At 34.2% G+C, this 54,262-nt stretch overlaps 3 protein-coding genes and 3 pseudogenes across 6 annotated transcripts; 5 read left to right on the forward strand and 1 right to left on the reverse strand.

Moving 5' to 3' along the window:
* Positions 1 to 8,356: 8,356 nt before the first annotated feature.
* LOC120155178 (protein ABIL3-like) lies at positions 8,357 to 10,722 on the forward strand. 4 transcript variants are annotated; one of them, XM_039166760.1, is made up of 10 exons: positions 8,357 to 8,386; positions 8,631 to 8,778; positions 8,862 to 8,944; positions 9,030 to 9,180; positions 9,272 to 9,371; positions 9,476 to 9,571; positions 9,656 to 9,698; positions 9,781 to 9,869; positions 9,964 to 10,061; positions 10,165 to 10,427. In XM_039166760.1, the coding sequence occupies exons 2-10, from the start codon at positions 8,689 to 8,691 to the stop codon at positions 10,336 to 10,338; spliced, it is 924 nt and encodes a 307-aa protein (XP_039022691.1). In that variant the 5' UTR covers positions 8,357 to 8,386; positions 8,631 to 8,688; the 3' UTR covers positions 10,339 to 10,427. The 4 variants fall into 4 exon arrangements, with proteins under 4 accessions (XP_039022691.1, XP_039022693.1, XP_039022694.1 ...); XM_039166762.1 differs by lacking the exon at positions 8,357 to 8,386 and adding an exon at positions 10,491 to 10,722 and having other exon boundaries at positions 8,587 to 8,778; positions 10,165 to 10,348; XM_039166763.1 differs by lacking the exon at positions 8,357 to 8,386 and having other exon boundaries at positions 8,587 to 8,778; positions 9,476 to 9,519; positions 9,553 to 9,571.
* A 1,293-nt stretch (positions 10,723 to 12,015) lies between these two features.
* LOC120155177 (luminal-binding protein-like) lies at positions 12,016 to 15,322 on the forward strand. Its single transcript, XM_039166758.1, has 8 exons — positions 12,016 to 12,073; positions 12,784 to 13,051; positions 13,144 to 13,358; positions 13,457 to 13,699; positions 13,780 to 14,259; positions 14,377 to 14,531; positions 14,653 to 14,735; positions 14,824 to 15,322. Exons 1-8 carry the CDS (start codon positions 12,016 to 12,018, stop codon positions 15,320 to 15,322), a joined length of 2,001 nt encoding a protein of 666 aa, XP_039022689.1.
* Positions 15,323 to 16,834: 1,512 nt separating this feature from the next.
* On the forward strand, positions 16,835 to 21,165 carry LOC120155309 (annotated as a pseudogene).
* An 8,566-nt stretch (positions 21,166 to 29,731) lies between these two features.
* Positions 29,732 to 31,530, forward strand: LOC120155228 (dof zinc finger protein DOF4.6-like). The gene is given in 3 exon segments (XM_039166803.1): positions 29,732 to 29,866; positions 30,317 to 30,949; positions 30,951 to 31,530. Coding segments are annotated over 3 exon segments (837 nt in total). The 5' UTR covers positions 29,732 to 29,842; the 3' UTR covers positions 31,131 to 31,530.
* A 15,110-nt stretch (positions 31,531 to 46,640) lies between these two features.
* Positions 46,641 to 48,850, reverse strand: LOC120155363 (annotated as a pseudogene).
* Positions 48,851 to 50,533: 1,683 nt separating this feature from the next.
* Positions 50,534 to 52,064, forward strand: LOC120155310 (annotated as a pseudogene).
* Positions 52,065 to 54,262: the final 2,198 nt, after the last annotated feature.

Below are 54,262 nucleotides of genomic sequence, written 5' to 3' on the forward strand. Positions count from 1 at the left end.
ACGAGTCTCAAGATTAAGAACCTTGTGCTCTACCTACTGAGTTGGATGGTCATTTCGATTATAAAAATAATTAAATGTTCATAATTAAAGTTGGGAATAAATAAAACAGATAATTTTTTGAATTTACCTTTTGAGTCGTCTCTTTCTACCAGTTGTGCTCTCAAGATAGACCTCTAGAAAGCTCTTTATGCTTTGGAGGCGCAGGGGTTGCCTAGTAGATTCGTGGGTTGGATTAGGGCTTGTTTCACGGCTGCGAAATACACTGTTTCGTTTAATGGAAGCTTGGTGGGTTTCTTTAAGGGTGGCAGGGGTATTAGACAGAGGATCCTCTTTCCCCCTTCCTTTTCGTCTTATCTATGAATGTTCGTTCATGTATGTTGAATGTGGCTGCTGCAGGGAAGGTTTTTTCTTATCACCCGAGATGTAAGAAAGTTGGTCTTACCCACCTATCTTTTGCTTATGATTAGTTTTTTTTCTGTCGTGATACTGTTGATTCTATTGTCGGTGTTAAGTGTGTTTTGGATGGATTTTATACTATGTCTGGTCTTAAGCTCAATGCAGCGAAATGTGAGCTTTTTACCTCGGGTGTTTCAAATTATCAAAGGGAGTCCATGAAGAGCATAACTGGATTTAATTATCAAAGAGAGGCCATGAAGAGCATAACTGGATTTAAACTTAGTTGTTTACTTGTGCGCTACTTGGGTGTTCATTGGTCACAAGGAAGCTTAGTGAGAATGATTGTGTGGGGTTAATTGAAAAAATTAAGGCTAAATTGGTTCAATGGTCCAATAGGCACCTTAGCTATGTTGGTCGGTTACAGCTTATTAAAGTTGTTTTATTTAGCATGACTAACTATTGGTGCAGGCAGCTCATTCTTCCCCAGATTAGATGGGTGGAGCAGTTGTTTTCTTGTTTCTTCTGGAAGTGATCCGACTCTGTGTCTACTGGTGCTCAAGTTAATTGGGATTATATCTATTTTTTGAAGTCTGGAGGAGGTCTTGGGTTCCGTGACATTAAAACTTCGAACAAGGCGTCTAGTTTTCAACTGATAAAGTCCATTCTTGCTGGGGAGGGATCCCTATGGGTGGCATGGATCCATGCTTATGTCCTTAAAGGGGTAAACTTCTTGCAGGCTGGAGTGAGAATGAATGCTAGTTGGAGTCTTTGAAGGCTGATGAAAATGAGGCGTGAAGCTTATCCTATCCTTGCAAATGTGGCTGACAGTGCTACTTTGAAGGCTGCCTGGTTTTGGGAGCAGATTAGGATCGAAGGTGTCAAGGTTGTTTAGGCAGAAATTGGTATGGTTTCTCTTGGACATTCCTAAGCATAGTATAATATTTTGGATGACCTTGTTAGGGAGGCTTCCCACTTGTGATAGATTATTGCGTTGGGGAATGCAGGTTGATGACAGATGTTGTATTTGTAATAATGCTATGGAGTCCATTGATCATTTGTGCTTTGAGTGTCCTTTTGCTGAGGGTTATCTTGAGGTTGAATGACTTGACTAGGCAGGTTAGATGTTGGAGGGAAAAGGTGGAGTGGGTTTTTGCCAACCTCAAGGGTAAATCATTGCTCACCATCATCCTCAAGCTTGCTTGAAATGCCCACATCTATCTCATATGGGAGGTAAGAAACTGCAGGTTGTTTCGTGAGAAGGTTCGAGGAGTTGTTGCCATTCTTTCATCTGTCAAAGAGGTAGTTGGGATTAAATTACAGGGTAGGAACATAGCCATGGTAGATAATATTAATTGCAGCCTTTGTAGTAATTGGGGTATCCCTTGTTGAGGTCTTTAGTATTGTTTGCTGGTTGTATCTTGTAGTAGGTTTTTCTGTGGTTTTTTGCGTGTATCTATAGCAGTTTTGCTGCTTCTTTGGGCATAAAGCACTTATCCAAAAATAAAGGTAGGATAGTTTTTCTTTAAAATGTGTCAATTTAAAAATAAGTATATGTTTCTTAGTCTGTATCTTGGTTTTTATTATGCTTTTGTGTTTATTAGATTAAGGGTAAAGTATATAAATGGTCCCTCAACTACAAGGTATTATTTATTGAGTCCATAAAATATTAAAAGTTATAAAATAATTTTTCGACTATAAAGTGTTACGTTGTTGAGTCATTCGACTAGTAAAAGTTACAAAATAGTTATTCAACTATTCATAGGTTTCAAATTCATCATTTTTCGTTAAAGTTCGAACATCGTCTGAGCTAGACGTTAACCTAGTCATTGGAATATGATAAAACTGATTCCAAAACTATTTAAGTTGTATTTTGTGGACCGAGTCTATGTTTACATTATGTTATCAAGTCAATTCTTGAAACATTATATTGACGAGTAAGTATTTGAAAGCAACGGCGGCTCAAATAAACATTAATTACCACATTTTATATATTTTGTATATGACATAAATAATTTTTTTATTAATTTAAGGTAAGTACAATGTAATATCTGTTTAAAAATAATTTTAAACCATTTGACATTGAACACTCACACCTAGGGGTGCACAAAAAATCCGAATATCCGATTTTGCGAAAAAAATATCCGAAATCGGATTTGAGAAAAACCGGTTTTTTTTTAACCGGATCGGATTTTTTTAAACCGGTTATTTTAACCGGTTTGGAGAAAAAAACCTAGACCGGTTTTTATCCGGAAAAAAACCCGGTCTGGGTTTAAAAAACTAGCCGTTAATATAGCCGTTGGGGGGGATTTTGTGACCGTTTTTGACCGTTTTTTTCTTTGAAAAATTATCATTTTATCACCCTAAACATGTATAAATAGGTTGGGGATGTATTTGGTTGATTACAAATTTCTCAAATCTTATTACACAACACTTAAACATCTCTCAAATCTTATTTTTGTAATTTTTTGTTCATCATGAGTAACACGGCTGAATCTTCCGTCAGGGGAAACCTTGAAGTCGTGAGAGTGATCGAACACACTCGAAACAAAGACATTTGGGATCACTACGATTTATGTGAGATGTCAAATGGCTCGAGGAGGGCGCGTTGTAAACTTTGTCTAAAGTTTCTTGCATCGGAAGGAAACACAACGTTGAAGAACCATTTGACAAAATCATGCAAGGCACTTCGCTCAAGATCGGATCCTAGTCAATCGAATCTTACACCGCAAGGTGGTGTTTTTGTTTACGACAACGAAAAATTACGAGAAGCGTTTACAAAGTTCGTGATTACAAAAGCATTGCCGTTCGACCACTTTGATGATGAAGATTTCACGACAACAATTCAACAACTAATGCAACCACGTTATACTCAAGTAAGTCGTACTACCCTTAGAAGAGATGCTATAAAAATGTGGCGTACGGCGAGGGAAAAAATGATTTTAGGATTCCAAGAACACCGTTATGGTGTGTCGCTTACATGTGACGTTTGGAGTTCCCCTCATAATACCGGAAATTCTTTTTAGCCGTTACGTCACATTGGTTAGATCAAGATAATTGGCAAATGATGAAAAGAACAATCGCGTTTGAATTATTCGGTGAGCCGCATACCGGTGCTAATTTATTTACACTTTTAAAAAGGGTAATTTGTCTTTATAAATTAGAAAATAAAGTTTTTTCTATATCCTTTGATAATGCATCGAATAATACAAACGCGATTCCAAGATTGAAAATATTACTTTCACCGATTTTAGACGGTGCGTTTTTTCATACCCGTTGCGTTGCACACATAATTAATTTATCCGTGCAAGCCGGTTTGGAGGTTATTGAGCCGATTAGAATAGAATTTAAAACAATGATAAAATCGGTTCTTTGTAACAACAACAAAAGACTAAATGATTATAAACGATTTTGTAAGTCCGTTAATAAAAAAGCTTTGGGTCCTAATTTGGATTGTCCAACTCGTTGGAACTCAACTTGGATGATGATGCATACTGCCTTAAGGCAAAGAGAAACATTGCAAACATTTCACGATCGGCTTTTCGAGAGGGGTCATGTCTCAAACATTTATCCGGATTCGAGTTGGGAAACTATAGCCAAAATAACCGATTTGCTTGAGGTTTTTAAAAATGCAACAACTTTTTTATCCGGTGTTTATTACCCTACTAGCCCGTTGGTTTTTAATCAAATATTTTTGTTGGCTACCCGACTAAATGACTTTGAATTTGAAACCGAAGTTTTTCAAAAAATTGGCTTTGCAATGAAGGAAAAACTTTTAAAATATTTTAAGGATATTCCCCACATTTTTACTTGTGCCGCCGCTTTAAACCCAACGTTAAATGTTGGTGGGGTTGAAACACTAATTGAACAAATTGCATTTGCTTTTAATCTAACCGATGATGAACCCAACTTTGTCCAAAACCAAATAAATTATTTTAACAAATGTTTTCGAGACATGTTTGCAATTTATTTAACTAAATACGGATCAAGTAGTGTAATACACGATCAAATGAGAATGAATGCGGAATCATCTAGTAGACGTCCAAGTAACATAAATTTGAATCTTTTTAACACTCTTGTAAATTCCCAATCCAAACGATCACGTACTACCACCCCAAGTAGCGAGTTGGGAAATTACATGTCATGCGAATTTCTATCAAAAATGACATTTGAAGAGTTTGAAAGTTTGGATATTTTGGCTTGGTGGAAAGAAAAGGAAGCACAATTTCCGATTCTAGCCGCCATGGCCCGTGATTTACTAACCGTCCAAGCTTCTACGGTAGCTTCGGAATCCGCTTTTTCTGTTAGTGGCAGGGTTATATCGCAACGGAGATCAAGACTAAGTCCCGAGTCGGTGAAAGTATGCATTTGTTTAAAGGATTATTTGGATGGAGCGGCTCGTAAGCAACATATCACCACCCTAGAAGATGCAATTGATGCCGATTTGGAAGCAAACTTACACATTGAAGAAGTCGAACTTGGAATATCCCCTCCAAACGAAGAAGGCGAAGATGATGAAGAAGAGATGGCAATGTAGTTTATTTTATAACTTTATTTCAATTATCGTAAACTTTGTTTCAATTATCGAACTTGAAGTTTTTAAGCATTTGAATTTATCGAACTTGGAAGTTTTTTAAGTATTTGAATTTATCAAACTTGGAAGTATTTAAGTATTTCAATTATGTTGAGTTAATTAAGTATTTCACTTAAGTATTTGAATTTATCGAACTTGAGGTTTGATGCTTTCTCTTTGATTCTCTCTTGATTCTAGTTGCTTGATGTTTCTTGTCTTTGATCAATGGCTTCTAAGCTTGCTTAAATACACCTTGAATCACTTCTGAACGTTAGTGATAATTAATGAAGATAATATAGTCGTTTAAGTGTGAAAACATTTAATAAAAATGCTTGGAGTGTGGGGGAATCGGTACCCTCTCATAGGGAATCGGTTTCCTCTCATAGGGAATCGGTTCCCTAAGTGTAAAATTCAAATATTTCGACCGTTGAATAGGGGGAATCGGTACCCCCTATGGGGGAATCGGTTCCCTCCGAGCATTCTGGAAATCTCGGAGCCAAACCATTCAGTGAGGAATCGGTACCCCCTTGGGGGGGAATCGGTTCCCTATGAGCAATCTGGAATATTAAAATCGGTTTTTTTATAACCGATTTTTTAAAAAAACCGGTTTTTTTAAAACCGAAACCGGTTACACCGGTTAGGATATCCGGCCCTCCAAACCGGTTAGAAACCGAACCGGTTATTTTATAAACCGGTTTTTTTTCTATGGGAAAAAACCGGATCGGATAAAAACCGATCCGGATCGGATTGAAATCCGGCAAATCTACTCACACCACTGACATTCATGGTGTTAAAAAATGAGACCTCAAGAAACAACATCAATTCTTTTATCATTAAATTCACTTGGTTCGTTATCGTTATCATAATTTACTTTATTTTTTATTATTATAAGCCACGCTTCCAAGGTTGTGGTAATTTCTGGGAAAACAAGTTTATAAACTTTATGAATAACTAATACAAATTCCAACAGTCCGATAAACGAACTTCCAACCACCATGGATGGCCTGGCAAGCCAATTTCCTTTACGCCCTTTAATTTTATGTTCCTTGTTCCCACTACTTTCCGGCTTTTCCCCAACCACGATTATGAGACGGTTGCGCCCCAATCACTACTTAAATGCCATGCTCAAATGTACTCCCTTCATGTTATTTAAATAAATATCGAATACGGATATATATATTAAATATATATATCATACAATAATTCAAAATAAATATTTGAAAAGTTTTGAAAATAACTTTTTATTTTCACGAGAGGTTCAATAGAAATCATGGGTATTGTTGGTGTTTAACATCAAAAAACAATGATTAGAGCGATTCTTGACAGTTTATTATTTTAAATTTAGATAAAATGTTATCGTTAATGTGAATAAAAAAACTGTTATAGAGCTTAAGTCAGATGATTAGATGTTAATAGAAGAAAAGAAAGATATAGAGCTTGAATATGGGTTTGAGAGATAATTTTTTTTATATGTTCTTCATGTCACATGATCACTTTAATAGAAAGATTGAAAGAGATAACGTTTATAATTATTTATTATATATTAAACTTTTTTGAATAATTTTTATATAGGAGAGGGAAAAGGAATTTTATTCCGGATATTAAACTCACAATCATAGAAGAAATGTGAAGTGTTAATTAAGAATTTTAACTCTTTATCTATAAGTTGTTGACAATTAAATTATATTTATAGAATCGTAATTACAACGATAAAAATATATTAAAAAAATTAGTTTATGACTAAAATAATATATGTATAACAAGAATAACATAATTATTTTTAACATGTTTTCTGGAATAATTTTAGCATAAAGAAATACACTTGAAGATGTTAAAAAGGCCTAAATTATGAACTAATAATGAAGATATAAATGTCTGTTCTGGCGGATGGGGGGATGATGATTATTGACGGCCCAATGAAGTCCAAAAAAACTCCAATTTAATGCACAACTAAAAATATCGAAAAAATTACAGAAAGCAACAACCAAATTAAATAAATAAATATCTAATGAAATATGAAACTAAATCACTGCTTAACACTGGAAATATTTTTTTAATTAATTTGGAGCAACAAGATAATATTTATTCGAAGATAACTTTTAACCTTTTGATATTATAACAATAATTCATTTATCATTGATATCATTGAGGTTCATTATTTTTTTCAGAATGGTTAATGGTGTTGATCACTTTTTTGAACTTTGAAATTAGAATTATGAATTTTAATATATATTATAACTTTATTTAAATTAGCTTAATCATAAATATTTTTTTTTATTAATTTAAAAAAGTATAAGGTAATATCTGTTCAAAAATAATTCTCAATCATTTGATATTAAGATTTGAGATTTGAGCTCAAAAAACAAAGGGTTACTTCAGAAATAAGGCAACTCACATTGCATCTACTTCAAAGCCTCTGCATCCACCAAACTCCAACCTATCCAATTAAAATATTAAATTCATCCGGAAAATTTAATAATATATGTGAATATTTTATTGAGTCGAATGAAAAAAACTAAGTTAATTGAGTTTATGAACATTATTTTATCGTTCAATTTTTTTGGGAAAAATATTTAAGTTAAGTTGAGTTTATTTTAGTCAAAATAAATATATATATTTTTATTAAAAAGTAAATATATTTATTTAAATTCCTACTTAAATATAAATATAATTATTTAATATGTTATGATATGAATTGATTTTAATTTAAATGACTTTCTTAAACCATGTATAATAAACATATATTTTTCATATTTTCACATGTATAAGATTTATAATGTTATTTAATAAATTAAATATATTTTAAATTATATAATATATTTACAATATTTTTTAGAGAATAAATTTTGAGGACATAACATTAATAGGAGTATAAAGAGTCAAGAAATTGATGAGAATGCGCTATAGTCAGTGGACCAAATTATACAAGTATGCTATAGTAGTTGAGGAGTATGTTGTTTTACTTAATGAAGAAAAAACTGAAAAAACAAAGATATTAAGGACCAAATTATATAGCTAAAGACCAAAATAAAATCATTTTAGATTTTAAATTGTTAGAACTTTTTAAAATTAAATTTCATTTGAACTCGAAATCTAAACTAAAAATTTAAATAAAATTAGATAATTTAAAATTTTTAAAATTATTTATTTCTATCGAGTCTGTAGTAGACTAATTACCCTCGTTTTTCTTCTTCTGAATTTCAGCCCCCATTACAGGGAAGTAATTAGGACGTGCTTTCCAAACCTTTTTTCCAGTTAAATTAGTGGGGTACCATATTGGAAAAATAATCAAAACCACCACATGGCCGACATCTTGGCCATTTCGAAACCAATAATATTAATAAATCAGACCCATGTCCACAGCTATAAGGATGTCATGTCTTCTTTGCCAACTGCTGAAAAAAAGGTTGCAGATTGTTGGTATGTTGCTTTCAGAGTAGCCTTAGCTTATATATATGAAAATTATTTGATTAATGCTATGTATTCGATTAAAAATTTTAGGTTAGGAATTTTTAATTTTTAAATTCAATTAAATAGGATTGAATAAATTTATTTATCCAAACTGTGTATTAATTAATAACCTATATATATATATATATATAATACTTGCAAAGTGCAAACCTCAACGTTTGATCTTTCGCCGCTTTATTGTTCATCTTTGCAGCGCCATATCCAGAGCGAAAAAAAACCAGGTGAATCTTCTTTGTTTCGTACCCTAAATTATGACTTCAGCCGCTGCTGTTCCTCAAGAATCCTCCCACCGTGATGAATTGTTAATGCAGCAGAGCTTGCTTTTTTCCGAGACTCTCAAGGTGAATTACTCTGACCTTTTCGTTGCCGTTAGTTGATTTTGATATCCATAAATTTGAGTTCAACGCATGAATGTTTTGTTTAGGATTTGAAGAGTCTGAGAAAACAGTTGTATTCCGCAGCGGAATATTTTGAAATTACCTATAACAAGGAAGCCCAGAAACAAATGTAAGTCATAAAATTAGTTTCGATGATGTTAAACAAAGGGATTGAAATCTTTAAACCTCTCTTGTTTCGGTTTGGCGATGGACAGAGTGGAGGATACTTTGAAAGATTATGCCATTAAAGCTTTGGTCAATACGGTGGACCACTTGGGTTCCGTAGCATACAAGGTTAACGACTTTTTGGATGATAAGATGGGCGAAATTTTCGGCACGGACCTTCGTTTGTCTTGCCTGGAACAGGTACATAAACCTGACAATCTCGTGTTATTATTTCAAAATAAAGTCTACTTCGATGATCTGACGTTGTTGTTTCCGGTGGATGGGATATTAGCGATTGCAAACATACCGAGAGTTTGTCAACTTAGGTGGTCTCTCTCAGCAGTCATTAGTGTTAGAGGCGGTCAAGCACAATAAGCGGTACATCTTTCCAGGCAAGTTGATTCTTCTGGATTTGCTTGCAAGAAGAGTAGATGTGGAGAGCAGTTGAGAAAGTTCGTGTTCGAAGTCCTCTCATCGATCGTATTTTGTCTTACAGTTGAACAGACACCGAATGATGTTGCTGAAACGAGACTCAAATCCAACCCTACTAGAATATGTGCTGGACTGGACTCGCAACAGTTCAAGAATATTGGTAAGTTCATCTTCATGTTCATAGTCAATCTTGCTTAGGAAACAAGTAATTGATGATGTTTCGGTTCCATACTTTCGACCCCAGGTATTCAAGCAATAGCAACAGAGACTGGTTCCGAATCGATCAGGTAATCCTTAATTCCGATCGCTTTGAGTTCATTTGCAATGATAAATTTGTATACTGTTATGATTTTTCAAATTCTGGTGCAGGGATGGATTCTATGAGTTACGCTCTCCACAACATTTACCAAGAAAAAGCCCCAAGTTGTTTACTAGCATTTCAATGAACCAAAGACAAGGTAGATCTTTTTTTTAACATTGGATTCAGCATTGTCTTACATTGTTGCTGTTGGAAGCAATCTAGTGATTCCGATTTTGTTGATTTGAAACCAGAGAATCGATCAACCTCTCCTCGCCGCTTTCCGCTCCCACGTTCCGGTTCTCTTATGCAGAGATCGTCCTCCCCAAGCCATTCCAATTCTAGAAAACGGGTACGATTCAAAAAACTTATCTTGCTGGCTCTTCTTGTGCTTTTCATAATGTTTGGTGCAATTGGGTTTTAATGTTAGGATGAACCTTGTTTGATTTGGACAGTGGCCATCGGAGCCTCGGAGAACTGTTTCCTTGTCCACCAGCGTAGCTGAAAGAGAGAAGGTTAAAGACATGGAACAATATTCTAGCAAAAGCAAACGCCTGTTCAAGGCTATGCTCAGCTTGCGCAAGTCTAAAAAGGATGTCACGGTGTACAAATACTCGGATGAGAACTGAGAGGAAAAAGGTTAAATTTCATTCAAGACACTAATTCTATGTCGTACATTGCGCAGTGAAAAAATAAATATTGTGAATTCGAAATTTAATTTAATTGATTTGTATAATTTATTCGGTTTGATTAATTGGTTTGATTTAACATGTAAATTAAGTTTACACGGGAGAGAAGAAGAGGTGGAGTGAGATAAACTTTCCTGTGAAGAAGTAGAGGAAAACTTCACACCGGTTTACTTCTCAGGCAGGTTTTAAGGAAACAACGTCGCATGATAAACCAACGTACCTGTGATCCCAATTACATTTCGTATAGTGTTGAGTGGGTGAGAGACCACGGGTGTGAGCTGTGAAAATATTTATTTAATATAGAAATAAAAATTTATTTGAATTCGATTTTCTATTCAATTAGTTTGATTTTAATTTATTTCGGAGATTCATTTTACACATATAAAATCGCATTGGTTTTAATTTTAGATTTCAAAACCGTTTTAAACAACAAAATTAACTTTAAAATGCTTATATATTTTAACATGTTTAAACTCAAACCCAATAATATTGACCCATGCCCAATGTGAACCCAATTTATTACTCAAATTCGGACTACATAAATAGCACACCCAATTAATATTTCAGAAATCGCACGAATCAAATTATCTCAGTAGTTAAATAAATTATTATTGTTCTTAATGGTCACGGGTTCAAGCACTAGCAACTGCAATGGTGATTGAATGTTCATTGTCAAATGATTAAGAATACTTAGAACATATACTACTTTGTAAATAAAATAATTAAACTTCATTAATGAAAAAATATATTATTAATCACTAATTTTTTTTTTAGTAGACTAAGGGAATTAAAAATTAGATCAGTGACTATATAGTGTCCTTTCCATTTGTACTCTTTATATTTTAAAGTGAACGATGTATGTGGTCGAAGCTATCATCGCTTCATCAATCGGAGAAAGTAATAGGAGCAATGAAGGTGAACTAACATGAGTTAAAAAAGAGATAGAGAGAGTTTGCGAGTTAAATTAATATTTTATTTAAAATTTAAGTTTAATTAAAAAAATCATTTTCAACATGACACGTCATTAAACTAGCGGTAATTAACAGTTCAGTGATCAAAATGTAATAAACTAATAATGTAAGTAACTAAAATCAAATTATTTTTGAATCAGTGACCGAAATTGAACGAATAAAAAAATAAGGAACCACCTTTATATTTATCCATTATTATTTTAACTAAACGATATTAAAATTATAAATACAAACTAGTCATAAAAAATACTTAATTAAAAATGTTACATATCTAATTACAAAATAGTTAGATATCTTGAATTGGATATTATATTACATATATATTACCCCCAAAATCGAGCGAGCAGGAAGCGAACACGCAAATATACCGGAAACAATAAACGGACAGGATCTCCCCAACACAAGATTGATTTTGATTGGCTAAGAAAATCGGTCTTTGAAATCTTAGTGGTCCACGTCATCAGAGATGACATGTTTCCCTCATTTTACTCCCATTTGAAAAAAACTACTTCAGATGCAGATTGCGGACACTTCAAATATAAAACGCCGGAACCACAACTAACCTCTCAACTCAAATAAAGACTTTCGAGAAGAAAAAAATCTCGTTTTATTTTAAACGGTACAGAGATCAGAAGAACAAATCACGATGGTTGGCTCGTGGAGAGCAGGCGGCTCTTTGGTGGTTCTAGCGATTGTCTTATCTGGTAAGTGCTCCAGTTGCTGTATTTTTTCTAGATCTCCTCTTTGTTTCATGTGATTTCATAATCTTTTATTCTTTATCTGTTTGAGAACAAACGTTGTAGATCTAGTTTTGTTTTCCGATAAATTGGTGCGTGTTGGATCTGATTTCAGTTCTATGATTGTATTGATGTATTTGATTGTAAAATGGGGTTCCAGCAACCTCATATCGTGTGGAATTATCTCCACTGGTTTTATAACTAGAAGTTTCTGGATTTTAGGATGAATTACTCGCTAATAATTTTGTTTAGGATTATGATCTTTAATAGAGTTTGAACCAATGTTACCTAAATCACTAACTCCCTGGCGATTTTTTAAATGGTATGCACTTCGGTAACACTAGTAATCTAATTCAGTAAAACTAGCGGTCCGATCAGCGTTGTAGGTAACATGGGTTTAAAATATTGAAGGTAAATCTTGTGTTTCAGCTTATTTATATGTCTAGTAAGGCGTTTATTTTATTTGTAAGTATTTTTTATGCGTGAGAAGACTCTAGAAAATTCGTTAAAGTGTTATTAATTATTTTGTTTTACGGTACACGTGGCAGTTTTAAATCTGATATTGATTTCTTGTTAAATAGATAACGTACTGATGATAATTGGATTTAAAAAATAATCTCTAATTCTAAAATTGCCTCTACTATAAGTTATTAACATTGTCTAAACTTTGCAAACAGGATGTCTCTTTGCAATCTCTATTGCAAAGGAGGAAGCCACAAAATTGGGGACTGTCATTGGAATTGATCTTGGTACGACTTATTCTTGTGTCGGTGTATATAAGAACGGTCATGTTGAAATCATAGCCAATGACCAAGGAAACCGTATTACACCATCGTGGGTGGCTTTCACTGATAGTGAGAGGCTGATCGGTGAGGCTGCTAAGAATCAAGCAGCTGTAAACCCTGAGAGGACCATCTTTGATGTCAAGAGACTTATTGGAAGAAAGTAATTCACTTTCCTTTTATGTTTCTCTTTTTAGGTTTTAGGGTCTGATTGGGAAATGATACTTACTGGGTATGCTTTTGTCCTTTTTGTAGGTTTGAGGATAAGGAGGTCCAACGGGACCTGAAACTTGTTCCATATAAGATTGTGAACAAGGATGGTAAACCGTATATTCAAGTAAAGATTAAGGATGGAGAGACCAAGGTCTTCAGTCCCGAGGAGATCAGTGCCATGGTTCTGACTAAAATGAAGGAAACAGCTGAAGCTTTCCTTGGGAAGAAAATCAAGGATGCAGTGGTCACTGTTCCTGGTGAGCAGCACATTACAATAAACTTTGTTCTTTCGTGGAAAAAGAGTCTGTTATCTGTTCTAGATTATGCTCAAATTATCTTTCTGTTTGATTTGCAGCTTACTTCAATGATGCCCAGAGGCAGGCCACCAAGGATGCTGGCGTTATAGCTGGGCTCAATGTGGCTAGAATTATTAACGAACCAACTGCAGCTGCCATTGCCTATGGCTTGGACAAGAAGGGTGGTGAGAAAAACATTCTTGTCTTTGATCTTGGTGGTGGAACATTTGATGTCAGTATCTTGACAATTGATAATGGTGTATTTGAGGTGCTTTCAACAAATGGAGACACTCATTTGGGAGGTTAGCATCTTCCAAGTTTACTTCTGCGCTTTTATAAATTGTTTTTGTTTTTTTCTTCCTTATCGTCATTTTTCTTGCAGGTGAGGATTTTGACCAGAGGATTATGGAGTACTTTATTAAATTGATCAAGAAAAAGCACGGAAAGGATATCAGCAAGGATAACAGGGCCCTTGGGAAGCTGAGGAGGGAAGCTGAGCGTGCCAAGAGAGCTCTCAGCAGCCAGCACCAGGTCCGTGTGGAGATTGAATCACTTTTCGATGGTACTGATTTCTCAGAGCCACTGACCAGAGCTCGCTTTGAGGAGTTGAACAATGACCTGTTCAGAAAGACGATGGGACCTGTGAAGAAGGCAATGGAAGATGCCGGTTTGGAGAAGAACCAAATTGATGAGATTGTTCTTGTCGGTGGAAGCACAAGAATTCCAAAGGTTCAACAGCTCCTTAAGGACTACTTTGATGGAAAAGAGCCCAACAAGGGTGTTAACCCAGATGAAGCAGTTGCTTATGGTGCTGCAGTACAAGGTGGCATCTTGAGTGGAGAGGGTGGTGATGAAACCAAAGGTACATTTTCATCTCATGTAACATTGTCCATTATAATTGTACGTGCCAATAGCCTGATCAAACTGCACTAATTGAATCAAGTAAGGTTGATAATTGTCTTCAATGCTTTATGTACAGATATTCTTCTGCTTGATGTGGCTCCACTTACCCTTGGTATTGAAACTGTTGGCGGGGTAATGACCAAGTTGATTCCCAGGAACACTGTTATCCCAACCAAGAAGTCACAAGTTTTTACCACTTATCAGGACCAGCAGACCACCGTCTCCATCCAGGTACACTTTACAGTCTTATCATGGGAGCTTGGAAAACGCTTGCTTGAAAATTGGATTTTCTTTTCCTTGTTAAGAACTATAATACTTTGTACCTTATTTTAATTACCGTGTTCGATGTCAGGTCTTTGAAGGTGAAAGGAGTCTCACAAAGGATTGTAGGCTGCTTGGGAAATTTGAGCTCACTGGAATTCCTCCAGCTCCAAGGTATGCTCTCTCATCCATCAATTCTCCTTTGTTTTCTGTCTCTTACCTCAATTAACTGACTTTACTTTCTGATTCCTCACTTGCTCAGGGGAACCCCTCAAATTGAAGTTACATTTGAAGTTGATGCAAATGGTATCTTAAACGTTAAGGCAGAAGATAAGGGCACTGGAAAATCGGAGAAGATCACTATCACGAATGACAAAGGTCGTCTGAGCCAGGAGGAGATTGACAGAATGGTTCGAGAAGCAGAAGAATTTGCCGAGGAGGACAAAAAGGTGAAGGAAAGGATTGATGCTCGTAACAGTCTTGAGACATATGTGTACAACATGAAAAACCAGATTAATGACAAGGATAAGCTTGCTGACAAGCTTGAAGCCGATGAGAAAGAGAAAGTTGAAACTGCCGTAAAGGAGGCCCTCGAATGGCTTGACGACAACCAGAGTGCCGAGAAAGAAGACTACGAAGAAAAGCTCAAGGAGGTTGAAGCTGTATGCAACCCTATCATCACAGCCGTATACCAAAGATCTGGTGGAGCCCCAGGGGGTGGGGCGACTGAAGACGAGGATGATTCACACGATGAGCTCTAAAACAATCTCTAATTATATTGACTTCCGCACCTGCTGAACAAGTAGGAAGGGGTAAGATGAGAGCGGTAGGGTAGGTGAGACGAGGTTACTATAATTTTTCTCATTGTAGAATCGCCCCCTTTCTTCCCTTGTTTTTTTGTGTAAAACTATAAAACGGTTGATTTTCAAGGGATATTTCGTTTTGGCTACTTGGTATATTGCTATGCTATGTTAAACAAAACTTTTGTATCGTACCCATTCTATCCAAGTTAAAAAGGTTTGGTGAAGAGCTGATTGGTGATTAGTGATTACAATAATATTTATGATCTCAAAATTAATATTCTTTCTACGTAGTTGAGTTGAAAATACCTGTTGAGGAGACGTGTTTTTTTTTGTTGAATGGTAGAGAAAATAATCTAATCTATCCTAATGTATCAACATAGCTAAGTAAGCTCTCTTCTTGAACCAAGTTCACAGTACATTCGGCTGGACGTGAAACATCTGGGCTCTGGCAGCCCACCGAGAGATTCCAGGTTATTTTTGCTAATTCGTCAGCTGTTTTGTTCCCCTCTCGAACTGTGTTGAAATTATAATCTCCATTCTCGTTTGGGCAGGTCTACTATGTGTTAGACGAGGGGGGAGATCACCTCCATAGCCGTACCTTGCTCGAGTAGTTTCCAAACAACCTTGTTGTCCACTTGGACTACTACATTCTTTAGGTTCATATTTCAGGTTAGATTCAGCCATTCGAAAATACCCCAAACCTCTGCTTCAAAGACCAAACAGTTCTCTATTGTTTTCGAGAAAACTCCAATCTATATAATATTAGTATCCCGTATGACTCCACCATAAGAAGACTAATGCTCGACTAGTTTCCACGCTCCATCTATATCTAATTTATACCATCCCGATGGTGGACGTCTCCACCTAATTGAAGCTTGAGTATTTCTCTGTCCAATGGCTGCTATGTTATGTGCTTCTCTCGCATGTGTTGCTTCCATTCTCAATCTATTACCACTCTGGATCACGCTCTCCACTTCAATGAATCCAGGTTCAAAAATTGCTCGATTTCGTCTTGTCAAATGCACCATATAATTGACCCAAAAAAGATTAAATTAATTTGATAAGAAGTAGGAGTGTTATATTTATCCATGTATTATTATTATATTTAATTTTATATTTATTAACACTAAATTAATTAATAAAAATTTTTACATAATTTTTTTCTTAAATCCAAATCAACGTCATTTTTCATTTCTTCTTGTTTCTTTATACTTACAGTCTTCTATCTATCAGTTTGATCATTAGGAAAAAAATTCAAAATTCTAAAAAGACAAATAATTAAATGTAAAATTAAAAAAAATAGGTGTTAAATTTTGATTGATTTATTATTTAATAATAGTATTGATTTCATATAAGATAATAATATACATTTATATTAAATATTTTAAAAATAAGAAAAAATATTATACATTTTTATTAAAGATTCGTTTCAAGAAAAAAATGCAACCGCTACTATTTCTACTTCTTGAGCCCAAACTTGCTTATGAAATATCCATCTTCAAAACCCAAATAACCCTAAAACCCTGGATGTGGGAAAAGATGAAAACCCTTATTTAACTCGTTGAAGCTTGTCGAAGCAACGCACCCCTTTGCAAAATATGGCGTCCTTAATATCAGAAACGAGCCAAAAAGTTCACCCCCGAGACCCTCCTTGCTGCAGCCAAACAGTCTGAACGTTGCATCGTCGTTCCCGTTCGACTTCTCCGAGCCATAAAGAGGTACCTCCGAGGTAATCCAGCTATCCATCCCTGTAAATTTACTAACCACTTCAGTATCTTTACGCTCAAAATTTCGACGGGTGTTGGATTGTAGAGCAAGAAGACCCTTTTATGCGAAGAAAAGTGTTGCGGTTGTCGGAGTCTTTTAGCAATATTAAAGATGTGAATCTGCAACTTGTGGCTAATACTTCAAAGGAGCTAATTGACGATCCTTTTAAGTCAATGGAGAAATCACAAAGATGGAAAGTCAAGAGTGCTTACGGCGATATCGGTCTCCCTTATAGAGATGATGAGACCGTTGCCTATGTTGCTTCCAGGATGCCCGCTGTTTACTCTGCTTGTTATAGGGTCCTCAGTGAGGTACTAAAATTTCATTCATCTAAATTGCTGCTTTAATTTTAAGAATTTTGTCCCACGATTACCAAATGTTTTGTTAATTCTGGGCATTTCCGACGGTGAATATTCAAAATTGGTATGTTATAACTCATTGTGGGGATCCTTTCTTCTTGTTTTTTCGCCGCTTATTCTAGGTGAGGAGAAGATTACCAGGTTTCTCTCCGTCAAAAGTTTTGGATTTTGGTGCTGGCACTGGTTCAGCTTTCTGGTGTGAGTTTATTTGCTTTTCTCTGCAAGAAGCTATTTGCTAATTGATTGGCTTGAAGTCATATAAAATTTGTTACAGTTGTGTGAACTTTGTTGTGTTCTAGGGCTATGAGAGTAGATAGAAGTGTGGCCAAAATCTGTGGAAAAATTGAACATAGTGGAACCATCTCAATCTATGAATTGTGCTGGTCGGAGTCTTATTCAAGGTAGCAATTATTTTTCTCCACATTTTCATTGAAATTGAATCTAATTGTTTCTGGGGAATGCATTTTTTAGGGAGCTAGCAAATTAACTCTAGCTTCATCATGATTATGCAAACGATAAAATTTGAGCATTGCCCATTATTGCATTTACATAAGTGCATTACATCATAGCGACTTATAGCATATTAGCATGTGATGATTGGGTAGAAAAGAGTCGAACTCAAGATTACCAATTGTCTTCGGTGATGATTGGGTTTCCAAAAATATGATACAAAAGAGTTGAGATTACTACATGTATGTGATGATGATTTCTTTCTGTTGATATAATATACGGAACCAGTACAAGTGAGTATAGAGAGCTTTCAGTGTGGTGATTTATATTAGGCATGATTGGGCAATTTCTGATATTTTTATGTCATTTGCTTGGTTTTAAAAAGCATAAAGCGCCCTAAAGCGCCTAGGGTCCTAGACGCCGAAGCGCTAAGCGAAAGTGCTCGCTTTATGCGCACGAAGCGCCAGAAAGGCCGAAATTCACAAAAAAATACAAAATATTTATAAATTATCTTATAAATACTTAAATATCAAAGTGTCAATGCATATATTCAAAACTTATAAGTACTTAAACACCAAAATATAATTCTCAATTTACTTATAAGTTATAAACACTTAAATATTTATATACCATTAACCATACGACTATACGATCATATTAATCTCAAAAGATGGTCTACACCAAAAGTAGTCTAAAGTGAGATGAACAAAAGTATTTTTCTAAACCCTCATTTCCTTATAACTAAAAATCCTCTAAATCGTCATCGTCATCAACTCGGACAACACCATCTCCTTCATCACTAGACACTCCAATATCTTCTTCCATCTCATCTTCATCAAATTGAGATGATCAAAACTTGAGTCGTGAGTCAGGAGTCGTGAGCGTGAGGCCAAAGGCCAGAGGCGACAGGCGTGGAAGATGATCGCTGTCTATGAATTTTTTACCGCTCAACCTCAATCGTTCTCTGTAAATTCTTCGATTACCGCCTATTTCAATCGCATTTTTTACCCTAGACCGCCTAAACTAAAAGCCGATCTAAGCCTGATAATCTAATAGCCCGCTAAACCCTAAACAAGCCCAAAAATCGTATCTGCTAAAGCCCAAAATTGTATCTTCTAAACTCGCGATTAAGCGCCGATTAGCGCTTTGCTAAAAGCGCTACAAAAGCGCCGATTACTACCGCTTAATGAATTCGTAGTGCTTTTGCTATGCTGAAGCGCCAGGGGCCTCGCTCGAGTCGCTTAGCGCTTTAATCGCGCTTAAGCAGCGCTTTTTTAAACACAGGTCATTTGTTTATGTGAACAAGGAAGATTCTAAGGACCTTATTGATCTTAGAAGTGTTGCATTCATTGTTGCTCCTGTAAGTGTGATGTTTTCCCTCTAGTTTCCCTTCTTTTTTTAGTTTTTTTTTCAGACTAAAATACGATGCATACCTATTTATATTTCTGTTCTTAAGAAGACAATTTCAACTAAGCAACTTTCATGACACAGTGCCCTCATGATGGTCGTTGTCCATTGGAGAAATCTGGAAAATACTGTCATTTTGTTCATCGTTTGCAGAGGACAACTTCACAACGTGCATACAAGGTTGTCCTTTAGTCACTTACAAATAATGTCAACTTATTTAGTATTCCATGCAATATGTCAAATTAAATCTCAAGTTGAGGAGCCAAAGAGTTCATCTTGAAGGAATCAGAATAAGTAAATTTGTATAGATCTCAATGCTCTCTCATTCATCTACTTTGCAGCGTTCCAAGGGCGATCCTTTGCGTGGCTTTGAAGACAAAAAAATTTCTTTTGTTGCTTTCAAAAGAGGACAACGACCTCGGTTAGTATTCTCAACTGCTTCTTGGATTGGAAAGTTTCATAAATGTTTTTCTTTTCTGTGATTTGAACACCCGGGAAGATGTATATTTTCTGGTTTGAGTAACATTGTTTGGTTTTTACCTAAAAATCTGTGTTTAAGCATTACCACAAAACATACACCCACCACACTTTTTACCATCACCCCCTTTTCCTCTATTATTCATGCATTAATTGTCAATCGCCATTATTAAATTTCAAAAGGGAACCTTGGCCTCTTGATGGTATGCAATTTGAGACTTTGAAAGAGCAGCGTGCTAAGAGAAATCCTGAAGATTTTGAAATAGACTATGGTATTGTCTCTATCACCCTTATTATTATTATTTGCTCGTCTTTAGTCTACTTCTGTTTCAAAAATCTAATGCAAGCTTGGACAGAGGATCTAGACTATGTAGAAGAAATTGCTGATATGATTCCATAAGAAGTGGATGCAAGTGCATATGACTGATGTTATGGAAACTGATAACATTGGTGATAGTGATGAAGATCAAGAAGATGAAAGTGTTAATGCTAATCTTGGGGGTGGTTGGGGAAGGATCTTCTTCCCTACTGTTTGAAGAGGCAGGCAGGTTCACATGAATATTTGCCGATCAACCAATCCAGATGCCTCAGAAGGTTCATTTGATCGTGAGGTTGTTACACAAACTAAGAATCCAACTTTGCATCATCTAGCTCGAAAGTCTTTCTGGGGTGACTTGTGACCCTCTAGAGGGAATGTAACAACTACTGATTCATGATCACCAACCGTTAAACACAAATGATTTATTAATATAAAAACATTTTATATGAGCTGAATTCATCTTTGGTGTGAGCCACTTCTTCCAGCGACAACTTATTGGAATGACTGTCTTATCACAAATTTCAAGCTTGGTTCATGCACCTAACTCATTCCTTTCAAGGTTATGCAGCTAGAGGTAAGTGAACAACATCATTTGTCTTAGTGTAATAAAGATCGACTCATCTTAATTTGGCTATTTCAGCTACAACCTTTACTGGTTCAAATTGGATATTTCAGGATAAATCTGGTCGAAGTGTTTGGGAGACAATAACTCATCAGTGATACCTTTTGTCTCCCACTAGCAAAAGAGGGAAAAAAGAGAAGCAGAATCTTCCCCAACTCTCAAGTATTCTATCGTGCTTGGTCATTAGGGACAATAGATGTGGAGGCTGTCTGGTCATTCTTGAGACTAAGGTGGAGTGATCATCATCTTGATTACACCTCTATTTATTTGGGTCGGATCATCACCTCTTTAAGTCGTTGTAGTTAGATTAAGATTGGCAACCGAACACCTTTACTTACGGTAAATTGCAGGGCTATGAAACTTATAAACATTAGAATCTACTAATTCTTAGGACATATTTGATCAAACTTTAATTTTTGACCTGAACAAATATCTTGATATATAGAAAAGTTTTATGTAGAGCAGGCCAATCGAAGCCAAAAGAAAGTTCTGATGGGGTTTGTTTTTAGGGGGTTGGCGAAAGCTTAGCTTTGGATATTGAATTCTTGATTCTTGAGCATCATTCTAAGGTAGTGTACTAGAAACTAGAATTTTATGTTTGCATGTAGTGTGTGATGCAGACCACAATGTCTTTACAGTGAAGCTAAAGGGAGTTGAGGGAAATTGACATGATAGGGACCCCAAATTAATTGGTGGCCCATATGGGTTCCCAAGTTGAAATCATTAGCTTTTAGCTATGGTAGCTCCGCCTCTCTAGACCTTAAAAAGAATTCAGTATCAAAATTCAATCTAAATCTTCCCTTCGAAAGGAAGAAATTAAATTGAAACTAAGCTTTATATGTAAGAAGCATTTTGAAAATGAGAACTCGAGGAAAGGGAAAAGGCTTGGTGGTCCAAATAGGATCATACCTTATTTGGGACAACTGTGGGCTTGTCACAGGCTACAATGCTATAGTGGAAACCACCCCCCCCCACCCCCACCCCCATCTCTCTTGAGCCAACCAAACCAACCATGTGGCCTTCACTTTTTGACCCTCTGCATAAATGATTCCCCCCCTTCAGTTGCTCTGTCTGTATCAATATCACTCCCCTCACCCTTGTTTTGCATTTTTTTTCAAAATTAGGGTATGGTGCAGCAAGGTAACTGAGGTTTTAAAATTTATAAAATGATCATTAAATTTATTGAACTGTTACAAAATAGTTCTAATTACTTGTAAAAAATTGAAATTTTTGATAAAATTAATGATCATTTTTGTATTTTTTTTTTGAGTTTAATAACCAAAACAATTATTTTAGCATAGTTCAGTGATCTATGTATTTTACTCTTGAAGTTAAGACCTTGTTTGTTCTTAGCGTTAGGCTGGCCCTCAAAAGCCCACGATTATTGCAGTTCTTAGCACAAGTTTTAATTTAATAAAGTGCAAGCCGAAAGCAACCCCAAACATATGCTTATCCTATGTTGAAGTCCCGTATGATCATACGGGATCAACGGTTAGCATCTCTCCATGGCCCACGAAGTATGTATTTCTCTATTTTCCATCCCATTAACACGCAACTGAGAATAGATTGGGGGTGAAGAATGGAGATCAAATTCATCACATATTTTAGTGGGTCCTTAGAAGATTTTCTAGCTAAGCTAAACCACTTTTTTGATGTCTCGATTCTGATATAAAAATCAAGAATTCATCTAGTCCCGATTCAGTTTCATGTTTAATGATATTACATCTGTTTATTTTTCTTCTTGAATTTTAATAATTCAAATGTTTTTTTTCATTTTTATTTGATGATATAAAAATAGTTGATATATATATATATATATATAAAAGAATATTATAATAATTACTACTAAATATAAAGAGAAAACGTTACGATAATTATTTCAAATTTGAATTTTTTTATCTTGGATTTGGTTTTATCTTATTTCGATTGTTTTATCTCTTTCATAACATTCATCTAATCTCTTTTGAATTTAATTAGTCAAAATAGTATTTTAAACTATACACGGTTCAACTGTGTATATTTTGGGACAGAAAAAACAATAGTGAAGGCGTTGTATTTGTATGACAAACAAAGAGTCGTCAAGTTGAATATGTAGTATTAGCAGTCGTCTTATTATTATTATTATTATTATTATTATTATTATTATTATTATTATTATTATTATTATTTCATCGATGACATGGAATGCACTTGGTGAGGTTACATGCGTTCCTCGTCTAAAGATGGGAGCAGTCACGTGACATGATGAGACTGGAGCTCATCGGTTGTTGTATGGGTTTTGAAATCGAACGGCAATGATTTGACTCCTTGCGTCTCTTGATCTGATTCTGTTCGGTAAGGAATTAGATAGAGACGAACAGTGATGGGAGCATGCGTGTGGGAGTGGGGTCCTTCCACCACCACCACCACAAACGCCTACTTGTTTATCGCTTTCAAACGCAGCCGTCCGCTGATTCCCTTTTCGAAATCAAATCAAATGGGTGGGATTGGTGTTATAGGGGTATAAACGAGCCGAGTCGAGTTTGAGTATTGTTAAGCTTGACTAGATTCGAAAACTCTAAAATGGAGCTCAATTCGACTCGAAAACTCACGAGCTTAAAATTTTCAAGCTCGACTCCAACTCGAAATCCTGAACTGAAGCTCGTTAGCAGCTCGAAAAGATTCGAAATAAAAAAATTTATTAAACTTAACTTGATTAAAGCCTCAAACTCGAATATAAACTTTAAATACATGAAAATCTTACTGTATTTTTTTTAAAAAAAAATCAATACATAAATATTAATATTATTAATAATTTGTTTTTAAAAAATAAAAATCTTAATATATTATATTTTCGAGATGCTCACGAGCTTTTCAAGTTGAATATCGAGTAGTTCGTTTATGCTCGTTAAGAAATTGAGTCGAGATCGAGCTCGACTCGAGTCCATTCGATTCAAGTATTTATCGAGCCTTAACCGAGTCGATCTCGAATAACTCGCGATCTGTCTCGTCTCATTTACCGTCCTATGTGTTACATTGCGCGGCGTCGCGTTGGGTGAAGTCACATCCATGTTGTGGTTTGCGTTGAGTCGGCTGAGCCGTTACGTTTGGGACATGATTCCTCCACATCTGACGGCTTCAATTCGCCGCCATTCACTGCTACCATTACTCCATAATTCCAGTGTATTGTAGTGTACAGTACATACAGTACCAAAAATTCATAAACAATGAATTATTAAAATATTAATTTAGAACATCATAATGTAAACATATTTAACTTCAATTTAAAAAATAAAATTAATAATATAAACATTTTAATTTTTATACAAAACCTAATAAAACATTACACTTCTTTTCTCCACTTCTTCACTTGTAAAGAACGTCAAGATAAATGTATTGAAACCATTGGACGCGAACCACGTGTGCATGCAAGAATCATAGCCCCAAGTGAAGTATAACTCTTTAGATTGGCTCCCACTAAGGGTTGGGATTATAATTAGGTACGGTAATCATATAATATCACTCACATATACAGTCCAAAAAGAAGAAAACCACGTGGCCCAACAACCGTCGATGGATGGAGGTTCCATTTGGTAATCAATCAAAGAGCACCATCTCCAAAAGGAATCAAGCCAATCACACTCACCACCGCTCAATCATGTCCCTTTAGTCTTAAATCACAAGTGAAATCATATAGGGTAAAGTACACAGTCATTCGATTATAGTATGTTGTTTTATTAAGTCATTTGACTATTAAAAGTTATAAAATGATCCTCTAATTATGTGATGTTTTGTTGAGTCTTTCGACTTTTAAAAGTAACAAAATAGTCATTCGACTATTCGTATGTTCCAAAATCATTCTTTTTGTTAAAAATTGAAATTTTTCTGAACTGGACGTTAACCTACTAACTGAAATATAATAAAAGTATATTTTAATGATGTCTATTGTGGTACTGACATCGTTGTTGCTTTCAAACACTAGCTCACCCGCATAATGTTTCAAGTGTACTAGTTCAATGACATAATGTAAGTGGAGACTCGATTCCCAAAATACAACTAAAAGAAATTTGGGATCACATTTTATTATATCTTAGTTAACAAGTTAACGTTCATCTCAAACTTCCTTTAATTTTTTAATAAAAATGACGAGTTTGGAATATATGAATAGTCGGGTGATCATTTTGTAACTTTTAATAGTCGGAGGATTCAACAAAGCAACGCCCTATAATTAGAGGATATTTTATAACTTTTAATAGTCAAGAGATTTAACAAAATAACATCTTATAATTGGAGACCATTTGTATATTTTACCCAATCATATATATGCATAACCTAATGTCATCTGTATCACTGTATACAAAGGGTTAAGGCAGCGTTTGGATTATATTTTATTTTCATTTGAAATATAGATATTAGACTTTTAGATAAGACAGATTGATTAAGGTCAAATCTAATATAGTTTAAGTACTAAGTTGTGGTTGTACGTACTACAAATCAGAAACAAAAAAAAATTAAGTCTTTATCGTATAATATCCGAAATCTCATTTTTAGTTTTTCAATATAAAAACAAAAGGAAACGTTATTCATCTTTAATATAATCAAATCTAAATGTTTTCAGTTGGTAAATATATTATTATAAAATAAATATGTTATTATTGATAATAAATAAATAAGTGAATAGTAAGAAACTTATTTCTTTACACTATTCATATTTTACATGTATGAACATATTTGCAAGTTAACTAATTATTAATTTGGTTAAAAGAAACGGAAAGAAAATAATTAAATTGTGTTGAAATTCAAATAATCAAGCTACCAAAAAAAATTAGCATAGGATAGCATGGAAAGTGGGAAATCTCTTGATTTGTTTCATATACTACAACAAATTTATCAATTTATGACAAAATTTCTATGTGATGTTGCATATAACGTCACAAAATATACTGTAATTGTGACAGTTTTTCATTTTCGTCACAATCAGTGATTGATGATATATATTTTATGACAATTTTAAAATTGGTCATTGATTTTCGTCACTATATGTTTGGAGCCAAAATTTACCTCCAAAAAGAATTGGTGGGAAACCTTTCAATGACAATTAGACAAAATGGTGACATTATAAATTCGTCACTAATGTAATAGAAATATTAGTGATGATTTATTATAATGAAGATCTGATTTGAATTAGTAATGTGTTAAATTTGTCGAAAATAAATTCTATTCATGACAATTTAATTTGTCATATTTTATAAGACATAAAAGGTGATGTTTTATTGTTGTCACAAAAATAGATTTAACATGATAAAATCAATTACTTACCACTCATTGTTATACCTCTTCTCTCTTATACGACGATTCTAAAAGATATTGTGAGATTCTGTCACTTAATTTTTTGCTCCAAGTAAACATAAAAAATTGGTGGGAAAAGTTTTTATTGACACCTTGGATGTGCCCCTAATTCAAAATCTTATTAGTGACGATATTTTTAGGCTCATACTTTCAATCACTCCTACTAGTTTTCTCAAACTTATGTTTTCTATATTTATATGTATGCGTATAATATTTTTCAGTTAATACATATATCTATATGTATATTTAAAACCCCTTTTTACTATTAAAAAGTAATCTTTAGTTGACTATGTCAAAGTTGAGTGATAGTAAGATAATCATATAATTAATAAAAAAAGATAAGCTTATAACCTTAATGAATAGCTCAATTTAAGTAGATTCATTATTTCTAATTTATCACATTATGATGTCCATAAAAGAATTACTCATATTTATCGATATCATAAAAAATATTTTTTAATATACAACAAATAGGATTTTTAATATTTGTTTAATATTGGATTTTGGGGAAAATAAGGAAGAAAAGTATATTATAAAAAATAACTCTTTTTAGTTACAAGAAGAAACTCTAAAATCGATGCCTTTTAACCCTATTGTCATCTCTGTCTGTGTTCTATTATCATTGTCGTCGCTGCTTGGGTTATGTTATCATTATCTTCGTTGTATTTTCTTTGGCTTCATCAGATCAAGCATTCATATGGGTAAGATTTATTTCTCGCTTTTTTATTTCTATTCAATCTATTAAATTAGGGGAAAAGTAATCGATTTTGAAAAGGGGTTTTTCGTGTGTGGAGGTAGTTACTTTATGGTTCAATGTCGTTGATGCCAATTTTTACATGTGAAGGTTCCTGTTTGATATGTTCATCATTGGAAAGGATTTGAGGCCTTGATTGCATGATCGTTGATTCATCGTTCCCCTATTTTGAATGAGGATGTTGTCAATCTGATTGAATGGTGTTACCTTAGTCTTTATTTCAGCATTGGTCTTCTTCATTGGTGAATCAACATCATGGTGGTCACTGTCTATTGTTAGGTACCTTGAATTCTAGTGCATGTTGTAATTCTTCGCTTCCCTACAACATTCGAATTGAAGAAAAAATATAAATAACAAAATAATAAGTTAATTATAAATTATATGTATGATACTACTGTTTCAAGCATGTTAATATACTTAGTTTTTAATTGATAAAAGGATAGTAGATTATGTTATTTAAGGATTTTAGATAGTAATTGATTACCATTGTTATTAGTATGTGTCACCATTACCTTACCAGATTAGGAATTCAATCTAATTTTGAGCCACTAATTCATGGTCAATTTTGGTGCAGGAAATATTTCAGATTTTAATGGTAATTTTTCAACTCCCAATTCAATAGTATTAGACTCGTTCTAGATAGATTATTTGATTTGTTATATGATCCATTCTAATCAAGCAAAATGGAGTTGACCATTGTTAACTGTGAACTATAATTAACTATTAATTGTTAATCGTCTGTTAATTATTGTTAACTATTAATCATTAATCGTTAGTGATCGCTGATTGTTTTTGATATTTGATCATCATTGACCGTTAACTATCAATGATTGTCTAGGTGTTACAGTTCATCCAAAAGTCGAATAGAATTTCTTTTTTATTACATTTTTCTTGGTTTTGATTTGTGTTTGTGTTTTTCTATTTGATATAATGTTTTTTTGTTTCTAGCTAACATTTTTTGTTTAAAAAGATTTTAGAATGGTGGCCAACGATAATGATAATCAAGAAGAGCAACGATCATGAGGTAGTGGCAAAATCATGGATGAGATTTGGGGATTGGCTTTGGGTATTTAAGAGGAAAGTACTAAAATGTAATTATTGCATAATTTTGGGTATTTATTTTAATTTATAAAAGTATGAGTTGTTATTGTATAAGTTGTAAAAAAGTATATAACATTATTGTAATTATAAGAAGTTTTGAATTTTATTATGATTTATAAAAAGGTTTGTCCTTTGTTGTAATTTGTAAAAAATTTGGTCCTTTATTTTAATTTACAATAAGGTTTATTTTATTGTAATTTACAAAAAAAAGTTTATCCTTTATTATAATTTACAAAAAGGTTTATCCTTTAATTTAATTTATAAAAATAGTGACGATAATGTTTTCATCATTTATACAATAAAATTATTATATTATTGGTGATATTTACGAATAATTAGTGATGCCATTTTATATTATTTGATGACGTAATTAATTGTCATTGAATACAAACTATAATGTGACAACATTCATTGACGTCACTATATGTCTAACAATATGTGACGAAAATACATAAATCGTCACATTTGACATTTAGTAATACACTTAGGGTGACGTTCGCCTTGACATCAACTTTTACGTCACAAAATACAAATAGTAACATAAATGTCAGTTTCAGTGACAATATTTTAGACGTCACAAGTAAACAAATTTGTTGTAGAATCTTACTAAGTTAATCAGAATTAACTGTGTAGTTTTCTTTAATAGTACTATAAGATGATTATAAAGTAATATACGTTTAAAATCTTATTTTAGTAATTTACAACCTACGCGCAACTTAGAGATATAGTTATTTGAATCCAAGACTTCAAAAGTAAATAACATTCTTTTAATCACTTAAGTCACTCAATTGATTCATTAACTACGCAGTTTAAAAATGCGTATGAGCGAACAACTCATATTAGCAAACCAATTACCAAGATTAGCACCAAAATTAAATGTGGATCATGACTCAGTTCAACGTGCATGCTAGCTAGCATTAGTAAGCTTAAATTATTTGAGTTTGGTACTCTTCCTCAACCAAAGTGGAGTCATAATTCCATTACCATACATATTCTCGTGGACAAATTTCACCGCCTTCTGCATTTATAAGACTTTGAACCGATATTTTTGTTTTTCTGATATAAATTTTTGCCTCTTTCTTCACTCAAAATCATTTCATTAAATACGTAAGAGATAAAGATAGAGATGAAAGATGGAGAAATAGAAGGATTTATGAGCTTTCACAGCTTTTAACCTCAACCTGCAATTAATTCATCAACTTTTCTGTTTGTCATCTGCTTTTTTTCCTCCCTTCTTATTTAGTCAAACCTTATTCAATAGGTACAAAAAATAAATAAATAAAATAAAATACATACGTATTTGGTTTAAGAATGAAATTATAAATATATATAATCCTATTGTAGGCAAAAGTGTTTGAATAATGCAATAGAAAAAAAAATTCACATAATGTAGTCGAACAATTATTTGTTTAAGTAGGGTGATTGTTATAGTGACCATTATAGATCTCCAAGAACACATGACGATCTCCATAGGTCTCCAGGAGCACACGACGATCTATAGAGTACTTGACGACCTATGGAGCTGTAACAGCAAGGAAAGAGAGAAGAGTTGCTGCAACAGAGAAAGCTTTGTCGTAATAAGTACTTGACGACCGATTCCCCAAATCAAAAACTAATTTGAGTAGAGCCCTATGAAGAAATTTTTTTCCAACGCCCTCCGTGGGCGAGGAAGTCATTGTAGTTGCAGAAACAAATATTCCCACTTAGTTGTTATTTATATATAGTATATTATTATACAAAACGTCCCATCTGTCTCTCTCTCTGCGAGGTGATACATTATACATATATACAGAGAAACGCCCTCAAAAGCCAGAAAACATCTCACCCTGCTTGTCAAACCCAGTTTCTAGACGAAAAAGATTTGGTTTTTCTTTCTTATATTGAGGATTCATCCATGGATACTGCTCAATGGCCACAGGTAGAGAGATCCATCACCTATCTACTACCTCTTTATCAACTTTTTTTTTTGGCATTTTCAAAGGAATAATTTAGAGTCAATTGTATGTTTATTGGGTGCTTTTCTTTTGCAAAATATGATAATGTTCGTATTGTGCAAAAGAAAAAGGAAAAAGATGGTTCTCTTGACTATGGATTATCGTTGAAGTCCCCACTCATTTGGATTTGGTTTTTGATCAGTTCTTCTACATGTTTTTTTTTTTTACTTTAGCTTTATCGATATGAGATAAAGCAAAGGAGACCCTTTTTTCAGTTGAATTTTCTTTTTCTGAAAGAATCTTGGAAAGTGTAAATCAGACAACCTGTTAACTGGTTTGGTTTTCCTGCTTGTCTGCTATCTTGTTTTGATCTTCAAGTTATTGATTTCGGTTTTGTTATTTGTGGTGTTGTTTTTTTTTTAATGTTTTTGTAGGAGATTGTGGTGAGACCAATAGAAGAGATAGTGACGAATACATGTCCAAAACCAGAAGGTTTAGAGAGGAAATTAAGGTCTCAAAAGGAACAAGCTTTGAACTGTCCCAGGTGCAACTCTACCAACACCAAATTCTGCTATTACAACAACTACAGTCTCACTCAACCTAGGTACTTTTGCAAGACTTGTCGGAGGTACTGGACCGAAGGCGGCTCCCTTAGAAACATTCCCGTTGGCGGTGGTTCAAGAAAGAACAAGAGACCATCATCATCATCTTCTTCTTCTATTCCTTCTTCTTCTTTATCATCATCCAAAAACCCTAAGATCCAAGATGGGAAAGATCTCAACCTAGCTTTCCCTGCTGCAGCTTGTCAAGGCTATGGGAGTATCTCTGAATTGGTTCAGGTTCCAAATAGCTTAGAAAACAATAATAATAAGAACCAAATTCATGCTTCTTCTTCTTCATCCCCTTCTACATCTCAACTTTCGGCTTTGGAGTTGCTAACTGGAATCTCTTCCAGGGGGTTGAATTCTTTCATTCCCTTGCCGGTTCCGGTTCCGGATCCGGATCCGAATACAGTTTGTACATCTGGTTTTCCCATGCAAGACTTTAAACCAACGCTTAATTTCTCCCCTGGATGGGCTTGGAAGCGGCTACGGTGGTCTCCAGGGGGTTCGAGAGACAACCGGGAGGCTTCTGTTTCCGTTTGAAGATCTAAAGCAAGTCTCGAGCGCTACTGACATTGAGCAACATAAAGAGCAAGGTGATTCGGCAGGTTATTGGACTGGAATGTTAGGTGGAGGATCATGGTAAAGAAGACGAAATTTAATTAATACGGGTCCTTCTTTCTTTCATTTTACTGGGTTTTCCTTTTTTATAACTCTGTTGATTTCTTAAGGTGGGTTTCCTTACTAACAGAAGATATACATGGGTTTCCTTCATCTCTCTCTATATGATCCTCCTCCTCCTTCTTTCTTAATTATATAGTGTATCTTGTTTACTATTCAACTGTGGTGGGAATTTGAAGCTTTTTTTTTTAAGGTCAGCTTCACTGATGAAGATAATCTATCAAGCTAAGCCTATATCTTTTTAGGGTAAAAGTGTAGGAGAGATGAGGCATTCATTCTCCTCCTGTATCAAAATCCAGCACAAGGGCAACACTACTGAGCACAAGTACAAAGAAATGTACTATAATTTTCAAGTTTGTAAGGGATTCCTGGATGGAAAAAAAAATCTGAATTTGTTCATAAAGTTTCCCATTTCGATTTTAGTAAACAAATTGTTGCTCTCGCTGTTAATAATATTCATCATATTCGAAAAAGAAGGGAGTGTTTGGCAGGTAAGAAAATCTGATCCTTCCACATGCAAACTGTAAATTTGTATTAAAGTAACCCTCGCCTAAGTAAAGCAACAAACTCAATGTTTTTTCCTGGAAAACCATATATATACATACGTATATATGTATATATTAGACACATTTCCATGACCATGAGAGTGATGATTGTTTCAGTGTCACTGCCACACCTTTTTTTTTTAAATGAAAGATGGGGAAAGATCTGACAAAGCTTCCTTTCTTTAGGTGTTGAAGAAGGACCCACAAACATTCCCCTCGACAAGTGTGTTGAAGAATAATACACACACCACACCCACTAGGGTTTAGGAATTGAACTAGGATTGTTTTTGTCCCATCCCCAAACCTGATCCGAAATGTTCTACCCGAACCCGATAAAAACCGAACAGTCGTAGTTTTCATAAAAAAATAGAAAAAACGATCACAAAAAATTGAAAAATTAGTCTATATGATTTACAATTCAAACTACAGTCACAAATTCAAACTCAATTCTAAATAATTGTCTAAACTCCAAAATAAAACACATACATAATTAAATACAAACTTGTTCTGATATTCAAATCATACAACGAAGATGCAAACGTAATATTAAGTCAAAGGGGATAGCAAATACAAAGGGGAAAGTGGGATATGGGAAACATAGGTTAAATGTTTTATTTTGTATTATATATAAATAATGTAACACCCTCAACCCGTATCCGGCCCGAATTCTAGTTTTAGGTGTCACATTGACTTTTCAAAACATTTTTCTTTACAGATGGATAAACATCCAACTCACTATTCGATAAAATGAATATTTTATCATTAATTGACATAAATGGGTTTTACAAAACATATCAGAGCTTATAGCATTCAAATCTTTATACTACATGCCAACTACATTCTATAAAACAAAATGCATATATTTAATATATTTCTGATCTGATATTCTTAAGGAATATGTTGATCTATCTTGCTCCTCTTCGCTTCTCTTCTCGCTTCTATAACCTACGTGTGAAACAATCACACGCTAAGTCTATGACTTAGTGAGGCTTATAAAACATATAATATAAACTAAAACTTCTAACAATGCATATGAATAATTAATTCTATTATAACATACATCTTCATGTACACTTCATAAAATGAATACATACATACACAAACCTTATAATATCACATATGAGTTTTACTATTTCATATTCTAATAATCCTTTAATTTACACTACTTAGCTTATATCACATTCTACTGTCTTCATTTAAGTCGTTTACTTACCTTATTCTTAATCCTGAAATTTTGATCACAATCATACATATCTTATCTCTCATTTCTATATGTTTCTATTTAACATTTCACCCATAAATTCTTGTTACATATTCTAATATCCTAAATTTCTTATATTCTCTTAATTTATTCCTCACCAAATCTTCATTTAATAAACATACATTCACATAACTTATTGTTATTTGATTCCTTTGATATTCTCATATGATTTCTTAGATTCTTATACTAAATTTCATATCCCTTACTAATTTAGCAAGGTTAGTTCACAGTGCTATTTTAAACATATATATCTTCCTGCACCACTGATCTAATATCCTTGTATACTTATCTATATACCTTTTCCTTAATTAATATAATATATGCTTGGTCTCAATTCTCATTAATCATATAGTTCAACACTTCCTTATCTATGTATATATATATATAGCGTTCACTAGATTTCTCATGAAATTACCTCTAACATATCATATAATTATATTATATTCACTTACATTCCCATATATCATATCAACATATTTCACATAGAACATATCATATATGCAATAAATGAAACTCATACATTCATATCCAAATGTTCAATCACATATGACAATCATGTTAAGTTTCTGTATATTATTTCTTTATTGGCCCATGTATATCTTGGAGAACTAAAAGATATGTGAGTTCATTGAGGTTGTGCACTGATGCTGTCACCACAGCTCGAATAAATTCCCACTAGGGGCACTGTATATTTGTCCCGAATGACCACTCCTTAAGAACCATACACATAATACAATTGACCAAATAAGTGTACCGAAGTACCATATATATGTTCCACAGAATTACATATATGTCCCGAAAGATCACGTAGAACCTTCGACTCTTGGCATGCCAACTATACCTCTAGCTCTCATGGCACGTAACATGGGCATCATTATTATGTTTACCATATATTCACATAGCCATATCACATAAACATGTGTTTTTATCATATCACTCATACTCTCATAAATCATATCCACATGGCTTATCTTATATACATATGTTCACATACTTTAGCTTACTTCACCTTCCATATATCCATACCATTCATTATCACATAATTGATATCTTAATCATATAACAATAACATACATTCACACAGATCATACCACATATACAATAATATATCACAATTATACTCATATCAATAACATGCTTATATGTATGTTAATATAGGAAATAAACTTGTCACAAGTCTTATTTCCATTCATCATAATATATCAACTAATACGCACTCACCTTAGCCTTGCTTGCTTTGACTCGATCCTAATATTTGGATTATTTCGGAATAAGATTACGTTATATATCTACATAGTAATTCATTGATACATATCAATATACTAATTAATATATTCTAATCTATCACTTCTTAGACTAAAAGAAATGTTACTTTCATCTATTAAATAATGTAGGTATCGATGCACTCTACAAGTGTATCGATGCATCCTTTAACGAGTGCATCGATGCACTCCTTATGTATCGATGCACTAATTGCATTCGATGTTAATTTATTTGAGAGTTCATCGATACACATTGAAGATGCATCGATGCACACAACCTAGAAATTCCATTTTAAGCACGAAATTCACTCTCTTTTCATCTCAACTCTTCATCTTTCACTTCCTTTAATATTCCTAACTTTCATACACACATTTAAACTCATTTCTACTCAATAATCACTTTTTTAAACTCAACATCCTATCCTTTATATGGCATTCAAAAATTACACTCAATTTCCAACATGTTCTAAATCTAATTCTAATACTTCATATTCCTTAATTTAACTATCGACAAGTCAAATTCATCTTCAAACTCTATTAACTCCTTCTATTTCAAATATTCACTTAAAAACTCATTTTTCTTAATTTCTCATAACATGTTAATCTTTGAGTTTTAAGCCACCTAAAGTTTTCCTTAATCTTTCTTAACATCCCAAGAATAAAAACAAGCTTTAAAACGAAAGAATTAACCAATTGAAGACCCACTTACCTTATAAAAGACTCCACGGTGGAGAGGAGAAAGAAGAAGATTGAAGAAGGCTCTGAAGAAATTACCTCATTTCTCACATGCTTATTACCCTTTATAAAGGGAAAATAAAAATCTTCCCTGAAAAATAACCATAATACCCTTATTACTTTCAAACTTTGTTATTAAATCCAACATCAACACTTTTCATTTAAATCCCTGAACTTTCCATCTTTTCTGAAATTGGTCACTAAATTTACCAAAATTCTATTTTGGTCATTGACCCGACTTTTGGGATGTTACAAATCTCCCATCCTTTAAAGAAAATTCGTCCTCAAATTTTCGCTGCACACACAATAAGAACACATTTTCTAATGTTCTTATGTTGTTTCCTTTACTTAATCTTTCATTCCTTCAGTTCTTAAACTACCTTTTTCCTTTATCCATCTTTATCATGTCACTTATCATATAACAAGTAGTATCAGTTCTTAAAACTCAAAATCATTAATCAATAAAATTTCTTATCAATATTTAATTGCCTTGCAGTAATAACCAACTTCCTTAATACATATAAATTATTCTTTATTTCTCTGTCTAAATACGCTTAACCAAGAAACATAACCTTTATCACATCTGATTCTTTAAACTTTATCTTTTCATTTCCTTATTCCATGCTCTTTTCCTATCACTTATGCTTATCTCTGATTACTGATCTTTATCACCTCTTCGTAACTTTGATAATTAACACTCTTTGCACAAATCTTATTCTTTGTAAAGTCCTTGTTCGCATCACAATACACATATCCTTAACTTCCTTCAAACATATTAATCCTTATCTCTTTCACTACATCACATTTATATAATCAAATACATAACCATTTACAAATTTACACCATACTCTATTAGCTTACCCTGACATCATCTTTAATCTTTTAACTACATTCTTCATCACTCAACCTTGTTAGTCCGCAACAGTTATTCTAATCATATACACTCTTTCCGGTCAAAATTAGCTCAGTATTAATGTATTTGATTCATTCTTAACTCCTTATTTAATCTTCCAGTACCAGACTCTACTATTTAAGCGTATCAATCTTTTATCAAATTTGGTCATTTGATATGGAATATACTAATTCAAACTGAGTCTGTAATTGAAAATCATAATCTCTGTCTCTCTACGATAGTGTTGATTTTTGTGAGATACGAATTCTCTTAATCATTCTGAGATCTCTCTAGATCTTTAACATAATTCATCACTTCTTAGAAAGAACAATTTTAACACCAATAATATTCTTTTAGTCTAGGCACAAGCCCTCCATACTTCACTTACATGCATCATTTTCCTTTGAATAACTTAACAACAATTTCTTCGACTTATCAAATTATATTCATATCCCTACACGTTACGATTTCTCTATTTCCAAACTCAAGCAGTCTAACTTTCTCTGTCTTATAAACTGATTGCTGATATATTGATTCTTAAACTTTTCTATTAGTCTTTAACATTCCTTAAACATACGAATCCTTACCTTCTTCACTATGTCACATTATTATGATCAAAATATACAATTGTATTCATATCCACATCATCTTTGGTTATCTTATCCCGACAATATCTCAAAATCTTATAATTCCAATACATTCATCACATAATCTTGTTAGTCAACGCTAACTTTCCCCATCTAGAATGCAAACCCTTATCGTATCCATATTCTTGCTTAAACATAGTATTATCCCTTTTGTCTCAAATTCATAAACTCTATCTCCATATCTCTTATACACTTGTCACTGATGCATCTATTCTTGAACTCTTATACAAATATTCACCACATCCTTAGATCTTTTTAATGTTCTTATGGTGACACTTGTTCACCGTATTCTATCTTATCCGCATAATAATAGAACTACTCCATATCATTTTTCTAATTCACAACAGTGAAGACCTTCTATCACTATTCTGATATGATTTCAACTTTCTGAAATCAATCTTTGATCATATGAGGCACTTCCTGAGGTGTCCGCTCTCCATCCTGCCTGGCCAGGGTAGGTGAATTGCTACTACCATCAGGTTTACCTCTCTCTTTCTTTGAAATTCTCATAATCATATTTCTACTACATTAAACTAATTTTATTCTATTAGCAAGACAACATACTCCTTACACTATCATATCAGAAATTTTTACTCTATGTTGGCATGTACACATTTTATGACACTTTGAACTTCGATTTATGCCGAGAATCGGCTAAACCTTAGCTCTGATACCATTAAATGTAACACCCTCAACCCGGATCCGACCCGGATCCGAGTCTCATGTGTCACATTGACTTTTTAAAACATTTTCCTTTACAGGTGGATAAACATCCAACTCTGATAAAATGAATATTTTATCATTAATTGACATAAATGGGTTTTACAAAACATATCAGAGCTTATATCATTCAAATCTTTATACTACATGCTAACTACATTCTATAAAATAAAATGCATATATTTAATATATTTCTGATCCGATATTCGTAAGGAATATATTGACCTGTCTTGCTCCTCTTCGTTTCTCTTCTCTTCTCGCTTCTATAACCTACGTGTGAAACAATCACACGCTAAGTCTATGACTTAGTGAGGCTTATAAAACATATAATATAAAATAAAACTTATAACAATGCATATGAATAATTAATGCTATTATAACATACATCTTTATGTACACTTTATAAAATGAATACATACATACACAAACCTTATAATATCACATATGAGTTTTACTATTTCATATTCTAATAATCCTTTAATTTACACTACTTAGCTTATATCACATTCTACTATCTTCATTTAAGTCGTTTACTTACCCTATTCTTATTCCTAAAATTTTGATCACAATTCTACATATCTTATCTCTCATTTCTATATGTTTCTATTTAACATTTCACCCATAAATTCTCGTTACATATTCTAATATCCTAATTTCTTATATTCTCTTAATTCATTCCTCACTAAATCTTCATTTAATAAACATACATTTGCATAACTTATTGTTATTTGATTCCTCTGATATTCTCATATGATTTCTTAGATTCTTATACTAAATTTCATATCCCTTACTAATTTAACAAGGTTAGTTCATAGTTCTATTTTAAACATATATATCTTCCTGCACAACTTATCTAATATCCTTGTATACTTATCTATATACCTTTTCCTTAATTAATATAATATCTGTTTGGTCTCAATTCTCATTAATCATATAGTTCACCACTTCCTTATCTATGTATATATATATAGCGTTCACTAGATTTCTCATGAAATTACCTCTAACATATCATATAATTATATTATATTCACTTACATTCCTATATATCATATCAACATATTTCACATAGAACATATCATATATGCAATAAATGAAACTCATACATTCACATCCAAATGTTCAATCACATATGACAAATCATGTTAAGTTTGTGTATATTATTTCTTTATTGGCCCATGTATATCTTGGAGAACTAAAGATATGTGAGTTCATTGAGGTTGTGCACTGATGTTGTCACCACAGCTCGAATAAATTCCCACTAGGGGCATTGTATATTTGTCCCGAATGACCACTATATCTCGAAGGACCACTCCTTAAGAACAATACACATAACACAATGGACCAAATAAGTGTACCGAAGTACCACATATATGTTCCACAGAATTACATATATGTCCCGAAGGACCACGTAGAACCCTCGACTCTTGGCATGCCAACTATACATACAACTCTCATGACATGTAACATGGGCATCATTATTTTGTTTACCATATATTCACATAGACATATCATATAAACATGTGTTCTTATCATATCACTCATACTCTCATAAATCATATCCATATGGCTTATCTTATATACATATGTTCACATACTTTAGCTTACTTCACCTTCCATATATTTATACCATTCATTATCACATAATTGATATCTTAATCACATAACAATAACATGCATTCACACATATCATACCACATATACAATAATATATCACAATTATGCTCATATCAATAACATGATTATATGTATGTTAATATAGGAAATAGACTTGTCACAAGTCTTATTTCCATTCATCATAATATATCAACTAATACGCACTCACCTTAGCCTTGCTTGCTTTGACTCGATCCTAATCATTGGATTGTTCCGGAACAAGATTACGTTCTATATCTACATAGTAATACATTGATACATATCAGTATACTAATTAATATATTCTAATCTATCACTTCATAGACTAAAAGAAAGGTTACTTTCATCTCTTAAATAATGTAGGTATTGATGCACTCTACAGTGTATCGATGCATCCTTTAACGAGTGCATCGATGCACTACTTATGCATCGATACACAAATTAAATTCGATATCTTTATCTTAAGGGGGTGTATCGATGCACTCCTTATGCATCGATGCACTAATTGCATTCGATGTTTATTTATTTGAGAGTGCATCGATACACATTGAAGATGCATCGATGCACACAACCTAGAAATTCCATTTTAAGCACGAAATTCACTCTCTTTTCATCTCAACTCTTCATCTTTCACCTCCTTTAATATTCCTAACTTTCATACACATACTTAAACTCATTTCTACTCAATAATCACTTCTTTAAACTCAATATCCTATCCTTTATATGGCATTCAAGAATTACACTCAATTTCCAACATGTTCTAAATCTAATTCTAATACTTCATATTCCTTAATTTAACTATCGACAAGTCAATTTCATCTTCAAACTCTATTAACTCCTTCTATTTCAAATATTCACTTAAAAACTCATTTTTCTTAATTTCTCATAACTTGTTAATCTTTGAGTTTTAAGCCACCTAAAGCTTTTCTTAATATTTCTTAACATCCCAAGAATCATAACAAGCTTTAAAACGAAAGAATTAACCAATTGAAGACCCACTTACCTCCTTTCCCACGTGCTTATTACCCTTTATAAAGGGAAAATAAAAATCTTCCCTAAAAAATAACCATAATACCATTATTACTTTCAAACTTTGTTATTAAATCCAACATCAACACTTTTCATTTAAACCCCTGAACTTTCCATCTTTTCTGAAATTGGTCACTAAATTTACCAAAATTCTATTTTGGTCATTGACCCAACTTTTGGGATGTTACAATTAACATAAAAATATAAAATATTATATATATATAATCGGTGCGGGGATACTTTACCCCACACTTGAACCCAAAAAATCCCTGAATTTTACCCCGATACTTGACCCGACCCAATATTATTCAAACCCGTCCCGAACTTAATCGGGTTTCGGGTTTCCCTGTCGGGTTCGGGTCGTTCTACCATTCCTACTAGGGTTTTGCAGGATCAATCCAGATCTACACTTCCCCCATTATTATGGTATGTATGTATGTATGTATGCATGAACGCATGCATGTATATATGTGTATAATGCATGACAAATGTGTATCAAACATCATTGTGAGTTGAATTATTGCTAGATGTATTGACACCTTAAATTCTATTTTTTTTAATAAATTTTATATAAAAATATCAATATTTAATATTTACATTAATTTAAAAATATATTATTATTGAGAGAGCTCATAGCTCTTATGGTTAGCAAAACCAATTTAGAAGTGAAATGCTCTTCTTGATTCTTTACCATCATTCTTTTACATGCTTTATATAGCTATCAAGATTACAAGAACTTGATTGAACAATAACTGACTACTCTAACAATACTCAAACCGACTAACAACATTAACTGTTGCGTCTCCAAGAGCAGTAATCTGTTGTACCTAAGGCTAGAACGTTCCATGCATGTTAACCAGTAATTAGTCATGCACGAGTGTACCAGCATTCACGAGCGTACCAGCATGCATGTATGCATCCTCAACGTACCAACATGCATCTTCAACATACTTCAACATTCTTCCTGCTTTCTCTCATCTCCTGCTTCTCAGCACAGTTTCACACATAACTTTGCACGAAATTCTTCAAATGTATTTCGAACTAATGGCTTAGTTAGTCCATCAGCAATCTGATGAGCAGCAGGTACATAATTGGCTCGCATCAGCTTGGCTGCACCTTCTCGCGCACAAAGTATATATCAAGATCGACATGTTTAATATGAGTATGATAAACAGGGTTTATGCTCATAGTCAAAGCACTGGTGTTGTCACACCATATGATATGTTTCTCTTTCTGACAGACACCAAGTTCAGTCAGCAAGGCTTTAACCCAAACCACATCTGCTACAGTGTCAGCAACATTCTTGTACTCGGCCTCCATTGTAGAGCGCGATACAGACTTTTGCTTTTTCGAGCTCCGGGCAACCAAATTATTGCCAACAAACACGCTATGTCCAGACACTGATCTTCTATCATCAAGATTACCACCCCAATCTGCATCAGCAAAGGCAGCCACCTTCACACTAGTTCCAGCAGCAGTGAACACCAACCCAAAGTTCACTGTACCAACCAAATATCACAATATTTGTTTAATTACAGCCATATGCGACTGTCGTGGAGCATGTATGAACTGGGAAACTTTGTTAACACAAAATGCAATGTCAGGCCTTGTATGACACACATACAACAGTTCTCCAACAATGTTGCGATAGAAGTGAGCATCAGCAACAAGGTCACCATTATCACATCGCAACTTGGTGGTTGCTACCATGGGAGTTGGTGTTGTATTAACTTTCAACATGTTAGCTTTCTCAAGGAGTTCCATGACGAATTTCTTCTGTGACAGTGCTAAATATTCACCGGTTCGTTTAACTTCAATCCCCAGAAAGTACGAGAGTTGCCCCAAGTCCTTTAGTGAGAACTTGTCACTCAGCAATCGAACCACTCATCCACTTCAACACTCGAGTGTCATGTGATGATGATATAACATATACCAGCAGGTATACGTAGTGCAGACCATTCTTTTTGATAAACAGGGACACATCTGCTCGTGATTATTTAAAATTAATACTCAATAAGCTATCTCGCAGCTTGGTATGTCAACTCCTAGGTGTTTGCCTCAAACCATATAACGCTTTTTTCAAACAACACACCAGCTTACATTCATCAGAAGCAGTTTGTTCAAAACCTGGTGGCTGTTGCATGAAGACCACCTCATGAATATCATAATTCAAGAAGACATTGTTCATATCGACTTGCCTAAGGGTCCAGTTGTTGGTTATAACCAATGACAGAATGACATTCAAGGTGTTGAACCTGATTACAGGACTGAATCTGTCCCTATACTCATAACCAGAGATCTGCGAGAATCCTTTAGCCACCAACTGTGCCTTATAACGGTGGATGATACCATCAGGGTTTCTCTTGATTCTGAATAGCCATTTACAACCTATCATCTTCCTTCCTTCTGGTAGCTTAGTTAGTTCTTAGGTCCCATTGCGTTTGTAAGACATTATATTATTCATAAACTGTTGCCTTCCAATCTGGAGATTTGAGCGCTTCATGCACACTACATGGAACATCATCACCAGCAATTCCTAAATATGCTTTGGGTTTAAACACCCCACATTTGATCTGAGCCATCATAGGATGATTATTGCCACGAATGACTTTAACTTCAGCACCATTATTTATGGTTGAGCTTTCCACATGTTGTTCTGAGTTTATTTCATGTTGTACATCTTAATGAGTATTGACTGTAGGCATCTCAGGAGCAGCCTCAGTTTCCACCATATCATGACTAGCACCTGTAACTTGCAAGCTGCCTGACGGGTTGCTGCTGCTGGCACTTGAGGACAACCTGTTATTTTCATATTGGGAAGACTGTCTGCAAAAGAGAAAATATTTTCATTAAATACCACATGTCTGGAAATATAAACACGCCCATTGTTTGCTAAACACTAAAATCCTTTATGTTGCGTGTTGTATCCTAAGAATGTATACAAATAGGACCTAAATTCAAGCTTATATTACAAGAACAGTCTTAGATGTGGAAAACATATACATCTAAACACCCACAGTCTGTTGTAATATGGTGTTTTTCCATATACCATCTCAAATGGAGATTTGTCATGTAACACCTTTGATGGCAATCTATTAATGAGATGCACAGTGGTCTGAATGGCATAAGACCCGAATTTAATGGGCATGGAGGCTTAAGCAAGTAACACTAAGGCCATTTCAACCAAGTGTCTATGTTTTCGTTCCACCACTCCATTCTGCTTAGAAGTGTGGGGACAAGTGAGGCGATGAACGATTCTAGCTTTGTTTAATTCATCGGGTCAGAGGTCGAAATTCACCTCCCCGATCGGTTTGGAGAGCTTTGATTGTTCCCCCGAATTGTGTAGTAATTAGTTTGTGAAACAAGTGAAATATAGTTATGGCTTTAGCCTTTGTTCTTAATAGATATAATCATGTGAATCGAGTGGCAACATCAACAAATGAGACATAAAATCTAAATCCATTAGATGATATATGTGGGGGTCCCATATATCAGAATACTCAAGCTCGAACGGTTCATTATATACAATGTTTGAGCGAGGGAGGCAACTTGTGGCTTTTACCCCAAATGGCAGGTAACACAATTCTTATTAACATCATGAAACGTTTTTACATTGATTTGTTTATAAATTTTAGCAAGGGTATCATAAGTTGGATGACCCAGTCTTTTGTGCCGGGTCTCTAAAGTTGTGGAAGAAGCCATGGCAGTCTGTACTTTAGCCATACTATTTTTTCATCGAGTTCTACTAACTTTGAAGGTATACATTCCATTAAACTCTTCACCTTGCAGTAGAACAACCTTGGAGGCTTCATCTCAAACATAACACGTTTTGGCATGAAATTCAAGAAATACACTGTTATCCCTAGCAGGCTTTGAAACAGAAAGCAAATTTTTTAGTTATTGAAGGAATGTGGAGAATGTTACTTAAGGACAAGGTTCGAGATACAACAGGCAGCTCAGCCTTGCTAACCGACCAAACTGATAGAGAGTCATCATTTCCTACCATTAACTTACCAGGATTGTTACAGTTCGAGTAAGGAGTGATCGAGGCTACGTTGGGGGTAACATGGTGTGTTGCACCGAAGTCAATTACCCACTGATCTTGACTAGCAGACATTGCATATGCTTGACCTTTCCCAGCACTCCTGTTATCATCATGATACGTGCTACTATGATTACAGTAAACACACTTATTTTCATTGTTTCCATTTGTAACATAGTAAACTTTTGAGGATTCAAGACCAGAAGTGTGATCATCAATTGTTATGCCAGAAAAATCCTCATCGAATCTGTGCCAATATTGGCTGACAAGATGACCAATCTTGCCACATAGCTGGCACTGACCTCTAGGTCGTGCTCTTCCTCTGACACGAGATCTCCCACGCATGTAGGATGAATAATTTGATCGAGGCTGGTGCTTTTCCCGGTTCTTGTAAGAGTCAGCCTCAACCTTCCCTTGGGCAAGATTGGCACTGACAAACAGGGAATCAGGCTGATAATCGAATCCTTCAACCTGAGTTTCAGCATCAACAAGAATTGTACATATGCTATCAAGTGACAGTGTGTCACGTATGGCAGATATAACTGCTATGAAAGGTTGATATTCCCTTGTAAGGCCTTTAAGAATACTTGCAACATGCTCAGATACTGATATTGAACTTTCACAGGAATTCAATGCATCAATAACCTCTTTTACTTTTATGTGATAAGTTCTCGTGCTATCTCCTCCTTTCTTGAGGGATTAAAGCTTGTAATGTAAGCTCATAATGGCAGTGGCAGAGCGATTAACAAAGAACTGCAAGACCTTGTTCTATACCTGGGCAGACGTTTCAGCACCAACGAATTGTGGAAGCAAATGAGGACTAACCATTGAAAGCAACCAAGAAGCCAACACACTATCTTGAGCCAAGAATTCTTCATGTTCTTCATTGACAACTGCAACTCCTTCTTCACCAATCACTGTTTCTGGAGGCGGCAGTATTGTACCATTCAACATTCTTTCAAGATGATGGCTCCTTACAGTGAGTAGGACTTGTTGTTTCCAAAGCAAGAAGTTTATTTCATCAAGAACCACATTTTCCCTTTTGTTGGTGAATACTTTAGTGTTTCTTGACGAGAACTCCATTGATGTGGATGTAGAAGAAACATTGTGATCCATAGCAGCATGAACAACGAAAGCACACCCTAGGACGTAGTAGCGAATGATACCATGTTGAGAGAGCTCATAGCTCTTGTGTTTAGCAAAACCAGTTTAGAAGTGAAATGCTCTTCTTGATTCTTTACCATCATCCTTTTACATGTTTTATATAGCTATCAAGATTACAAGAACTTGATTGAACTATAATTGCCTACTCTAACAAGACTCAAACATACTAACAACATTAATTGGTGCATCTCCAAGAGCAGTAATCTGTTGCACCTGAGGCTAGAAGGTTCTATGCACGTTAACCAGTAATCAGTCATGCACAAGCGTATCAGCATGCATCCTCGCGTACCAACATGTATGCATCCTCAACGTACCAACATACATCTTCAACATACTTCAACAATTATATATTAATTTTTTAAAAATTTAGTATGGAATTTTTTTTTTACTAAATCTCTATTTTGATTTAAACAACGAGAATGCCTGACAACTAACATTTTTGCCTTAACAAGGATTGGGAGCTGAACATTCAAATATTTTCCTTACGCACGGAAACTACTTTTGGAAAAATATCATAAAATGAATGGAAACAAAGTTAAGATTATGAAAAAGCTTTTTGTATTCTTTTAGGAATGTTAAAATGTATTTCAAGTACTTATATTTTTCATACATCATGAATTTAGTCCCTTTATTTTTACTTTTAGAAATCTAATCCCTCTACTTTCAAAATGTTACATCAACGAATTTTATTATAGAATTCTATTGATGTTAATAATTGAACTTGAACTTGAATTTTTAAATCCAAAAAAATTGAAAGACTAAATTCATAAAACAAAAATAGAATGAGTAAATTCCAAATGTATCAAGAGTACATAGACATTGAGTGTAATTATCTGATATATAATATAAACTTGATCTATTAGGGTTTAAAATTAGATTTAAGATTAGAATATTTAAATAATTCATGAATATTCGAATGATTGTGTATCATGTGTGAACCTTAATTCTAAGTCTTAGATGTGACTTAACTTCATGATCCATGATGTCTGAACTAAAACAACTTCAAGAAACTACAACATTTTTTTGTATTAAAAAATGGGTATAACTCTCTTTATTAAAATAAAATAAAAAAATTTGCACATGAGGGTGGGAAAATTTAGAACATGATCCACCAAGACCAGGAGTTTTTGCCTTCACTAATTTAGCTTGCGATACAAGTCACTGTGTGTTTCACTCAAAGGCTTGGTGGCTTGGTGGGCTAACTGAGTGAATGACCCACTGCCCACATGTGCGTGTCCTTCAATTGTAAAGTTGGAATGAAACCTAGTATTCGAGAAATTGGATCATAACTTCCATCGCAGCTCAATGATCGGCATTGATTCCGAATACACGGACCTTGTGCATGTCGGGGAACTTCGCGACCACCAGCACAAATATGGCCAGCGCATCAAAGAAGAGCACCGGGTTCCAATAATCTGTTGTATGCGAGGGTAGAGAAGGATGGCAATAACAACAGTACAAGAGAATATTGTTGTTCTCCTGCTGTGCATCACCTCATATAGAGCAAACGCTGAATGACACAGTGAAAAGAATCCAGTGTCCTGCAAAAGGATCATATAGAGCTTAGATTGAATCTGAATTACATGAATAGGGATTGTCACCGTCTATTCATTTTACACGTTAATCATACAACGTCTAAGAAATCAAAGGCTGATGGAGGTGTTGCCAACTCTATCCAAGCCTTCCATCAATCTTCTCTTTGCTGACTTGGTTCTGTAACACCATACCTCGAATGCCTCGCTCAAGTCGGGATACTAAACTTGCTCGGTTTCCATCCAATCCGATAAAATATCGGCTTGATCATTAGATGGCAATGCTAATACTAACGACACGATCGCCCCCTCAATACTCTGGCACAAGTCTTCATCCATCTTGTAAGGGAAATCTGTATACTTGTTGCTTTCTGAATCTAGGAGAGGTTTAATCTTCCTTATATACGGTAGCCATGTCTTCAGCAATTGGACCCGACACAGTGCAGGAAGAATCACGTTTCCATAGCCGACAGCTTCGAGCACTTTCCCGGTCACTTCTATAAGCTTCAGCTCCAAACCCCACACGGCATTATCAAGTTTCTTGTCTTCAATTATCCCCAAAACCTTACCAGACATCTCACCCTAACTACAAACAAAATCCTTCATTAAATCCATCTTGGGGAGTATGTTACACATCCACTCGACATCCGTTAGGCTCTGCAAAATTCTATTCTCGACAGTCTCAGCTGTGATATCCGAAACAACAAGCAATGAAGACATTTCATTTTCGAAAGATGAACAAACTTCGGTAAGACCTGATTTACCACCAATTTCACTTCATCGTCAGCTGTGCCTGTAACTAACGGGGTTTCTTCATCTCCTCCAAGCATAAATTCCACTTGTTCTTGTGCAGATGTCTTGAGCTCATCTCCAAAAGGTGGACAACGTCCACCAATTGATGTGGCAAAGCGAACTGCTGAAATAAACACATTTTTGGTGGCACTTAAATCTACTGGTTGGATCCTTGCCAATATGGGCATGGCTATCGGCCCCAGTTTTGAAACTGCTTTTATAATTTGTTCCTCTTCCTTATCGTCCCAAGGAACAGCCTCCAGGTACTGGATGCAGCAGTTTGTAACGTCGTCACAGTGGAACGAAACTGCCAAGTTTAGAACACCGAGAGCAGATTCAACCGAGTCCAGAGAGTCCAAAAGTGAAACAGAGGGAAGATAAAGTAAGCTCAAAAGGTTAACATGATGATCATAAGTAGAATTAGAGCAATGAATCTCAGTGCAGGAGCCAAAGTCGGGATTAGAGAGCTGATTTGCAAAGAATCTGCTTTTAGTTACATGAACCGATGAGTGGGAACAGAACCACTCAGGTCTTCCTTCACCATTTGTCAAACGTAAAATAACATCACTTGTAGTCTTCTCGCCGAAACTGCAAGGTTTGGAAGCTGCAGTTAGGTCCCTGTGCAGAAAGAAGGAATATGATATTCATGCTTTACAGTTCACACACCTGAAAGTACTGCTAAAACCGAACCTTAGACAGAAACAACATGAATTCAGATAGTACGAGAACAGATCAGCCATCCTCAATCGAAACATGATGTCTTGCACCAGACAATACACGCTACTAGTATGCAAAAACAGTTTAGGGGGATTTTAGCTTTTTTAGCTATCACTGAGAAGATACAACTTACAAACAATTACAATCAAAATCAATCATCACAAGCACGGAACTGAATAACTGATAGCGATTCAAACCCAAAACCTAAAAATTCCTTCTTTGTCATTAAACCAAGGCCTCATTATCAACACAATTAAATTTATAGTAGATTTTCCATTAGGAGCCATATCTTCATGGATTGTTATTTTTTTTATCCTCGACTCAACAAAACATATAATTTTTCTTAGGGAAACAAGATCCAAAGACAGAATCATTTATAGGTTCCTAACATCACAAAATGAGTTAGCACCACCATAAATTCTACACTGTTAATTACCCAAATTAAATTAATTAGCATTACATTAATGGGGAAAAGAAAGACTTCATAAATGATAAATTTAGATTAATTAAGTAATAAAAGTAAAACAAAATATGACCTTTCGAAAGACCCAGATTGCATTAAGAGCTGACATAAATATCTCTCGCGTTTGACATAAACAAATCTTCTCAAGTAAAGAACACCGAGCAGCAATTTCCCTTTGGGGTCTGGTAATGAAATGAAAAACACAGGCAAACCCAAAGCTCCTTTTAGGACAAGCATTCTAAATGACACAACTAGCCTTCATGCTTATACGTTAGAACTTAGAACTTGACAAAAGGGTGGTGGGTACCCTTCCGAGGGCATCCTAGTTCGCCGAAAATATTGAAGGGCAAAAATGTAATATCTCGGGACATTAACCTATGATTGTTGGAGAGATGATGTTTTGTGTTCCATGGATTGGATAATGGAACATTAAACACAAGAATCAATAATTCAACAATTTCCCAACTTTATAATCATATTTTAATGACCGTGGTATTTCAAATCAGGGACCTTTTTGGAAGAGGATTGTCATAGGAGGATTAAAGATGAAGATTTGATGTAGATTTTTTCATTAATTTTGTACCCTCAACTTGTACAAGTTGCAAGTTTATGTACTTGTTAATAAACCCTTGATTTCTCTCTCTCTTAATTTGGTATTTATTTTTTAATTGAACCGACCATTTGAAGCAGATGCCTAAAGATTAGGGAGACCACTTGCGCAAGTTGCAGCAATGATTAACCAATAGCAATCTAGAAAGCTGCCTACATTCCAAAGTGATTGTGACAGCGATTGAAACGTTAAGGAAATAACTAAACCAAGTTGTGTCTTGTCTAATTGCTTTCACTCTTTGATATTGTTTATGGTAATGAGTTTGGTTCGTCAATTGTTGGTCGTATATTTTTTTTATTTAGATGGAAAATCGATATTGATGAGAAAATTATAGTTGGTTAGTGTTTATAATGGTCTTTAATGCATATGTTAGTCATCATAGTTGTTCATAGATTGAAAGATTAAGTGACTCTGATAATCATATTTTAGATTTTGCTCTAACTCATCACGTGAAATTATCGTAAGGTTTGTTTATTAAAGGTATTGTCTATATTTATTTTAGAAAAATAGTTAAATTTAGTTTAATGCGTTAGAAATAAAATTTTAAAAAAATTAAAGATTTTGCATACCCATAAATTTTAAGAAAAAATATAAAAATTTTAGACCCTCATTTTTATATTTATAGATCTGCCACTGTCTATACGATGTAGTCTACCAAAAATCAAAGTTTAGGAGATGTAAGCTAACAGAATACTTATGAGACTTCCGAAGATTATCTCCCGAAGAATAAAAAAATATTAAAATATTATATATTCTATAAAAATTTAAAATTTTATATAGTTTAGATATTTTTTATTAATTTTTTATTTTCGTATTTTTGAAATTTTATAATTTCACAAGCTCGATAACGTGAAATTTAACTAATTTGTTAGAAGTTGCTAGTGGGGTGGTTGAAAGCCGGATGGGGCGTTTAAGACTCCTAATTATTAGAGATCACTCGGGAGTGTTGGTTCACAGTTTCGGTCGCAATATTAGACGTAGCACAGTAGAAGAAGCGGAAGCTTGGGGTGTGCTCGATGATTTGCAGCAAGTTTAGAGATCGGGTGCAGGACGAGTTATTTTGGAAAATAATAACCTGCCTGTTATAAATTTGCTAAGGAGCAAGCCCAACGCCAGACATCCTTGTGCGGTGATTCAAACAATTTTTGAGCTGCTGAAGCGTTACTGGACACTGGACATGCATTGCTTTGGGGAAGGTGTTGAATTGGGCTGTTATTGTAATTGAGCCCAACTTCAAAACCTTTCTGAAACTTTCTAGGGTTTTCGACCCTATCTTTTTCACTTGGTTTTTCAGTTTTATGAAAATAAATCAAAGACATTTCGATTTGAATCATTTGTGTTACTGGAAAGATGGAGGAAACTATTCTCACATCAGAAAAACCTTCCAAATCGTCGACGTTGAATCCTCCTTCGCGTATAATCTGCAATGTGTATGTTCTTCTTCCTTTTTGTTCACCAGTTCTTTTTTAAAAGATTGTTTGTCTAATATTTAATCTTTACTCAACTTTCCACTAATTTTGCACAGTTTCCAGAAGCAATTCTCGCAATACACTTGCCCTCGATGCAATTCCCGTTACTGCTCTCTTCCTTGCTACAAGGTAAACCTCAATTTCTCGCTTTAGTTCTATCAGAAATTGGTATATACATATTTAATTTGTGTGTGATTTTGTTACAGTCTCATAGTCTTCGCTGTACTGAATCATTTATGCGAGAAAATTTAGTTGACGAGCTTCGCGAACTTCAACCTGACGATCAAACTAAACGGAAAATGCTTGAAATTTTGAAACGAGTCCATTCGGAGGAAGAAGCCGATCCTTTAGATGAAGATGTTGATGGTATCTTCCCAAAACTTTTCATTACTTTGTGTGTATATTATGTATATATATATATTTGCTTTGATTTGTTAGCCTGCCTGAAATAAGCGTTGATTGAATTAAGGTTGTTTGTTTATTTCAGAATGATTAAGCACCGAATGATTAAGAGTTTCTGTATGAATTAGTTCTGAATGTGACATGTTGTTTGATAATTGCTCTGAATCATTCAGAATGTACTTCTGTGCTGAATCATTCAACACTGTTTTGCTAAATCAGTCAACACTGAATCAGTCAACACTGAATCAATCAACACTGAATCATGGCCCTGAAACACAACTTCCTTCACTTCGCAAGCTCATTTCTACAGAACCATCTCCGTTTTTAGCTGTTCATTTGGTTGACATTGTATATAGTTACTGCTTCACGCTTCGCATCTACAACGGAGATTGGCAATCTGATGCTTTAGGATCAGCAATTGTTGTACTGAGTATATCATGTGTATTAGGTCAAGCTGGACAGCCCGAAACCGTGTTGGAAGCTGTGTTATTGCTTGGAGCAAACCTGCTCTCCAGCTTACCGGGACATTGGTGGATTGCAATTTGGATCGACACTTGTTGATGACGTAACAAGCCTACTTTCCCTTGGAGGTCCTGCTTTGTGATCTACAAAGGATGATAGTGACTGCTGAAAGGGAATTGAAATCCGAGAAACAAAGAAAGCCGAGAAAATCCGAGATGAAAAGCAAGCTGAAACTTGCTGAAAGGAAGGTTTATTTCATCATGTGTTGGGTTCATGAGCAACCAGGCGAAGCATGGGCTTCTTTAGCAGCCATTGTTAGTGCAGAGAAGAGTTCATTAATGGAATATGGCGGCAATAAAAGTTTTCCCAAAACAGAGAAGAATGTAGCAGAAAACAAGGGCAAAGCGTTGATAGAGGAAATGTAATGGTGTTATTTGCTAAGTACCCTCAATTTGGGAACGGGGATTTTGTTGTAGGACACGTATAGTTCTGATGTATATTTTAGTCATTTCTTAAAAATGAGTAATAGCTTGAAGGCCTTTAAATGTCCACTACGAACGTTTTCAACAGATATAAACTGTGTTATTTGGATATTTTTTTTCCTTCATAAAGTACATGTGTTCATAAATCACCATTGTGATTCTCACTTATAGAGCAACACTTGAATCTGATCAAGTAGGTTGCTCCTATATTTTAAACCATTGCCCTTAACGGTGTAAAAGAGAGTCTTGAGAGTATTAAAGTAAACAGTTTTATAATGTAAAAATTTCCATTTCATCAACAAGGTTGTTATAGAATAGTGGTAAGTATAGCCGTCTGTCACCCCGGTGACCCGGGTTCGATCCCCGGCAACGGCGCTATTGTTTTAATTTTTTTTTGGATATTTCGACAGAAGGTGAGAGAAAAAGGTAGCGTCGCACACACTTGTATTGAAACTGGTAAATGCTCACGTGCGCGCTTAATATACCGCTAAAAACAAGTAGTATCGATTTTGTTATTGTTGTAGATAATAAAATCGGTAAAAATTATTGAAAATATCATTATTTCTACCGGTTTTGTTATTATTTTAGTATTTTATTGGGTTTCTTAACAAAACTGGTACAGTGCTACTGGTTTTGTTATTTTTTACCGATTTTGTTATTGTTGGGCATTTTACCAAAAATGTAAAAAACATTGATGTTTTAGGTATAAAAAAAAGATTTTTTTAATGAAAAAATTAGTAAACACAAAGATTTGTTTCTAACATTTTGTCCAGTATGATTCTCAAACATAAAGTTTCCAAAACAGTGTCGATACATTTATTATAAGTATCGATCATCAAAATATCGAAGCCAATTATTATAAAGTAATAGGTAAATATATCGGTTTAATGAGAGAATAGGTAAATATATGTGTCGATACATTTTCTAAAAGTATCGACCCCAAAAACATCGAAACCGATAATTATAATGTAATAGGTAAATTTACAATGTAACTGGTATAAATATACCAGTTTTATGATAGAATAGGTCAACATAATGTATCGACACAAATTTAAAAAGTGTCGATACATTTTGTCCACAATGAATGCCAAACGAGGTGCACGCATAAAATATTGATACATTTATTAAAAGTATCGATCTCAAAAACATCGAAACCGATAATTACAATGTAATAGGTAAATTTATAATGTACCTGGTAAAAGTATACCGATTTTATGAAAAAATATATCTATATAATATAACGACACGTTTTAAGTTTGTGTCGATACTTTTTTCAGAATGAATACCTAACGAATAGATATAAACTGTGTTATTTGGATATTTTTTTTCCTTCATAAAGTACATGTGTTCATAGATCACCATTGTGATTCTCACTTATAGAGCAACACTTGAAGCTGATCAAGTAGGTTGCTCCTATATTTTAAACCATTGCCCTTAACGATGTAAAAGAGAGTCTTGAGAGTATTAAAGTGAACAGTTTTATACATCAACAAGGTCGTTGTAGTATAGTGGTAAGTATACCCGCCTGTCATGCGGGGTACCTAGGTGTGATCCCCGGCAATGGCACTATTGTTTTAATTTTTTTGGATATTTCGACAGAAGGTGAGAGAAAAAGGTATCGTCGCACAAACTTGTTTTGAAACTGGTAAATGCTCACGTGCGTGCTTATTATACTGCTAAAAAAAATTGGTAGCAATTTTGTTATTGTTGTGCATAATTAAATCGATAAAAATTACTGAAAACATCATTATTTCTACTGATTTTGTTATTATTTTAGTATTCTACCGGATTTCTTAACAAAACTGGTAAAAGTGCTACCGGTTTTGTTATTGTTGTGCATAACAAAACGGGTAAAAATTATAAAAAAAATCATTATTTCTACTGGTTTTATTATTATTTTGGCATTTTACCGGGTTTCTTAACAAAATCGGTAAAAGCGCTACCGGTTTTGTTATTTTTTTACCGATTTTGTTATTGTTTGACATTTTACCAAAAATGTTAAAAATATTGATGTTTTAGGTAGAAATAATAATGTTTTAGGTAATTTTTATCGGTTTTGTTATGCCCAACAATAACAAAACCGGTAAAAATAGATTTTTTTAATGAAAAAATTAGTAAACACAAAGATTTGTTTCCAACATTTTGTCTAGTATGGTTCTCAAACATAAAGTTTCCAAAACAGTGTCGATACATTTATTGTAAGTATCGATCATCAAAATATCAAAGCCAATTATTATAA

The sequence above is a fragment of the Hibiscus syriacus genome, unplaced genomic scaffold (assembly GCF_006381635.1).
Source record: "Hibiscus syriacus cultivar Baekdansim isolate YM2019G1 unplaced genomic scaffold, ASM638163v2 tig00111166_pilon, whole genome shotgun sequence".
Taxonomy (NCBI): Eukaryota; Viridiplantae; Streptophyta; class Magnoliopsida; order Malvales; family Malvaceae; genus Hibiscus; species Hibiscus syriacus.

Excerpts from the sequence above, each read along its gene's own strand:
- LOC120155177 (XM_039166758.1), top strand. The coding sequence starts at position 12,016 with ATGGTTGGCTCGTGGAGAGCAGGCGGCTCTTTGGTGGTTCTAGCGATT. Across the intron at positions 13,359-13,456 it reads TGCAGTGGTCACTGTTCCTG|CTTACTTCAATGATGCCCAG; the intron begins GTGAGCAGCACA and ends TTTGATTTGCAG. Across the intron at positions 14,532-14,652 it reads AGACCACCGTCTCCATCCAG|GTCTTTGAAGGTGAAAGGAG; the intron begins GTACACTTTACA and ends GTTCGATGTCAG.
- LOC120155178 (XM_039166760.1), top strand. The coding sequence starts at position 8,689 with ATGACTTCAGCCGCTGCTGTTCCTCAAGAATCCTCCCACCGTGATGAA. Across the intron at positions 9,372-9,475 it reads TAAGCGGTACATCTTTCCAG|TTGAACAGACACCGAATGAT; the intron begins GCAAGTTGATTC and ends TTTGTCTTACAG. Across the intron at positions 10,062-10,164 it reads ATTCCAATTCTAGAAAACGG|TGGCCATCGGAGCCTCGGAG; the intron begins GTACGATTCAAA and ends TGATTTGGACAG.